The 59,974-nt window shown below is 45.6% G+C and overlaps 1 long non-coding RNA gene across 1 annotated transcript; it reads left to right on the plus strand.

The window, feature by feature from the left end:
• Nucleotides 1-20,584: 20,584 nt before the first annotated feature.
• LOC118238539 lies at nucleotides 20,585-47,640 on the plus strand. The gene is made up of 3 exons (XR_004769041.1): nucleotides 20,585-22,209; nucleotides 45,746-45,868; nucleotides 47,015-47,640. It is a non-coding gene; the product is annotated as an uncharacterized LOC118238539 (long non-coding RNA).
• Nucleotides 47,641-59,974: the final 12,334 nt, after the last annotated feature.

Raw genomic sequence — 59,974 nt, forward strand, 5'->3', positions numbered from 1 at the left:
TGGTAAGAAATGCCTCTGTTCCTGGTTTAGCTTATTTACCACGGCATATTTCTTAGCATTCTTTTAGTCTTTTATTTCTACCTGAGAAACAAAATGAAAAACCAAGTTCACTGTCAAACAATATGACAGGTTATTTGGGCAGCAGCCTCAACCACTTCATGTTTACTGTGTCTTGATAGCATGAAAGAGAAGGGCTGGAAATGAATGATTTAGCGAGTTGTTCTTTAAGTGTCTGGTAGTGATCTGTGCTGAGCCATCGGGGAAACAGTGACAAACAAGCCTTCAGCTGCCCTGGGGACCTCCTGGCCCCAGCTAACACACGATCTTTGCAGATGTTTTAAAAAAAACACCTTGCCTGCCACACCTGCCTGGTGCCAGGGTTGCTGGGGACCCAGGCATCTATCTCCCGGGTGTAACCTCTGAGGCCGCAAGCAGCAATTAGCCACCACAAATGGAGTCTGATAAAGCACCACCTAGAAGTGGTGAAGGCAAATTCCAGACACGCAGGGCATCTATAACCAGTAGTCAAACTGGGAGGGACAGGAGATATGGGACCAGGTTATTTGGGGAGCTTGTTGAGCTGCCCTGCCCTGCCCTGCCCTGTTGCCCTGTTTCTTCAAGCTGCCATCTCCACAGCTGACCTCACTCACCTCTCAGACAGTTGTTACTTAGCAGCTGCCTCTGAGTCTAGGCACAGATGTCTGACGGGTGGCAGGGCAGGCACATGAGGACTCATACCCTGGCCTCCTTTCTTCAGGTCTCATGAGTCCCTTAAGTCACCCACATCTGTCCCTGTTGTATCCCACAAGTCCAGTGTGGCCCTACCTCTGCTGCTTTTCTTTAAGTCTATCTTAAAACTGTACCTTGTTTTAAATTTTAAAAAAAAGTGTGTGTGTGTGTGTGTGTGTGTGTGTGTGTGTGTGTGTGTGTGTGTGTACACAGTGGCAGACTTGGTGATGGCAGCGGCAGCAGCACTGAACTCAAAGCTCACAGTTTTATCTAGACTGGCCAGCCAATGAGCTGCTGGAGTCTTCCTGTCTCTGCCCTTCAAACGCTGGTGTTCCAGGATCACAAAGCCATGCTCAGCTTTTACACCAGTGTCAGGTCCTCATGCTTGCACAGCAAGTGCTACTGTCCACCAAGTCATCTCTCCGTGTCCCCCCAAACTGTTCCTTTCTATCCTTCATAGGCCTTTCCTTTCTCCAAACTCTGCTTTAAGTGAGCAGCTGCAGGCCCTGGAACAGAATCTTCCTTTCGGGTTTCCTGCTAGCATTCAGTCTTTGCCGAGAGACAGGGATGCCTGAGTCTTTGCATTGTCATCCCTCCACTGCACAGAGACACAGAAGGCTCAGAGGAGAAGGCAGAATAAGGGCTTGACTTCCCTCCCCCTTTATCTTCTAAATTAGTTGGTTTTCTAGTATCTGTGTAACAGTCAGCTGTCATTACTATAATGAAGAAACTGAGGCAATTAACTTACAAAGAGAAAAAGGCTTTATTGCTGATGGGACTGGAAATTACGTTCCAAGATTGCATGACACCTGTTTTGGACTCTGGTGATGATGGCACATTATGGTGGGAGCACAAGAAAGTGACCTCATGCCACGAACAGGAAGCCAGTAAGGTATTAAAGTAGTCTGTGAGGGCATGCTCCTAATACCCAAGAACTTACCAGGCCCACTTCAATGGCCCTGCTGCTTCCCGTAGAGCACCATCCTAGAGACCATGACTCTAGCACACGGTGGACACTCATCTAAACCATAGCAACCACCAAAGTCAGTTAATAAGGTGTCTTGTTTTTGAGGCAGGGTCTCAGACTCTCTGTGTAGCTGAGAATGACCCTGTGTTTCTGGTTGTCTTGCCTCTACCTCCTGGGTGCTGAGATTGCAGGCATGCACCACGTTCAGTTTTCAGTCTAAAAAATTATTATGAAGGGCATAGAGAGATAGCAGAACCATTGAGAACACTTGCTGTTCTTCCCAAAAAAACTGGTGTTTGGTTCTCAGCACCCATGTAGGCAGCTCATAACTAGCCTATAATGCCAGTCCCAGGGAATCTAATATCATATTCTGCCCTCTGTCATACAGTCACACACATGGGGTGGGGATGGGGCGGCAGACAGACAGATTTAACAGACAAATGTTAAAATCATTACACAGCCTGGCTTTTAGTATATTTCATGTGTTTCTGGAGCTCCAGGTATTAAATGTGCTGGTTCTCAGAGGGTCTCAACTTGTGTCTGGTGGCAGCAGTTCACTTTGTGCCTGAGTTCTTTTGACATGAACTCTCCACTAGAGGTCTAGAACAAGTTCATTCTATTCTATTCTATTCTCATTTAGAGGTACCATGTGCACATGTTATTTGTGTTGCTCAAAAACACTCCGTCTTTTCAGAGTGTGCAAGTAAAGCTTTTAATATGTAAGATGGTAGCCATACAAGTGTAAGGACTGAGTTCAAATTCTGAGCATCCTTGTGAATGCAGAGTGGGTGGGGCAGCCTGTTTATAATCCCAGTATCAGGAAGGCAAAGAGGCAGGAAATTCCTGAAGCAATCTGTCTAACTAGCAGAATTGACAAGTTCCTGGTTCAGAGAGAGACCCTGCTGATGGGGAATGTACTCCTGTGTATGTTCATCTTATTGATTATTGAATAAAGTACTGTTTGGCCAATGAGGCAGCAAGTTAGGCGGGACTAGGAGTCAAGGAGGAAATGTAGTAAAGAAGTGGTGATCTACACAGGAAGTGACATAGGAGGGAGACTCATAAACAAGGCAAGAAGGAAGTGGGCCCCTTCTCTCTTCACCATGTAATCCCGGGATGAGGACGCCAATGGAAGGCATCCTCTATAAGATAAGTCTTATAAAATATGTAGATTTATGATAATTACGACTGACGTAACAGATGAGAAATCCTAGTCAATGGCCAAGCAGCATTTGTACCTAATACAAGTCTCTGTGTTTTATTTGGGGCCCTAACTCGGCGGCCAGAACTCAGGCAGCTGGCGGAAAGCGCCCACATGGTGGTAGGGCTCGGGTGGCTTTTGGCGAAAAGATTTATCATAACATCCTGCCTCAATCTGCAAGATGGAGAGTAGTAATTACATAACATAAAGATACATAATGTTAGCGTGGCCTCCACATGTACCCATACATGTGTGCCCACACACATGTGAACATGCACATGTAACTCCTGGGCATCACATACACACAAAGAATTATTTTATCTTACCATTATTTGTTATTTTGAGTCAGCATCTTGCTGTGTAGCTCTGGTTTGATCACTACTCACTGTGTAGCCCAGGCTGGCATCAGGCTTGGGGCAGTCTGCCTGCTTATACACAAGACACCATGCTCAGTATTCTCTTTTAATTTCAAGAAGAAATAAGTTCAGACTCACTTCCTAAATGTATAGGTCTGGGGTTTTACTTAAAGAGGGGGGCATGGATGGATGGAAGTCTTTGTGCTTTCAGGCATGTGCTAGGGGAACCTGGAATGGTAAGCACACAAGGTTGTTCCTTCATGGGAAGGAATGAAAAACATGTTATCTTCCCAGAGGCTGGAGCAGCCATGACCATTGTGCTATCTGCTAAAGACTTTTCTGGCACTAGATCCTCTGCAGACCTTATCATAAATTTGTTTTTTTCAGTTAATCTATAGAACCTATCTTTATGGACTTTACAAAGAGTTTTGACATAGTCACATCTGAATGCATTTAGATTAATTTATTTCCCAAGGAGATTTACTTATGTATGCTTGGTTGTGCACACGGGATTGAGTTAATTATTACCAGAGTAGTTTTCACCAAATTGTACTATGCTTAAATATGCCTAAAACAAACAACTCAGGGTCAGATTCCTGAAGTTTGAACCAACACCAGCTACTGAGTAGTGTTGAGCCAAGCTGGCTTTTTGCCTCCCGTTGCCTGGCTTATCACTCTGTTGGCCATGAAGGTCGAAGATAACCCTGCCCACACACAGGCACTTAGATATATAGATTTTTGGGTCTAAATGGCTTCTCCTCTGCCCTAACTCTCCATTCGGAGGGCGGCATCATAAGTCCTTATCTGCATTTTTCTGTAACTCATGTTACTGAAGACAGCTTAAATTACTGCACTGTTCTCAGAGCAGACCTCACTAGGAGTATGAAACGGCTGTGGTAAAGTCTCTTGGGAGAGTTCCTCTGCATGCATGCTGCCAGCTCAGCACACAGGGACATTTTGCTTTCAAATTTTAGGAATTGATTTTGTGAAGTTCTCAGAGAAAAAGCCAGACCTGAGTTAAAGAATCTGTAAGGATGAGTGGCTGACAACATTTAGACTGTGGAGAGTTAGAATGTTGTTCATCCTGGACTTGATTCCCTCAGGGCCCATGGTAGCTGTTCCTGTGTCTGACCTAAGATCCTTGTGACTGTCATGTGAAACATTTGTGGACATGTTAACAGACTCTTGGCTTCTGCCAACCGAAACCTAAGAATGTCATTGATAATGTCTATAAAATTCGTAGCAGAGTTTTCCTTGCTTGGCTATAACTTACCTGATGTGTCCAGTACTGTGTTTAGAAAATACCTTGATTAGGTGGACATGGTGGCTCACACCTTTAATCCCAGCACTTGTGAGGCAGAGGCAGGCAGATCTCTGTGAATTCAAGACCAGCCTGGTCTACATGAATTCTAGGACAGCAAGAATTACCTAGTGAGACCCTGTCTTGGGAAAAACCAAAACCAAAACAAAACAGATGCCTTGATTTGTACCATTCTCTTTTGCCATGACTTTGCCATTCTCTTTTTGCTGTTTTGTTATTATAAAATTTCACGTGACCAGCCATATTAGATACTCTGTGAAAGTTACTCTGTGAAAGCTGAATCCAGGTATCAGGTCATGGACACTCTGTGGCTCAGAATAGATTATCTCTTCTTCCTTTTGAGGTGGCAGTTGTGTTTTGTATCCTCAGTTTGTCTTTGGAGATGAACTCAGGGCTTTGACCATGCTAAGCACACTCTACCACTGCGCTGCACCTCCAACCTGAGATTGCTTTCAAATTTTAATATAGGGCCAGCAAGATGCCCCAGTGGGTGAAGGTGCTTGCTGCTAAGCCTGATGATCTGAATTTGATCCCCAGGACCCGCATGGTAGCAGAGAATTACTCTTGAGAGTTGTCCTCTGACAGTCACATGCATGCTGTAGGACGGTGCCCGCACACATATACACGTGCAAGATAAATAAGCGCAAATTTTAATTTAATGTTTTTTTGTTTTTGTTTTTGTTTTTGTTTTTGCAAGACAGGGTTTCTCTGTGGCTTTGGAGGCTGACCTGGAACTAGCTCTTGTAGACCAGGCTGGTCTCAAACTCACAGAGATCCACCTGCCTCTGCTTCCCAAGTGCTGAGATTAAAGGCGTGCGCCACCAACGCCCGGCAATGTTATTAATTTTAAAAAGTTTTATTCATTTTATTTTATGTGTATGAATGCTTTGCCTGCATGGTATTTACATGGTATGTATGTGTACCATGTAAATACCTGGTGTCCAAGGAGGACAGAAGAGGGCATTGGATGCGGGCGGTGGGAATTGAACCCAGGTCCTCTGCAAAGGCAACAAATGCTTTTGCCCCACTGAGCTATTTCCCCAGCCCCTAATATAATTTTATAATTATGTAAAACAAATAGAGTCATGCCACATACAAAAATAAGGTCCACTTAAAGGATTCTGGAGTCTCTTCTCTCTACACGACTCTACTTAAACCACCTATGTTTATGAGGATGTGCATAGCGACACTTCCAAATTTGCCTTTTGTCTTCTTCCTTTCTAGACAAACACTTGTTTCTGAGTGCATCTCCCCCACTTTCTCAGTCATGTTTTTCCCTTTAACAAGGTGCCCCGAGGTTCACTTTGTATTTATTCGTAGAGGTCTTCCTTGTTCCTTCCATGGTTCAGAGCAGTTTCTTGTGTGATGTGCTGGTTATATCCACTCTCTTATTCTGGATATTTGGCTTCCTCCCAGGCCTTGACTGTCACAGAGAGCTTCAGTAAATAACCTTGTCCCAGGACTTTCTGTATTGTTTGCCATGGATCTTTAGGATAGGTTCCTGGAAGTGGGGTGTGGGTCAAAGGGCAAACTAAGCATTGCCAAGTTCTTTTCCATAGGATGGCACCACCTCCCACGAGTGGTGTGTGACCATGTTGGCTTTCTCATAGTCTAAACAAGAGAGCATTTTGTTAAATCTTTGAATTTTGGCCCATCTGATCAGTGAGAAATAGTTCCCCAGGGCAATTTACATTTCTTTTACTATAAGCAATGTTGAGTGTCTTCTCACACAGTTCAGAGGCATTTGCCTTTTTCTTTAACTATTGGTATTTTTAGTGCATTTTCCAACCAGTCACTGACCTTTTAGACTATAGTAGAAGCCCCTTGTATACTAATATTAATATATATGTATGCTGAATGCATAAATTTTTGTCTACAATGTAATTTGAACTTTTAGTCAGTTGTGTACTTTTGCTCATTTATTTATACAAATTTTAAAGATTTATTTTTATTTTCATGTGTGTATATTGTGTGTCTGAGTGTATGCCACATGTGTGTAGGTGTCCTTGGCAGCCAGGGAGGGTGTCAGATTCCCTGGAGTTGGAATTATGAATGGTTGTGAGCCACCAGATGTGGGTCCTGGGAAGCAAACTTCAACCCTCTGGAGGCTCAACAAGCACCCTTAACCACTGAACCATCTGTCTATCCCCTATTTATTTATTTATTTGTATTTATTTTTCCTTGGGTTTTTCGAGACAGGGTTTCTCTGTGGCTTTGGAGGCTATCCTGGAACTAGCTCTTACAGACCAGACTGGTCTCGAACTCACAGAAATCTGCCTGCTTCTGCCTCCCGAATGCTGGGATCAAAGGTGTGTGCCACTACCGCCCAGCCTATCCCCTATTTATATAAATTTTATTTAATTACTTGGTTTGGGCCACACAGAATCCAGTGTGTATCTTTCTCCTCATGGCTTCTGGATGTTGTATGAGAATTGGGAAAGTCTGCCCTACTCCTAAATTATAGGAGACTTCATATTACTCTTTATAGTATTCATAGTTTTACTTTTGGGGGAAGGTTCTTATGGACCCCAGGTTGCCCTCCTGCAACTCACTATGTATCTGAGGATGACCTTGAAGTCCCAATCTTCCTCCTATCTCCACGCTGTGAGTGCTGGGATCACAAGTGGGTGCCACATGCTTGGTTTATGTGGTGCTGGGGATCCAGCCCAGGGCTTCCTGCATGCTGGGGAAGCAGTCTAGCAACTGAGCCATCTCTTGCCCTAGTTTCAGTTTACATCTGAATCTCAGTTCCTTCAGGAGGATCTTGGTCAGCAGCATGAAGAAGATGTCTAGGTATTTCTGAGTCCGCATGGCCTCCTCTTAGCCCATTGTCACCTACTGATCCCCATTCTTCCCTTGGGATGCTGTTTTCTTCATGCCTCCCTTCTCCACTGACAGTAGGGCTGCTGTCTTGAGTTTAAACTCTTGTTTCCCAGAGGAATAAATTCCTGTCCTTCACCTCTGCCTAGGTCCTGGTAAGGTAAGCACAGTCAATCTAGGACAGCATAGCACCAGGCAGAGCATCTGTAGAGCAGGTAGAGGGTGGGTCTAGCTTTGGGGCAAGGGAAGGCTCTACCTGTCAACAGTTCTTTGTGCCAGGCATAGAGATCAAGCTTTGGAGACAAATAGTCTTGAGAAGGAGACCTTGTTTAGTGAGACTGGGTCTCCCTGTGTACTCTGGGCTGGCCTGGTACTTGCTGAGTAGCCAAGGCTGGCCTTGAACTCACGTCAGTCCTCCTGACTTAACCCCTCAAATGCTGGGATTCAAAGTGTCCTCTCCCAGGAAATCTTGCTTGTCCAAATCCATACTAATACCATACTTAGCACAGAGAATTTCTGGAAACTCACCTTCAGAGTCAGGGAAGAGGACTGTCTGGGTAGAGTTGGGCAAGAACAAACATTAAAAGTTTTACAATGACTAATGGTTGCCCTTGAAGGATCATTTCTCCCTAAGAACATAGAACCAACATCTATCCCGTCCATCCACTCATAAGTACATCCTTAATAAATAATCCAGTCCACTGAAAGCAGAAAGCTTGTGCTTTGTGGAGAGGATAATCAAGACACTGCCCAGCCCTTAGCCTGGGTGTGTGTGGTGGAGAATGTGCACCACAGCTCTGTGCTCTGAGAACTGGAGCACTGCAGATGCCTTATGAACAGAGGGCCCAGCCTTGCCTTCTAAGTCAGGCTCAGTGCACCTGTGTGACTCAGGGGTCTCGGTCCTCAGCTCTGCTGGTAAGGAATGAATGCAAGTTCTAGGACAAGGAGAGGCCTGAGAAGCTGACTACCAGGACAATCTTCAATTATGTATTGAATTATTGTTTCTTTTTTGTTTGTTTGTTTTGAGACAGGGTTTCTCTGTTTTCTTTGGATGCTGTCCTGGAACTTGCTCAGTAGACCAGGCTGGCCTTGAACTCACAGAGAATTATCCTTTCTTTTTTCTTCCTTCCTTCCTTCCTTCCTTCCTTCCTTTCTTTCTTTCTTTCTTTCTTTTGGTTTTTCGAGACAGGGTTTCTCTGTGTAGCTTTGGAGCCTATCCTGGCACTCGCTCTGGAGAGCAGGCTGGCCTCGTACTCACAGAGATCCGCCTGCCTCTGCCTCCCGAGTGCTGGGATTAAAGGCGTGCGCCACCAACACCTGGCTATAATTTCTTAAATTAACAATAATACCGAGTGTGGTGGTGCACGCCTATAATCCTAAGACCCGTGAGGATGTCAAATTTGAAAGAGGCTACATTGAAGGACTGTGTCTAAAAAAACAGGACTGGCAATGTGGCTCAGTGAGCAAACTTACTCGATGTATAAATCTTGATGATCTGAGTTGGATCATCAAGTTGGATGTATAAATCTTGACTTACTTGATGATCTGAGTTGGAGCCCCATGCGGTGGAATGATTCCTGGAAGTTGTCAAAAAAAAAAAAAAACTTTCTGGAAGTCTGACAACTTAGGACACCAGGGTGAATTTGTTGGAGTGGTTTTTGATGGATTGGCATTGGACCCATTGATTTTTTTGTTTGTTTGTTTTGTTTTTGTTTTTTGAGACAGAGTTTTCTCTGTGGCTTTTGGAGGCTGTCCTGGAACTAGCTCTTGTAGACTAGGCTGGTCTCAAATTCACAGAGATCCACCTGCCTCTGCTTCCCAAGTGCTGGGATTAAAGGCGTGCACCACCAACGCCCTGGGGACCCGTTGATTTTTAATAAGCCAGTCTGCCTGTAGCAAGGGCTGTGCACATGGGAGACAAGCTTTGGGAGGGTAGCAGGTTCTAATTATTCCCTGTAATGGTATACCTTAAAGATCTAGAGCAGGGCAGGACACAGGAATTAGCACTTCCTCACTCCTGTCTCCACCTGCATGACATAATTCCTATTCTTTCCATCTCCCCAAGCCACTGTGAGGATGATGTAGGTGAGGTATACCATGTGACCTAAGTGTCCTCAATGTATTATTATTGTTCATGGGACTACACTTTAGATATCTACTTTTATTTTATGTGCATAAGTATTTTGCCTGCATGTATATAATATGCATCACATGTGTGCAGTGCTGGCAGAGGTCAGAAGAGGACATCAGATCTCCGAGAACTCGAGTTATGGATAGTTGTGAGCCACCAGAGAGATCGCTCAGTGACCTAGGTTTTGTAGCCACTGCTTTACCACCAAAGGACTATTCATAGCTCAGCAGCTCCAACACAGGCACCGTACTTGGCTCTTCATTTCATAGACTCAAATACAGTTTAACAGTCAGAAGTGCAGAATGGACTGGTGGCCTAGGTTTGTACTCCTGCTACTCAGGAGGCTGAGAAAAGAAGATCCCAAGTTCAAGGTCTGCCTGGAAGACAGAGTGAGTTTGAAGCCAGCCTAGGCAAATCAGTGAGACCCTGGCTCAAAATAAAAAGTAAAAAGCAGGGCTAGGGCTGTAGCTCAGTGGTAGAGCACTTGCCTCACACGCACGAAGCCTTAGGTTCAGTTCCTGGTACTGGGAGAAAAAAGAGGTAAAGTGGTGGGTGCTGAGGAGGTGGCTATCTGTAAAGTGCTTGCCTTGCAAGCATGAAGACCCGAGTTTGGTTCTCAGAACCCAGGTGAAAAAGCTGGCCATGGTTGTTGTGGAATATTTTAACTAGGCACCTCTGGGAGCATGTCTTTCTCTTAGATTGTGCATAAACCCAGCTTGTCTGGCATTCTCCTTGCCTTGTCCCCACATTGGTCTCAGCTGGGTCCAGGAGGAGGCTGGGTGTGTCGGCACTCCCCTGGATCATTCTCTCACTGCCCTGGAGTGAGGAAGATGTGGCTTGGCAGGGGAAGTAGATCTGTGAGGAGGAGATGGCCTTGCCTTCTGTCAGCCTGGTCTTCCTTTAACTTCTGACAGGCTGAATCTGAGGCTTTCCACCATCTCTGTCTCTTAACTCCTTTGCTAACAGAGAGCTGACACTTCCTGTAGACTGGGTCAGGCAATTGGAACACTCCACCCCCAGCAGAGGCACTTCCCGGGCATCAGGATCCACACCTGCCATTCTCCTAGGTCTAACACCAAAAACTTCAGGTTCCAGCCAATGGCAAATCTAATGCAAATAGGGTGGAATGGGGATGCTGTTAATATTCAGGCATCTGTACTGGCCTGTCCTTGGAATTCTGACAGGATATGGCCTATCCTTGGAGTTCTGACAGGATACGCCCTCAGCTGCAGCCACTAAGTACCACCTGTGCACATTCACTATTTTCTCTTTTAAAAGGGCCTTGCCCACCTCCTCTCTCCTTCTCCCCCTCCCCCTCCCCCTTCCCTTCTCCTTCTCTCCCTGTCTCTCTGCCTCTCTTTCCTCTCTCCTAGTGCTCCAGTCTCCGAAGGCCAGTCTCCCCCCTCCCATTTCCTCCTTTTTACAATTCTTTTCCCTTAATAAACTCTTGAACTCTGCTGCACAGTGTCTTTCTCTTGAGCCACTTTTTTTTTTTTTTTAATTACAACAGACGAAATGGTTAGTAATAGGGACATGAGTGGGACGATGCTAGCAATTCTAACTTTGTCTTCTGCCTTGGTGACTGTTCCCCTCCCAGAGATGTTGCCTCTGCTTTCCCTGTACTTCAACTCTATAGTCCCTATCAATCCTGGCCACACCTCTTTTTCCAGTTTCCCATCCTGTCTGGTGAGTGGACTACATCTCTGTATGTATTGGGGAGCCAAAGGTCACCCCTAGCTCTCCCTGTGAGTCCCTAACAGGGAACTGGGTACCTATAAGGTGACTCAGAGTGGACACAATGAACTCAGATGACACTAAGCTTAGGAAACCACTTCTCAGAGCCTGTAGAAGACATCAGGATTGAGACTAGAACTCACAATGCCACCGAAAACCTCTGTATCGTCAAGTAACAATTGTTCCAAGTTACAACTGTGCTGGGTATGATGGTGCACACCTTTAATCCAGAGGCCGGCTAAACTCTGAGTTCCAGGCCAGCCTGGGCTACATAATGAGTTCCAGAGCAGCCAGGGCTACATAGAAACATCCTGTCTCAAAAACAACAAAAACAAAACAAAAACCCAAACCAAAACCAAAACAACCCCCTCCCAAAAAAATCCCACCCAAAACAAAAACAAAACAAAAACAGCCCTTTGAATTACAATTAGACACATATGTTCTTTTCTTTTCTTTCTTTCTTTTTTTTTTTTTTGGTTTTTTGAGACAGGGTTTCTCTGTGACTTTGGAGGCTGTCCTGGAACTAGCTCTTGTAGACCAGGCTGGTCTCGAACTCACAGAGATCCACCTGCCTCTGCCTCCTGAGTGCTGGGATTAAAGGCGTGCGCCACCAACGCCTGGCTTTGACACATATGTTCTTTTATTTATTTATTTTGTTATTTTGAGACAGGTTTTTGTTTATTTGTTTGTTTTGTTTTTTTCTGTGTTGTCCTAGCTGACCTGGAACTCTCTGTAGACCAGGCTGGCCTTGAACTAAGAGATTCATCTCCCTCTGCTTCCCAAGTGCTGGAATTAAAGGTGTGGGGCACCACGTCCAGCTAAGCACATAAATTCTAGCTCAAGTGATTTTGAAGTGAGATGGAAAGTCAGGAAAAATTCTAGGGCTGTAGGAAAGGAAAGGGCCACCACCTCAGAGTCTGATTGACACTTCTCAGGAGCTGAGAAACAGGCATTGCAACATAGCATCAGTTGTGAAAGTTATGGGCACAATGCTACGTCTAGGTCGTATACATATTTCCTATGTTAAGGCCTCAGCTGGGGCCTCACTTTCCCCCACACTCCCAGACATATTTTGAGGGTCTCCAACATGATGATCCACTTTGTTTACAGTGAAGAGATCCTGGCTTCCTATATCCCAGGGACCTAGAGTGTTACCTTATCAATTGAAATGCTGTCTGTGCCCCTCAGGGCCACCTTGTGGTCTCATTCAGTTCTAAAAACCCTTTCAAGAGAAGAGATTTAGAACCCACCCAAATGCTATACTTGGCTGCTATAAACATAGTGAAGCTGTGTCTCTTAGAAGCCACACCCACAACTAAGCCTCACCCACAACCTGTGCTGTGTCTTTTCTAGATCTTCTCTCTTAACACTTGTGTTTTAAAACATATATTTAAGAAGTCTTTTTATGCCGAGTGTTGGTGGCACAAGCCTTTAATCCAGCACTCGGGAGGCAGAGGCAGGAGGATCTCTGTTCCAGACCAGCCTGGTCTACAGAGTGAGTTCCAGGACAGCCACAGAGAAACCCTGTCTGGGGTGGAGTGGAATCTCTTTTAATAAACACTCACTCTGCTTTATACTGGCTTGTCCTGAAATTCTTTTCTACTATGAGCCAAGAATCTTGAGTCTCCAGTGTGGAGTTTTCTGAGAAGAGCCCTTGGAGTTGCTGCAGGTGACAGACCCCCCAGAGGAATGAGGTCAAGGGAGTGGGGTTTCCAGAGGAAGTGAAACTTTGACTTCCTCACCAGCAGGGACACAGACCAGCTGGCTGGAGCCCACGCTATAGTCATCTCAGCCCTGAAGGTCAAGTTCTCCAGCGTGGGGTGGGGGAGTCACAGAATCGACACTCAGGTGCCGAAGAGGGTCCTGCTCCTTCCTTCTGTCTCATGAAGTCTAGAAGTCATCCCCAACGACACCCAGGAATGGGTAGAAGGACAGAAGGCAGGGGGAAAGGTGCATGGGGGTGGGGATAAAGGAAAGGGAAGAAGAAAAATACTTTCCTCATACAACGTGCCGCCTTTGCTGTGTTGCTGTTTTCTATTAGTATTGAGCAATAACCCTGAATCAGGGCCAAGGCTCAGCTGTGCCTCCAAACCAATCTGCAGCAAGAAAACAGTGCAAAGAAAGATGTTATTCAGGCCCCCAAAATGGCCTTCTCTCTGCCCATTCTCCCCCTCCCTCAAATTCTTCCCACCCACAGGAACCATCTCTTTCTGTCCTGTCCCGTGATGGGTGTAGGGGGAAGTAGGAGAACTGCCTTCCAACTTTCCTCCAAGCCAGCTGGCTGCCCACTGTGGGTCATAGTGCACCAAGAGATGCCCTCCCCGGGGAATGATCTGGACACCAAACAGCAGTCCCAGATGGTTGTTATTTGCTACCACACAGGGGAACAGAGGGTTTTTCCTCTTGCTTACACTGTACAGTGGTACTCAGAGGCTTTTGTTTGGGGATGGCTTTTTGGGAGTTGATGAGGGGCTCTGACAAGATATGGGGCTGCTTGTTCCTTCAGGGACAGTAACTTAGTTTTCAAACTATAGTTTTCAAGAGTCGAGTTTTTAGGTGCGGAGGAGCTGGCTTAGTAAGTGCTTTCTGTGAAGCTTGAGGACCTGAGTTAGATCAACAGCCACATAAAAAGTTGGGTGTGGTGGGGTGGTGCACGTCTGTAACCCCAGAGTTTGAGAGGTGGAGATGGAGGATCCCATGGACTTTCTGGGCAGCCAGCCTTAGCCAGTTGGTATGCTCCAGGTCCAGGGAGACCCAGTCTCAAAAAACAAAATAAAATAAAAGGCAGAGGGCTGGGCATAGTGGCGCATGCCTTTAATTCCAGCATTTGAGTAACAGAGGAAGGCTGATCTCTGTGAGTTCCAGGCCAGCCTGGTCTATCTAGAATCCCAGGCCAATCAAGGTCACTAGTGAGAACCTGACTTTAAAAGTGTGTGTGTGTGTGTGTGTGTGTGTGTGTGTGTGTGTGTGTGTGTGTTCACACATACAAAAATGCAAACATACCCACCTACCCCACAGGCAGGCAGGCAGGCACACATACACACACAAGCCAGTCAATGTGTTTATGTTTGACTTGGCCAGTTGCTTGAATGAGCAGTCATTTGCACTATGGATAGGACTACTTTCTCCAAAGAGAGTAAAATAGAAAACTGAGGTGGTGGTACATGCCTATAACCCTAGCATTTGGGAGGCCTAGTCAGGAGGATCATGAGTTTGGGACCAGACTAAGTGGTTCAAGGCCAGCCTGAACTACCTAGTGAGACCTTACCTCAAAACAAACAGCAAACAAAACCTCAACAGTGAAAATAAGTGCAAATAAAAAAAGAGTTGAAGGTTTGAATACATGTCTCTCTAGACTCTAGAAAATATACATAAACAATCACCCTGTTCTTTACTTTTCTCATTGCTATGACAAAATCCTTAGCAAAAGCAACCCGAGGAAAGGAGGGTCATTTGGCTTTTAGTTTAAGAGGACACAGACAGCATGGCAGAGTTCATGTGTAGCTGGGATCCCTCACCTCTGGACAGACCAGTGGGTCCCTAGCACCACAGCACCTTCCACACTATACTAGCCCAGGAGCCTTTTAAGTAAAGAAATCTTCAGATGACTGCTGTCCCCACTGCCATCTGATGCCAACTTCTAGGTACTGTCAGTAGAAGTATCCTGTTGAAATTGGTGTTGCACGCCACCAGATTTTTTGAGTGGTTTATTACACGTAAGAATACTGGACCACCACTGAAAGTGATTTTAGGAAGTTACTGAGTGAACATTGCCTGGGGAAAACAAATAGAGCTCCAACAATAGGCCAAAGAAACTGCTCTATCTGTCCTGGTTATTTTTTGTCACCTTGATACAGCTAGAGTCATTTGGATAGAGGGAACCTCAATTGAGAAAATGTCTGCATCCCACTGGCCTGAAGACAAGCTTTTTCTTGGTTTATGATTGATATGAGAGGATCCAGCCCACTGTGAGCAGTATAATCCCTGAGCAGGTGGTCCTTGAGGGTATAAAAAAGCAGGCTGACCAAGACATTGGGAGCTAGCCAGTAAGCAGTATTCCTCCTTTGTCTTTGTTTCCGTTCCTGCCTCCAGATTCCTGCCTCGCGTTCCTGCTCTGACTTCCCTCATGACAGACTGTACAGTGTGAGTCAAATTGCTTTTGGTCTTGGAGTTTTATTCTAGCAATAGCAGCATAACTAAGATGCTACTCAAGTCTAGCTTTGTGGATCAGTCAGTTTAATTAAGGTTACTTGCAGGAGTTTGGGTGAGAGGCTACTTTACAGGGGCACGGGCAACTTGCAAGTGGATATACCATTGAAGAAAAATGTCTTGCTACCCCAGTAACTGCTAATACATTCTCAGGGAGGGACAGAATATTGTTAAGTCATACCATTAACTGTCTATAAATCCTTGAGGGCTTGGCCTTATGAACCCCTCTCTCATTCATGATGGAAAGTTAATGGGTCCCATCTTGTTTAGGCTCCTGTGTGTGATCCAGCTGCTGAGAGCTCAAGAGAGCAATTGGCCATACCTTTTCCAGAAGGAGAGCAGTATTCTTTTTTTGGGGGGGGGGTTAAGACAGGGTTTCTCTGTATTGTTTTGGAGGCTGTCCTGGAACTCTCACTGTAGACCAGGCTGGCCTCAAACTCACAGAGATCCGCCTGCCTCTGCCTCCTGAGTGCTGGGATTAAAGGCATGAGCCATTAACGCCTGGCAGGAGGGCAGCATTCTAAAGCAGTTTTCACTCACACCAGTCTGCATAAGGTAAGAGGTCCTTGTGCACAGATACACACTGGAGAAGCCAGGAAAGTTAAGCACACAGGCTTGTCTCGTCAAAGGAAGGAAATGTTTACCTGACTTCCTCCAGGAATGCTGGGAAAGGAGGTAGGTTACAACCTGGTGATCTTTTGTTATCTGTAGGATCAGGCTTTACCTGAATCCCCCAGAATATTATATTTGTTTATCCCAGATTTCCCCCTCATAAATCTTGAGAGTTGCTTCTTAGTACATAAACCCATCCTTATGGGAGATGTCACATGACCTTTACAGCCTAAGTAACTTCAGTGTTATGTTAGGGCCAGACCAATCCCGACTCCTACAGGCATTGTTTACCTCAGTCATACTCCCTAGACCCTTGAGCACTATTTCTAAGTCAACAGAACTCATCTTTATGGAATAAGCCATATATACTTTGTAAAGAGTTTCAATGTAAATATATCTTAAGCATTGTTGTACATAGGGGACTGAATTAATTACCACCAGGAAACTGTTATGATAAATCTTTCCGCCAAAAGCCGCCGAGCCCCACTGCCACATGTGCGCTTTATGCCAGCTGCCTGCCCAAGTTAGGCCCAAATGAATACACAGAAACTTGTATTAGGTTCAAAGCTGCTTGGCCAATGACTAGGATTCCTCATCTGTTAGCTCAGTCTTAACTATCATAAACCTATATATTTTATAAGACTTATCTTATCGGACGCCTTATTGGCGTCCCTCCTTGCCGGTGGATCACATTGTGCTGCTGGAGGAGCAAGGGGAAAAGGGACCCTTCCTGTTTCTCCTTCACTTAAATATGAGTCTCCTTGCTATGTCACTTCCTGCCTGGATCACCACTTCTCTACTACATTTCCCAGAATCCTCTTTGACTCCTAGTCCTGTCTAACTTGCTGTCTCATTGGCCAAACAGTATTTTATTTAACAATCAATAAGATAAACATACACAGTACATTCCCCATCAGGAAACTTTTTTCCAAAGTTGTTATGTGCTTAAATATGGCTAAAATAAACTGCCTGGTGTCAGACTCCAGAAGTTTGGCCCAGCATCAGTTAACTAATTCGTGTTGAACTGAGTTTCATTCTTACCTCACCCTGGTCCTTTTCCTAGTGATGTTGCAGGGACCCACACACAGGCACAGGGACTAAATTCCTTTTGTTGCCAAATACAGATTGAAAATCAGTTCTTCATACCAATCTCTGCCCCTCTCAGCTCTGGGCAGCTGTGGCAGGTGCTTTGCATTGGCTCACCCAAAGTCTGTTTTCTACAAATCCTGGGTGGCCAGATAGTTTCTAATTTTCTCCAGGAAGATCTCACAGTTTATAATCTTCTTTGGTCCATGTGAGGCTAGGACAGCTGTTGAATTTTTAGAAGGAAAAAAGTCTTTCTTTATTGATAAGGTGTGTCACTTTCCCTAGGAGACATGAACAAACATTTATTCACCCCAGATGGGGCACAGATGACAGTATTGATTTCACCAGTGTCCAACATGGCAAACCCATGAGTTTATTGGACTTACTTATAAAGCCTGAGCAAGGGTTTATAGGAACATGGATGACTCCAAGGCAGATACATTACTGAAAAGCCCACCTCAGCACAAAATGAGAATTCATGAAAACTGCATCCCTAGAGCTCCCTGAACCTCTTGCAGACAGTTCAGCAAGCCTGGGATCTCCACTTCCCAGTAAGCTCCTGTGTATATGACTCCCAGGAAAGGCCTTGCCTGTCTTGTAAGTTTCAGGAGCATACTGAGACTTGTAAAATGTCTATTCCTCCAGCCTGGTAAGTTTCATTTCATTAAGCTCTGAGTTTTAAGGATCCTTTCTCTATGATGGAGTGTCCCGACCTGCAGGGCATCAACCTGAGGCAAGAGAGTCAGGGATAGGGAATGGGGACAAGAGACGCAGAAAGAATGACCACAAGACAGAATTCTGATCAAGTGGCAAACTTTACTTTTCTCAGGCTAGCTTATATAGTCAGGATATGGGGAGGGGCAGAATGGGTTGTTTGTGTACCAGGTGTTAGTATAGGCAGGATATTAGGAAGCTACAAATAGGTAGGAGGATGTTTGGCAGGGTAAAGAGTTTATGGGTAAGAGGTCCAGGAAGGGGTTGCCTAGGTGACTGAGCCTGTGGGTGGAGGACTGGGTCAAGTTGTTTCTTTTCTTGAGCTGAGGTTCTAAGGAGCTGCTATGTAAAGGTTAATTAACTATGTGGCCTGCCAAGCATGGCCTAGGATCTCATGCCAAGCCCTGAGATTTGGCTCCCAACAATGGAGTGTTTCAATGTAGAGGAAATTGCTACACAACCAAAGGGCAAATCTGGGAGATGAAAATTTTTTGATGGATTAATGGGGGAAGTCCTTCTGTGTATATGTTTGTTTAATTGGTTGATAAATAAAGCACTGTTGGCCAATAGGGAAGCAAGACAGGTGGGGTTAGGAGTCAAGGAGGGTTCTGGGAAATGTAGTAAAAGGAGAGTGACCATGTGATCCCACAAAGAGAGGACGCATGCCACTGGCGTCCTTGATAAGTCTTTATAAAATATATAGATTAATGGTTATGGTTAACACTTAAGACAGAGCTAGAAAATAAGAAATCCTAGTCATTGGCCAGCAGTATTGTAACTAATATTAATCTCTGTGTGTTATTTGGGACCTACTGAGGCGGCAGAACTCAGGCGACTGTTGGAAAGAATTATCGTTACAATGGATGTGGGGTAAAGATGTGATATGTGTGTCGACCATTTTAATACCCGGAGAAAAGAAGCTATAAGAACTATAAAGATCACAGCCCAGAGCCCCCCAGTCTTCCTAAATGATAGTTTATCAGTCATGCCTTTCTATCTGTAATTGAAAGCACCTGTGTCACCAGTGTCCTCATTTTCTTATGTTTCTTGAAAAGCAGGAGAAATCATTTTTGTGTCCTCCATGTTGAGTCAGGTGGGTTTTTTTGTTTTGTTTTTAAGACAGAATTTTGGAGTGTTGAGAACAGGCCATATGCTGGCTCCAAGTTACTCCATATTGTATAAAACAGTGCTGGTTTTTTTCCCCAGGTTAGGCTTGCCCATAATGACTCCATTTTACAAGCAGTTTTTGGCAGGTGAACAGCCTTACCACTCTTCACCACACAAAGCACAGACTGATAAATACCTTATTCCTAAAAATAAAAAGGGTGTCACCCTATAAATTTATTAAAATTGGGATCATTGAGAATTGGGGGGAATTGAAATAATCAGGAAAATCAGGCCCAAGAACCTATCAGACTCACCAAAGAGAGGAAAGGGCACAGCACCCTCACCTGAACTCCATGAAGAGGAAGACACTTAACACTAATGGCAATTACCTACACCTGTCACCTGTTATCTCATTCAGAGTATGGAAAGGTGCTGACAGGCAAGGAACTCTCTACTGTCCCAGGGACTTCAGCTCATCTTGGTTCCAACTGTATTCAAATTACCATCGGTCTCTCCACCCATTCATCCATCAGGACCTGCTGTCCATTTGTTCACCAATTCATGTACCCGGACCTAGTCAGGTCTTTTGTCTCTGTGATAGGCACCCTTGGCCCCGCACTTTGACTCTGCCATCTTGCCTCCTCATTGAGGTCTGGTTGAGCTCTGACACTTTGGCTTGACTCTGCAGAGATATCTCCAGCAGACCTCCAATGGGTTAGTTGGTTGAACGCCACATTCCACTCTTCACCTTCCCATAACCACTTGAATAGAGATTCTTCATCCTCATCACTTTACCACCTATGCCTGTCAGAGAGGTCTCTTTGGAACTCACTGAACTCTGCTGTGGCCACTTTAACCATTGTAGTCATTCAGCAAGCGTGTGTGTGTGTGTGTGTGTGTGTGTGAGAGAGAGAGAGAGAGAGAGAGAGAGAGAGAGATGTGATCTGAGAGTTTATATTAGTAATGAAAATTGGAACAAAAAACCTGTATTTACCTTGGCCAGCTGTCAAGGAATTCAAGACTACTTGGCAAATGGGTGCCAATGAAACTGGAGTACCCAGGGAATTTCTTGTCACTTAATAAATCCTGACAGTGTGGAAAGTCATGGCCATGTTCGTTAATATTTCTGACATAGCTCTCTCACTACATGGGGGAAAGTGGTTTTCTCTGGGCTTGGTATGACCATTGTTTGTCAGAGAGCTTCCTACAGTCACGTCACCAGACCCTAGAGGTCCTTCTACCTACTACATTCCACTGAAACAAATCAGGAGAGGATGGCCAGGAGACATATAATTTTCAAGTCTAAGCTTGGGAGAATGAAGTAAAGACTATCTGTCTCACAGAAAGTAGTCCCCCAATCTGAAAGTGGTGGAAACAATCTCCTGTGGGGTCATGTTTGTGGCACAATAGGCGGAAGAGTCCCTGTGTTAGGGGAGTCCATGTCCTCTGACATGCTCTTTGAAGTTTTATATGATGGACACCTTCTCTTTTGTTTTTCTTTTTTTCTTTCTTTGTTTTTGTTTTTCAAGACAGGGTTTCTCTGTAGCTTTGGAGCCTATCCTGGCACTCACTCTGTAAACCAGGCTGGTCTCGAACTCACAGAGATCCCCCTGCCTCTGCCTCCAGAGTGCTGGGATTAAAGGTGTGTGCCACCGACACCTAGCAACACCTCTATTTTTCTCTTTCAAAATCAACTTCAGGCTTGAGCTCCTAGGTTTCTGAGAAAACAGGAATTTTCACGTGGAAAAGAAGATAACCACTGGGCGATGGTGGCAGGGACAGGCGGATCTCTGTAAGTTCGAGGCCAGCCTGTTCTACAAAGTGAGTTCCAGGACAGCCAGAGCTGTTACACAGAGAAACCCTGTCTTGGAAAAAAAACAAAAAAAATGATGACCGAGGGAATGGGGAAGTATAACACATATATCTCCCTGAATTTTAAAGGTCATGTGACAAGGATAGGTTGTTGAAGATTAGGCAAAGTGGGGTGGGATAAACAGGGCTTTGTTTACATTGAATATCCAAAGACCATTTCTTCCAGGCAATGCAAGGTGCTCTCTCTCTCTCTAATAAATTCATCTTTATCTATCTTTCTGTAACTTTTAGTCAACTCTGGTACATTCCTGACAATACAATGAATAAAATAATACTATTATAGCTAGGTCAATGTAATGACAATGGTGCTGCTAGCACTTTGAGGTAGCAGGAGACTCCTCAAAGCTACCTTTGCTACCTTTGAGGTAGCAAAGCTCTGGTGACCCAGAGTCACATGGCTCACAGAGGACTGAGCAAGAAGTGTCTGGTAGAAGACAAGAATGAGCTGTAGAAGATTTTGCTATGTATCCCAGGCTGGTCTTGAATTCACTATATAGCCAACGATTACTTTGAACTCCTGATCTTTCTTCCTTCAGCTGTCTAATAGTGGGATTACAGGCATATGCCACCATGCTTGGTTTTATGCAGTGTGGGTGATTAAACAGAGTTTTGTGTATGCTTGGCAAATACTGAGCTACGTTCTCAGCCCAAGCCAAAGAATATCCTGCTCTGGGATGAATCCAATGCTTTGTTGTTACTGTTTTTGAAGCAGTTTCCTGTAGCTCAGCTTGACTTTGAACCGCTGATCCTCCTGCTTTTCTGCCTCCTGAGTACTAGTACTGCAGGCATGCACCATGGTGCCTGACTTGGTTTGGAGATCTTATGACCACAGCTATGCTGCCAGCACCCACCCCACCCCCTTGACTGGCCTCATGTGTGCTGTAAACACGGCTGGAACTACAGGGGAGGTCTGAGAAAGCTGGGAACCCTGGCCTCAACAGAAACATGATTCAGGTTTTCTCTCCAGCTCCCTGGGCGGCTGAACTGCTGGGAAGTTCCCTGGGAGGTCAGTACTCATGATGCCTGCCAGCTTTCCTGGAACCTTCTGTACAGTCAGCCAAGAAAGGAAGCCTGCAGGGCTCTGGAACCACTAATCCTCTTCTCTCACCCACAGGGTAGCAGGGAAGGTTGCTCCTGCCTTGCCCTGGCCGAAGGCCTTCAACAACAATAATACTGAGTAGGAGTTCTGTTGCCATTTAGTGAATGCTTTGGACATGCTGCACCGTCTTTACACTTATTATTTCATTAAATCTTTTCGACTAGGAAAAAAAAGAAAAAAGAAAGAAAGAAAAAAGCATGCTAGGGGGATCACACCAGCCAAGACCTGCCATGGCAAGAAATCCCACTCAGGTGAGTTGACATTATTCCCTCTTTCAGGCTGTCTGTCTCCATAACCGAGAGGGGAAAATTCACAGCACAGCACACAAGGACTGAAAGCTCTGGTCCTCACCACCTCTCACTTCCTTCCAATGCTTCAGCCAGCGCATTCGTATCACAACACCCTCTGCATATGCTCTTCCCTCTGCCAGGAAAGCCTTTGCCACCCCCCACTCAATCTTCCCATGGTCCTCACCAAATCCTATCCATGGCCCAACACTCCATTCCCTCCCATGGACCAGTTAGGTTCCAGGGTCAGGGTCTGAGTGAAAACTCTCACATGGGAAGCCATCATTTCTGCTCTGCAGGGCTGATTCAGCTTTGTGTCCTCTACCCTGGCAACTGATCACCCTGTTCTGCTGAGCATCAGGTAAAGGGGTTGCCTTGCGTTGACAGACTGTGATGCCTGTTATTTAGAATTTCCATGGAAACATGTCAGGGATTTATTCTGAGGGTATTTCCAGAAAGGATTAATTGAAAAGTCCCATCTTGAATGTGGGTGGTACCACCCCAGGAGCTGAGGTTTTAATTTTTTTTAAGATTTATTTTATCTTGCTTACATGTATGCCTGCTCACTCTGTGTGTGTGTGTGTGTGTGTGTGTGTGTGTGTGTGTGTGTGTGTGTGATGTGCCTGGTGCCTATGGAGGTCAGAAGACAGTGTCTGATTCCCCTGGAACTGGAGTTACAGATGGTTGTGAGTTATCATATGCATACTAGGGACCAAACCTGGGTCCTCTGCAAGAGCAACACATGCTGTTAACCTCTGAGCCAGCTCTCTAGCTGGGGTTTTAGAGGACTGAGTACAAGCAGGCATGCCAACATTAGTCCTGTCTGCTTCCTGACTGTGGATCCAATGTGACCAGAAGCCTCGTACTCTTGCAGCCTCCACTTCTCTACCAGTTCCTGCCTGCAAGCTATGAGCTAGAAGAATCCCTTCCCTCCTTTAGTCTCATCTTGCCAAGTATTTGGTCACATCAATGAGAAAAATAACTAACACAGGAACCATGTCATATATTAGAGCTATTCTGTTGCAGGATATTCCTTTATGCTATGTGAAGATGTAGTTGTCTCGACCCACAGGACAGCAACCTAGAGCAAGAAGTCCAGGGAGGAGAATGGGGACAAGAGACACGAGAGAATGACCACAAGACAGGATTCTGATCAAGTGGCAAATTTTATTTTTTCCAGGGTAGCTTATATAGTCGTATGGAGTAAAGAGGAGGGGGAGAAAAGGCCAGGAGCCAGGTGTTAGTTTAAGCAGGATGTTAGAAAACTATAGAAAGAGGATGTTGGCAGGGTAAAAAGTTCATGGGTGGTGGGGAGAGGGAGAGTTACCTAGGTGAGTGGTGGGAAGAAGGAAGGTAGTTTAGGTAAGTGGTCCTGTGGTTGGAACAAAGGATTGATGTCTGGGTCATTTTGTTCCTTCTGGGTGCTCATGCTTCTAGAAGCCATTTATAATCAAAAGACAGTTCTATAACCGTGTGGCTTGCCAAGTTTGGCCTAAAGGTTCATGCCAAGCTGTATGGCTCCCAACATGAAGATGAGTCATTGTGATTGGTTTAATAAAGAGATAGCTAGGCAGGAGAGAACAGATGGGACTTCTCGGCAGAGAGAACTCTGGGAAGAAGAGAGGTGGAGATGCCAGGGGATGCAGACCAAGTCAGAGGTACAGAAATGAAGAAGCGTGGGGACGGCTACGTGGTAGAACATAGATTAATAGAAGCAGATTAATTTAAGTTATAAAAGGTAGTTGGGGACAAGCTAAAGGCCAGGCTTTCATAATTAGTAAGAAGTCTCTGTGTTGTGGTTTGTAGGTGGTGGCCGAAAGGAAAGTCGTACTGCATTATTCTCAGCATTATAATGTGCTCCCAGAGGAAATGGCCGTTCTATGCCCTCCATCTCACCTGTATTCCGAGGCTGACACCTTTCGAATGAGATGATGGCCAGAGTAGGAGGGCTGGCTTAGGAAACTTTCTGGAGGTGACCACCATAGGTTCACATCATATGTAAATATTACCTGTTAGGCCTTAATGTCTTGTAGGTAGCAAAAAGGCACTGAATATATAAAGCCAAGCATGGGGATGATAATTCTATATTTCTAAAGACACTTGAAAGGGCTGGAGAGATGGCTCAGTGAGTAAGACTATGCTGTGTAGGCACGAGGATCTGGGTTTGAATCCCCACCACCCAAGTAAAGAACTGGATGTGGTCATACAAACACTTGTATGCTCAACATTGTGGGGCAGTGGGCAGGGACAGACAGGAGGCTTGCTGAGGCTTGCTGGTTACTCTCCTAGCTCCCAGTTCAGCAAAAGGTGTCATTTCAAGGGCATAAGGAAGACAGGAGTAGAACAAGACATCCAATGTCCACTTGTGGTCTTCAGTACCTGCACACACACACACACACACACACACACACACACACACACACACGAATATAATGTGCACGTAATATATCAGGGCAGTGGTGGAGGGACGGGGGAGACAGATAATTACTTGAATTTTCATGAAGAGGGGAAACTGGGGTACCTACAAAGTAGGGAGCTTCACATAAAATCTTCCATACTTAATTTTAATACTTTTTGCTGTCTGGGGACCAAACCCAGAGCCTTGCATATGCTAGGCAAGTACTCTATCTACATTCTAATCCTTAAAGTTCATTACTGGATAAAGTAGGGAAATGCTGAGATCGAATCCAGCTGGTGTTGAGTACATAGAATTTTATAAAAATGGCATCATGCACCAGGTGGTGATGATGCACACCTTTAGTCCTAGCACTCGGAAGGTAGAGATAGATGGATCTTTGAGTTTGAGGCCAGCCTGGTCCACAAAGCTACACAGAGAAACCCTGTGTGGAAAAATAAAGTAAAAAAGAAAGAAAAATGGCATCATTGTCTACTTTTCTGTAAGAATGATATTTCATAAAAAATTACACATGGATACATGTGTTCTCCTGTTTGGTACTGTGGTGGGCCAAATAATGGCTCCCCAATTTGCCAAGGTTCTTATCCCAGAATGTGTGCAAATATTTATTACCTTACATGGCAGGTGAGATCTTACTGGTATGACTAAGGATTCTGAAAGGGAGAGGTTCCTATGGCTTGTCCAGGGTAATAACATAGGTCTGCATAAGAAAGTGACAAGAGAGCCAGGCGTTGGTGGCGCACGCCTTTAATCGCAGCACTCGGAAGGCAGAGGCTGGAGGATCTCTGTGAGTTCGAGGCCAGCCTGATTTACAGAGCGAGTTCCAGGACAGGCTCCAAAACAATACAGAGAAACCCTGTGTCGAAAAACAAAAAAACAAAACAAAACAAAGAAGAAACAAAAGAAAAGAAAGTGGCAAGAGCATCTGGAACAAAAGAAGACATGAAGATGGAGGTGGGAGATGGAATGGTGTCCCTCTCAGTGAACACGGGCTGCCTCTAGGAGGCATGAAGGCAAGGAATAGAGTCTGTTTGCAGCTGCTGCTGGTACTTGTTTCTAGTCCTCGGAGGATTCATTTTAGACCGCTAGAACCATGAGATTACATGTTAGTTTTTTTTTATTATTTTATGTATATGGTTGCTTTGCATAATGCCTATCTGTGTATCACATGCAAGCCTCGAACCCACAGAGGCCAGAAGAGGACTTTGGCTCTCCTGGAGTTACAGACAGCTGTGACCACCATGTGGATGCTGGGAATTGAACCTGGGTCCTCTGGAAGAGCAGCCAGTGCTCTTAACCACAGAGCCATGTTTCCATTCCTTACTGGTGTTGTTTTAAAACATCGTCTGTGAGATTGGAGAAATGGTTCCATATTTAAAAGCACTTGCTCTTTCAGGGGATCAGGGTTCAGTTCCCAGAACCAGTATGGTGGCTCAAAACCATCATATGAGCTGCATATACACACATACACATGAAATAAAATAATACGATAAAAATAAACCAACAACTCTTTTAAAGACATTTGTGGTAAGTTGCTATATCAGCAATTGGGAATGAATATGAGTATGATCAGCGATTTGGAAGCTCATGGCAACATACTTTACTAACAAGAGGCCAAGGAGAATATCTTGCTAAGACAGTGGCTCTCAAACTTCCTAATGCTGCGACTTTATACAGTTCTGTATAAAGTATAAAGTTTTGTATAAACTGCCCTCATGTTGTGGTGACCCTCCCAACTATAAAATTATTTTCATTCCTATTTCATAACTGTAATTTTGCTGCTGTTAGGAATCATAATACAGAAATCTGTGTTTTCCAATGATCTTATGTGACCCCCAAAAGGGGTCCTGACCCACAGATTGACAACCACTGTGCTAAACTGTGCTAAGCTGTGATAGCAGAGCTGGCTTTCCAGAGCTGGTTCCCTCCATCTCCACCCCACTCTCACCTTGTGACTGTGCTTGGCTCTCTGTCGCTCTGTAGAGATGGTAGAGCGGCTGTAGAGGGAAAACGGAAATGCAAAAGGCTTACAAGACTATGAACTCAGCTGCACAGAATGGACACCATAAGATGGCCTCAGGTACCCATGCCTCCAGGAATTCTGGGGCCAAGATCCAAGGTAGTCCTGTCGAGTAGTTCATCTGCTCAGGCTTGCTGTGGGTATCAAACTCAGGCTGCCAGGCTTGGGAGCAAGTGCCTTCGCACACTGGGCCTTGTTGCCAACTCCACATTTGTTCTCTACTCTAAAGTGACTTCTGAGAACGAAAGGTCCCCAGACCTGAGTAGAAACCAGGATGTAGCTGCAGGCAGCAGCTGTGTTTGTGTTGGCAACAACCTATTTCTTAAATCTACGTCAGACCCCAATGTGCCTTTGCTGTCTGTGTCCTTGTAGTATGTTTTCAGACATGGCTGCGGAGTCTGAATCAGCAACAGAAGGTGGGACCTCAAGTGTGTCTAGGTTATTCCAGAATATCCAGTGGCAGGATCCCTGAACAAAGAAAGGTGAAAACATGTCTCAGTGCTGGGCGGCCTTGTAACTAAGTGTTCTCAAAGGCATGGGTGAAAGGTTCAGGCATTATGCTGGCCTACCCCTGTTACCTGGTGGAATCTACTCAGGCAGTACCCTGGTCAGCCCAGTATTCCCCGGGAACTAAGTCTGCACACGCAAGTGTAGAGGACCCCTTTAAAGACAGAGCCTTGCCCATTTACGCTCTCTCTGCCCCTCTTCTCCTCTCTGCCTCTTCTCTTACGCTCTCTCTGCCCCTCTATGGCAACGGCATGGCGGTCAGTCATTAACCCTGTTCCTCTTCTCTCTTAGTGTCTCTACTCGGCCAGGCCTATGATAAACTGGTTAATATGTCTCTTAGTCTCATGTCTCATCCTGCGCTTCTTCTTTTTCTTTCTTTTTAATTTAAGGAAAAACCTAACAATGGGGGCAAGGGCAAGGGGGGTGAAGACTGATTAGAGGTCACAGGATGAGCTGATCAGGCATCCTCGGGAAGAGCTGAGTCATGGCTATTGTTCTCAGGAAATGAAAGGGATACCCCTGCATTCACACCAGCCACTTTCCCCAGGGGAAGAGAAATCGATCAGAGTGGGCGCAAACAGCAGCCATTTTGTTGCTTACATGCAAGTCCTATTAAAGGATAAGTGTGAGTGACTGTCACCTCCAGAGGAGAGACTGCACTCCTTCCGGAACAGTCAGTAAGAGGAGGTAAACCGAGGGACGGTTGTCCCCAACACAGCTGGACTGCATAGGATAAGAGGCTCGGGGAGCAATGAGCAGGCGCTCCCTGGAGGAAGGGGAACAGGCAGGAAGAGTTGACATTGCTCAGACGCAGCTCCCTCATGGGTTTAGGATTCAAGTTGAGGCAGAAGAAAGGGCAGGTAGATGTGAGGCTATTTAAACACAAGAAAGGAAAAGGTAGCCAGGAGAGAGAAGAGCTGGAGCCCAAGACAAGACTGGGGAAACATGAAATAGGTCGTCCTAGTGAACTTTAACTGCCAACTTGATACAGCCCAGAGTCTGCCGAGAAAGGAGTCTGACTGAGGGATTGCCCAGAACAGATTGTCCTGTGGGCATGTTATGCAGGACTGTCTTTTGTTAACTGTTACAGGAGGGTCCAGGCCACTGCAGGTGGCACCATTCCTTGGGCAGGTGGTCCTGAGCTGTATGAGAAAGTTAAATAAGCATGAAACTGTGAACCAGTAAGAAGGGTTCCTTCATGGTGTCTGCTTCAAGTTCCTGCCTGAATTTTCTTCAGTGATGAACTGTGACCTGGAAGTGTAAGTTGAAATAAACCCTTTCCTCTCCTAAATTATCACAGCAACAGTGATTAAACTACAACAACGGGCCGGGCGTTGGTGGCGCATGCCTTTAATCCCAGCACTCAGGCGGCAGAGGCAGGTGGATCTCTGTGAGTTCGAGACCAGCCTGGTCTACAGAGCGAGTGCCAGGATAGGCTCCAAAGCCACAGAGAAACCCTGTCTCGAAAAACCAAAAACCAAAACAAAACAAAAAACCCTACAACAATGGTCAGTAACCGCGATGGGTCCAAACAACACAAAATAGAAAGAAAAGGACCAGGGAACAATGGGCTCCAGAGGGAAGAACACAAGCCTCAGAACCATCCAGCTCGGGAAGCAGCACTTCTGCAGTCCCTGGGACTGGGTGACACAAAGGGGGCTAAGAGCATGCGCCAAGCACAATGACAAGTGCCCTGCTGTGTGGCTGGGCTGAGAGGCTTTGCACAGAAAACAAAATGTGATGTTGGAATCTCAAATGGCACAGTTCACAGTCAGGCATGGTGAAAGGTTCAGGCATTATGCTGGCCTGCCCCTGTTACCTGGTGGAACAGGCAGTACCCTGGTCAGCCCAAGGTTCCATGGGAACTAAGTCTGCACGCAGGTGCAGAGGACCCCTTTAAAAGACAGGTCCCTGCCCATTTATGCTCTCTGTTTCCTCTCTGCTTCCTCTCTACTCTCTCACCTATGTGCTCGCTCTGTCTCTCTATGGCGACCGGCCATGGCGGTCAGCCATTTTACCCCTGTTCCTCTTCTTAGTCTCCCTACTCTGCCAGGTCTCATAATAAACTTATAGTCAACATGTCTCATGTCTCAGCATTTCTCTTTTCTTCTTTTTAAACAAAACAATAACACATGGAGGCTCACAATGGTAGTCTCAGCACCTAGGAACTGCGGCAGGAGGATTGCTTTAAGTTGGAGGCTATCTTGAGGTACACAGTGAGTTTCAGGCTAACATAAGACTACTGAGTGAGTCCCTGTCTCAGGAAACAGACATTAACAAGACACAAGGTTCACTGCAATGGGGACAACCAGGGTTTGGCTCAGTTGTGGTTGTTTTAGAGTCAGAAAGTTGTACCTTACTTAATATGTTATGGTATGACACCAGAGTGTCAAGCTCTGTGCTTATGTGGCTTTTTACCTTATTGCTTACTAATGATGAGAATCTCGAGCCTCAGTTTTGTAGCCTGCAAATTGGGTGTGGTAAGAATACCTACTAATAATTTGGTGAATATTAAACTAGTAGATAGATGCCATGTGCTTAGACCAGTGTCCAGCACATAGAAACGTCCACTCCATGTTAGCACAGGTAGTAATGACTTGCTCAAATTCATGAACACACAACTTTAGGACAGGAAATAAAAGAGCCTAAGTTGAGGACAGAGAAGGTGCTTTGGAGTCAGCTACAAATGAGAGCTATGTGGTGAGTGTTTGGAAAGGCTTGTTTTGTCTCCATGGTTTCCGGAGGACATCAGTCCGTCGTGGCATGGAGGATATGGTGGTGGGAGGGGCTCCATCCTTAGCAACAGGAGTGCATGGTTGGGGCTCCTCACATCATGGACAGAGACAGAAAGTAGAAAGTGGTAAAACCCCCACTAAGTTGCCCTTGGTGACTCACTTCTGCCTGTTAGGCCCCACCTTCTAAGGGCTCCAGAGCCTTCAAATAGTGCCACAAGCTGGGGGGGGGGGGTCAAGTGCTCAAAACACAGTTTTCATATGGTAACATGGAAAAGCTATGGAATCTAACTCCAGGTGTTAGTGTCAGAACTGAACTCCAGGACACCCAGCTGGTGTTGGGGAATTGGTTGCTGTGGGAAAAACCTGTATACGTATGCGTGTGTTTTTTTGTTTGTTTGTTTTGTTTTTTAGTGTGTGTGTGTGTGTGTGTGTGTGTGTGTGTGTGCATGTGTGTGTGTGTGTGTGTGTGTGTAAAGGCAAAAATCCGTGTCTTTGTCAATCATTTTCCACTTTAGTTTTTGAGACAAGATCTCTCACTGAACCTGGAGGCCATCGATTTGTCTGGACTGTCTGCCTAGCCACGCCCCAGGGATTCTGCTGTCTCAATCTCCTCAGTGCTGGGATTATAGGCCTGTGCTGCCACACCTGGCCTGTCTGTCGGTTCTGGGGATCAAACTCAGGTCCTCACGCTGTGCCCAAGCACTTATGAAAGCAGTCATCTCCCCAGCCTCCCAATCCTGCACATCTGGTGACGAGTCAGTCACTTGATGATTGATGTGTTTGTGTGTCTATGTGTCTGTGTGATGGGACAGTGAAAGGCCCGCTGCCTCTCTGTCTCCCCCCGCCTATGCTGATGCTGGGTGTTCTCTCTGGAGCAGGGCAGAGCCAGGATACCGCCAGGGGCTGGAGAGTGCAGCGCGGGCGAGCTGCCGCAGAGCCGCCCTGCTTCCCCTTTATCCTGCCGTCCCTGCCCCCGCCGGCCTCCACTTCCCCCGGCTGCCGTTTTCCCTCCCAAGCCGGTTCACCCAGGCGGGGCTGCCCTGGCACCGCGCCGGGGCTGGGGCCGAGCAGGGAAAGGGCACCCCTCGCCCCCACGCCCCCCCCCCGTTGAGAAACACTCCGTCCCAAGGTCTCCGCCCCCAAGGTCAGCCACCTGGGCGCGGAGGGAGGAATCAAGTCTGTTGTACCAGACACCAGACCTTGAGAATATGCTGATCTGGAATGGCTCTGTGCCTCATTTGAACCATCAAATAGAATCCCTGCTCCTAGCTTGCGCCTTTTTCCCTATATAAGGACCCCTTTCCCTTGGCTCGGCGCGCTTAGCCACACAAAGGCTAAGTCGCCCCGGGTACCCAAGTCTCCAATAAAGCCTCTTGTTTTTTTGCATCCAGTTCGTGGCCTCGCTGATTCCTGGGTGTGTGAGTCTCCCTCTACGAAAGTGCCTCTTCGGGGTCTTTCAACAGTAGGGGTCTTTTTATGGGAGAGGGGATGGGAAAGGTGGCACCTGTAATTGCAGAGCACACAGCTGTGAAGGGAAGAGCTCAGCACACCCAAAGCAACAAAAGCAGGCATCAATGTGGGGGGTGAGGAGAGAAAAAACTCATTTGAAACCCTTGTTTATATACAAGTGAATTAGAAAGCCTGATGGCTGAGTTGCTGCCAAGACAAAAAATCTGAGTTCTGTGCCTGGGACCAGTGCAGTGAAAGGAGAGAATTGACTCTGATGAGCTGTCCTCTGGCCTCCACCACATGTCCTGACATGTGTCCCTCATCGAATAAATAGATGTTCTAAAAATTAAAGTAAATTAGAGCACATGCATGGGAAATAATAACCAGAAGTCCCAAGAATATAGTGAAAGATGCAGTAAACACAATAGTTTGGCTGTTTATGGGGGAAGGGGACAGGATGAAAGGAAATAAACATTTAAAAAGGACTGAAACCAAAGGTTTATTACAGAAATTGGCAAACAGTGAGTCTTGTACTCCCATTAGTGATGATGCATTAATTTAAAAATAACTGAAGACAGCAAACACAGCCACGCCTGGTCATAAGCACTGCCTAGTCCTAGTACTAGGGAGGCTGAGGCTAGAGGGTCATGGGCTGAGGCCACGCTGGACTAGAGAGCCATCCATGATGTAAACATGATGAGTGATTCCTTCAGCATACATGGAGGGTGGACAGCTTTTCAGGGTTGGAGAGATGGCTCAGTGGACAGGGACACACACATACACACATACATACACACACACACACACACACACACACACACACACACGTCAGTTAATAGATGTGGAATGACAAAACATACCTGGTGAGAGTCATTCAGAAAAATATACAACTCATCCAACTGTTGTCACGATTGGGAAAAAAATTGTTTCCTAATTTCTTCCTATTCCTCCCCTTTAATTTAAGGCACAAGTTAGGTATGGTGGCTGTTAGGTTTTTGCTTAAATTAGAAATAAAGAAGTGGGCGCAAGATGAGACATGAGACTAAGAGGCATACTAACCAGTTTATTAGAGGCCTGGCAGAGTAGAGAGACTAAGAGAGAGGAGGAACAGGCCGCCATGGCCGGTTGAAGGAGAAAGAGGCAGAGAGCGTAAGAGAAGATGCAGAGGAGAAGGGCAGAGAGAGCGTAAATGGGCTGGGGTCTGTCTTTTAAAGGGGTCCTCTACACCTGTGTGCAGACTTAGTTCCCATGGAACCCTGGGCTGACCAGGGTACTGCCTGAGGGGATTCTGCCAGGGGCAGGCCAGCATAATGCCTGAACCTTTCAGTGGCCCATACCAATAACCCCAGCACTCAGGAGCCTCAGGTAAGAGGATTGCTGCATGTTTGAGTCTAGTCTGAACTATCTAGTGACTTCTGGGACTGAGCAATGGATGAGCTCCTGTCTCAAAAAAAACAAACAACAGATTAATAGGTATTGGTTGTCTTCTGAAAGGTCTGAGCTAGAGTTAGGGTTGTCTCTCGTCAAGACCACAAAGGCAGGAAGGTTATCTGTCTCTTCAACCTCTTCTTCCCTGGTGGTGAAGAGTCATCGTGAGCTCATGGCCCAGGCTGTTAGGATTGCTGGCGGGATGCAGCGCCCTGCAGAGTCAGCGCTGTAGGCCCTGTGACCAGGAAGGAGAGGCAGAAAGAACTCAGCAGGCTACCGGAAATGAGTCAGCATCTCTAGCACCTGGATTTCGGAACAGGGCTGCAGACGTCTCCACTTGAAGAAACCCATGTGAGGCCTCCGTTATTACATCAGGGGAGCTGAGCTCAGCTTGCACATGGCTATCAGCAGACACAGGACATGACAGCGTTTGTTTGGACCACACCCCAACAGTTACAAGGAAATGGAGTAGAAAGCCCAGCCATCATGACTGGCAGGAAACAGCCATCATGGGCACCGGTTTATGTAACAAAAACCACTTTTTCATCATACAAGGGAGGCATTGCATGTGCAAGAACCAAACCCGCTTCAGGCTCATGGTTTCTGAGCACAGGGAGCAGTGCAAAGGTCTATGACCTCCCCATGCGAAGTCATCCAGTCTGTGGTGACTGTGGCCCCACAAGTTGTAATTCCCTCTAGGGCGCTGGCCATCCCGTCATGAGTCATGAGTTCACCTTTGTGTCGGGTGGGAACTCGGGCTCTTCTGTTTCTAGGTCATGAGATTTACCATCTGAGTCCAGAACCCTTGCTTAGCTGCTGCTTTTCTGTTTTTCCACAGTGGAGTTTCTTTCTTTCTTTCTTTCTTTCTTTCTTTCTTTCTTTCTTTCTTTCTTCCTTCCTTCCTTCCTTCCTTCCTTCCTTCCTTCCTTCCTTCCTTTCTTTTTCTTTGCTTCTGTTCTGTTTTCTCCTCTTCTCCTTCCCTCTTCTGCCTCCCTCCCTCCTGCCTTCCTTCCATCTTTTTTTCCTTCCTTTCTCTTTGAAATAGAGTTGGGCCTTAATAAAGCTGTCTTGGGGCTGGAGAGAAGGCACCTGCGTTCAGTTCCCAGCACCCATGCCAGCGGATCAGGTATCTCAGGACCTCATGCCCGCCTGTACTCCTGTACACACTTCCCTACCCCAACATAGACATACTTTTTAAGATTATTTTTAAATGATGTTTCAATATAGGCTTAAGCGCAAGGGTTTAGAGAGAAAAAGGCATGGGTGTGGACTTCTCAGGAGAGACTTCCCCTTCCCTCGGCTTCTCTCCCCTCCCCACCCTTTCTTTTTCTCCCTTTCTTTCTTTCTTTCTTTCTTTCTTTCTTTCTTTTCTTTCCATTCTCCCTCTTCCCTCCTTCCTTCCTTTCTTCCTCTCTCTCTTTCTTTTTGGTGTGTATGTGTATACTGAAGGGACCAGCTCCCCATTTTGGCAACTATAACAGCCGAACACATGCTTTTCTGACCTTGCCTTGGTCACTAGAGGTTAGGTGCCTGCCTCGTGGCAAGGAACCAATCAGAAGTTAGCTGGTGGTGCTATGCTTTATGGCTTTGGGTGTGCTTTACAGAAAAGCGCACAGCAATGATGCAGAGAGCATAGAAACCACCCTGGGAGGGCCTATGGGCCATAACAACCAGTTGCCCTGTGTTGACAGTTTGAAGGGGCTGCATAGAGATCTTATAGGGCAGCGTAAGGGGAGTGTCTAGGGGGTATGCACAGGCTCAGGATTGGTGTGCCTCCAGGCTTGGAGGGCTTGCCCTGTGTTGATTGGTCAACTGGTTGTTATGGCCCATAGGCCCTCCCAGGGTGGTTGCTATGCTTTTCGGTTTTTTGAGACAGGTTCACTCACTGACCTGGAACTCGCTGATTTAGACCAAGTCCCAGGTATCCACCTAGCTCTGCCTCCCCAGCGCTGGGGATTTTAAGCAATGTCAGCACACCTAACTGTTTTTGTGTGTGTGTGTGGGGGGGGGGTCTAGGAATCAAACTGATCCTCAAGCCTGCCCGCACAAGCCTGTAGGCACTTCACTGACTAAACTAATCTCTCCAGCCCAGCACCCCACTTCCACTGTCCTTCCTTAGCCTGCTCCTCCTGTGCTGACCGGACCCAGTCCACACCTCCTGTACTGCGCTAACTTCCTGAGCTGGTGATCCATGGTGACTCTCATTTCACTGGGCCACACTTTTGCCAGACAGCCCAGTCTTTGATGGGGATCTCTTTGCTACCTAAATGCAAAATAGCCAGGGCTTGGTCTATATTCTAGGTCTTTCTAAGCTCTTGATCAGAATTTCAAGTTCTCCTTAGACTTACGATGTAAACACCATACCCTTTCCTTTCACTAATGCCCTGTTCCGTCTGGAAGTCAAGGTTGGTGCCACCTAAGTGAGTTCCTGCTGCAAGGGATTTGAGGACATCCTCCTCCTTCGCCTGCAGGGCGTCAAGGGCTTCAGACCTTGTGAAAGTTTCCTTTTACGTTTTGATGGGAATCAAGAACAATGCTTCATGAACCCCTCCCTGGACAGCACAGAGCGATATTTATGTTCTTTGTCTGCTTGAAACAGGGTTCTTCCGAGTAGACCTGACGACCTAGATGCTCTGGAACTTGCTCTGTAGACCAGGCTGGCCTCAAACCCACAGAGATCTGCCTCTGCCTCCTGAGTGCTGGAACTCTTCTATAAGACTGAGGGTTGAATGTGGGGCCTCACATATCTCACATATGCTAAACAAATGTCCTGCCATTGCCCTGTCTTCCCAGCCTTCATTTTTATTTTTATTTTGAGACCAAGTTTCACCAAATTCCCCAGTTAGACCTTGAATTTAGCTGGGTGTTGGTGGCGCATGCCTTTAATCCCAGCACTCGGGAGGCAGAGGCAGGCGGATCTTTGTGAGTTCGAGGCCAGCCTGGTCTCCAGAGCGAGTGCCAGGATAGGCTCCAAAGCTACACAGAGAAACCCTGTCTCAAAAAAAAAAAAAAAAATAGACCTTGAACTTACTCTGTAGACCAGGCTGTCCTTGACCTTCCAATTCTCTTGCCTGGGCATTCTGAATAACAGCAGATATTCCACTATCAACCGAGACATAGTTTAGTGAAGTGTTTTTGCTTATTTTATTTCTTCTGTACAGTGCTTAAACCCAGGGCCTTGGGCTTGCTAGGCAAATGTTCTATCACTGATCCACAGGCCAGCCCTTAAAAATACTACATATTGTGTGTTCTCATGTATGTATGAAGGCAAAATTTGGTCTCAAATATAGGGGCTGGCAAGATGGTTAAGGGGGATAAAGATGCTTGATGTGCATGCCTTGATGCCTGAGTTCAATTCCTGGAACCCCTATAGAGGTAGAGGAGAGAACTGACTCCACGGAGTTGTTCACTCACTCTGCACATGTCCCATGGCATGTTCATACACATGCACACACACCAAAAAATAAAAAAGCAAAGCTATTTTATTGTTTTTTGAGACAGAGTTCCTTTGTATAGCCTTGACTGTCCTGGAACTGGCCCCATAGTCCAAGCTGGCCTTGAACTTACAGAGATCCACCTGTGTCTGCCTCCTGAGTTTTGGGATTAGAGGCATCAGCCACTACCACCTGGTCCCAGGAGCAGAGTCTCGAAAACACTGAGAATGCACCTATAGCAACTTGTACTTTGTGTCCTAAATGACAACTGAGAATGCTGTGTAAATAGACACTGCTTTGGAAACTGGGAGATGTCTGTAGACGGATGGCAGAAGGTTGTTAGACTGGGAGTGACCTGTGTGTTTGTGTGTGTGTGTGTGTGTGTGTGTGTGTGTTGTGTGTGTGTGTGTGTGTTTTGACTAGAGGACAAAGGAAAGTATGCAATGATACAGGACTGGCCAGAGTGTCAAAGGCTTCTTGGGTGGTGAAAGTGTGGTGATTGACTCAGGTCTGTATCTGTTATTTATATTCCAAGGGTTCATAAAACAGACTGAAGTTTGTCCTTGGTGTTGCTCATTATTTCTGGGGCTGCTGCAATAATAGTAATTGCTTTGGAATGACCAAGGTCAGCAAGCAAATGTTATTCTTTTGCTTAAATTAGAAATGAAGAAAGGCGCAAGATGAGACATGAGACTAAGAGACTTATTAACCAGTTTATTATATCATAGAGAGCAAGTGAGAGAGAAATAGAAGGGAGGAGGAGAAGAGGCAGAGAGAGAAGAGAAGCAAAGAGAAGAGAGAAAAGAGAAGCAAAGAGAAGAGAGGGAAGAGAGAGGAGAGAGTGTAAGTGGGCAGGGGTCTGTCTTTTAAAGGGGTCCTCTACACCTGCGTGCAGACTTAGTTCCCATGGAACCCTGGGCTGACCAGGACACTGCCTGAGTGAATTCTGCCAGGTAACAGGGGCAGGCCAGCATAATGCCTGAACCTTTGAATCCCACCTTTACTTTTTTGTTGGGACCATAAGTTAAGGGGCCATTCAGAGCAGTGGAAAACTACAGGTCCTTGAAGGACTTGCCACCTGGCAACTGCTGCCCCTAGCTGTTCTATTCCAGGAAGAGATAAGCAGCTCCGAGGACAAGAAACATAGGAGGTTTTCAGGCAACAGGCATTTTTAGATAGCCTTATGCAAAACACCAGGTGCACTAACTCCCTGCTCCCTCCTCAGTTCCTCCTCCATGCGGCCCCAAGGTCCATCCTGGGAGCCCCACCGCCAGCGGCCTTGCTCCCTTCTCCCCCCTCCCTCCCTCCCTCTACACTCCCTCCTTGCCTCATCCCTATATAAGTCTTATTATTCCCTCAATAAAGTGAGACCTTGACAACAGAATTTTGCTTGGTCTCTTTTCTTTCTCTTGCCCATGATATCTTTTAGGCAGTACCTCTTCAGACCCTGGAATAACTGGACCTTCGGGACGGGTCACTTTTTATTAAAAGGTGTGGTGTTAGACATGGTAGATTAAGGAATAAGGTGTCAAATTCTCAAGACTGCTTCCTGCTGACCTGGGGGGCGTTGAGCATCTTTGGGGGACCCGAGAAGGTTGGGATGCTGCCATGTCCTGGGGCAGCTGGTTGTTTCATTGCAGTCCAAGCTGTATGGAACTCCCTTGCACCTCTTAGATCTGGCAAGATGTTGGCAGAGCAGAGGACAAGGTTAAGTTTAGAATTTTTTTTTTCTTTTAGGTCCTGGCACTTGAAGGGAAGATTGTAAGATGAGGGAAGGGTTCTGGAGGGGTCCCAACATGAGGGAAGGGAGTCCTGGGGCCAGGGAAAGACTGAATAATATTTATTTGGAGTGAATCTGGTGAATCTTACCTGTTTGTTTGGATCCAATTCGGCTCCTGGAACTTAAAAGAATCCTTTGAGTTTGTGAAAAGGTAAATTTTAGACACATTAGCAGCATATTTATATTAAAAACAACTTGGCTGAAAACATTATGACTATGAACAATAGCATGAGAAATAGAGAAATCTGGAACATATTTCATTCTTTTTACTGTCTCAACTCACTTTATCATCACTTAACCCTTTTTATCCTCAGACCTTCAAAACTTTAATTCATACACCTTAAAGTAAAGGTGATGGCATTCTTCACTACAGAGAAGCCAGAACATCCCTTATTGAAGGAGACCAGTTAATGTCACCATATTCAGCCATACAGTCAGTTCCCTATGCAAATTATGAAGGAGGCCTAGATCCCATCCTCAATGCTTCCTTAGGGCCATGTGGCCTGCCTCCAAAGTCCTTGGCTTATTGGGTGCCTTAGTTACTTTTCTATTGTCATGGCAAAACACCATGGCCAAGGCAACTTATAGAAGAAATCATTTAATAGGGGGCTTACCATTTCAGAGAGTGAGTCCACAACCATCATGGTGGGGAACATGGCAGCAGGCAAACAGGCAAGTATCAAGGCCTTTTGAAATCTCAAAGCCTGCTCCCAGTGATACACCTCCTTCAACATGGCCACACCTCCTAATCCTTCCCAAACACTTTCGGCAATTATGGGCCAAGCATTCAAATATATGATCCTGTGAGGTCCATTCTTATTCAAACCACCACACATTGGGGGTACCTCTTGTTCCCTATGGACATGTACCCAGAATATATTTCCGGAAATACACAGTAGGAAGAGAATATGTGTGACTGCAAGATTACACTCTCTTCTTGTCCTGACACAAAGGATCCCATAGTTGGGGCCAGGCAGCAGCATCTACATGGGAACTATTAGCCTCAGCAGTTATATCACTCAGACTTCTTTCCAGAATATTCTTTTATTTCTTTCTCTTCAAATGCTAAACCCTGAGCAAAAGAAAAAGAAAAAAGAAAAAGACACCTGGGGTTGAGGTCTGGCCTCTACATGCACACACGAGTACAGGCATACACAAGAACAGTGCACACATACATACATACACACAAATGTAATCAGGGTAGGATAGCTCACATCTGTGATCCCAGTACTTGGAAGGCCGAGATAGGACTGGGCATGAATTCAAAGCCTTCCTGGGCTACATAGGGAATTCCAAGTTAGTCTGAGCTAAATTATGAGACCTCAATCTCAAAAACAAACAAACACCTTTCCATACCCTCCCCACAAAACAATTTAAAATTTCCTTTTTTTTCTGGGAAAAATGAGTGCATCTTTATATAAGAATATGGTAAGCCGGGTGGTGGCAGCACACACTTTTAATCCTAGCACTCGGGAGGCAAAGGCAGGTGGGTCTCTGTGAGTTTGAGACCAGCCTGGTCTACAAGAGCTAGTTCCAGGACAGCCTCCAAAGCCACAGAGAAACCCTCTCTCGAAAAAAAAAAAAAAAAAAAAAAAAAAAAGGAATATGTTAGAGATATAATTCTTTTCTTAAAGGATTTGTTTATTTTTGTCTGTCCAGTCCTTCAGAGTGGCTGGGTATTCCCCTCCCTCCCTTCCCTCCCCTCCCCTCCCCTCCCCTTCTCAGATGCTCTCACCCCAGTCCATTCACCACCTGCCTCTCTACCCTCTACCAGTCAACCACTTACTCTCCTCAGGCTCGCCTTCTCCAGCCTGTCAGTGCAGAATGCTGACAACTGAGGAATGTGAGTGCAGTTACTTGGAGATTCCAGTCACATAACATTTTCTCACGTGTCAAACAAAATGGAGAGTTCCATGTAACAAAAGATAATAATTTCTCCAATGAGTCCCTTCCCCTCCACCCCTTCTACAATGCAAACATTTACCATCCCTTTGCCTCCTGCTCCTGCTTAACTGCTCCTTCGACCTGCCTTTTGCAGCCATCTGTAGATTGTAACAAGTCTTCCAGCCAAGCCGCCCAAGCCGGCGCCACTGAGGCCACTTGCTCTTCTGTTTTTTTTTTTGAGATAGGTTCTCATACATACCAGACTAGCCTCTTAAAACACTAAGTCCCAGCAGTGGCCTTGAACTTCTGATTTTCCTGCCTCATCTTCTGAGTGCTGGGCTTATAAAAATATACTACCACGCTAGGTTTATGAAGCGCTGGGGATTGAACCCAGGAGCCCACACTTGCTGGAGGAATGCTCTCCAAGCTGATGTATATTCCCAGCCTCAGCTATGTATCCCCCACCCTCTGCCACACACACACAAGGTTCCTCTATATAGTGCTGGTTGTCCTAAAACTTGCTTTGTAGAACAGGCTGGCCTCAAACTCACAAAGATCTGCCTGACTTTGCCTCTGGAATGCTGGGATTAAAGACATGTGCTACCATGCTTGTCTTGTATTTTTTGATTGAAACAAAAGTGATTCTTTGTGTTGCAAACCTGAAGTTTACAGAAGCAACCTGATCTATAAAAAGTGGTAGTTATAAGAATGAGTAATAATAAATAGAAGTGGTATAAACAATGATAATGAAAGCCGTGTATTGTGATAGATAGCTCTAATCCCAGCATTTGGGAGATTAAGGCCAGGAGATTGTGCATTCAAGCCTAGCCTAGGGTAAGACTCTCTCTCTCTCTCTCTCTCTCTCTCTCTCTCTCACATACACACACACACACACACACACACACACACACACACACACACACATTCAACTGCAGCATAGAATATTTATATGTTAGGAACAGTATGAAAAGCTTATTTTTGTCATTGAGTCCTTATAGTGGCCTGTGATATTAATGACATCTCTTTAAAGTTCTGGAACAGAAACTGATCCCTACACTTGTGGATTCAACAACCACATGTCTCTTGACCACACAAGAGAGTCTCCCATTTAATGTCAGAGACAGTACCCATATCCCTGCCGAGGGATTCACATTATACCCAATGTTTTTCTCAGTGTAGTCCAATCAGTTCACTTTGCATTGTTATAACAAAATATCGGGCTAGGAACCTTATTAACTTTAAAAGGGGAGGTTAATTAACTTATATTTCTAGAGGTTAGAGCAAGATCATGGCACTGACATGAGGGCCTCACCAAGGATGGAATCACAATAGTTTGAACATATACAGAAGAATACTCATAGCAAGAAAAGAAGTAAGAGGTTGGGGAAAGGCCAGGCTTCATCCTTTGCAATAACCTATTCTCACAAGAATTAATCTAGCTCTTTGAGACCTGAATCAACCCCTTCCAAGGTGGGGTCACTTCGCCCCTAACAGCTTGGTTCTAAAAACCTGTTTGGGGGTAACTTGGGAATGAAGAAATGACAAACATAAACACAGAAAAGCTGCGGTTGGGTAGGGCTGTGCTGGCTCTGATGGAGAGCATCTACCGTGCTGCCTGGAGAGTAGGCTTTTATCAGATACAGCACAAGAAGGAGGGGGTAGTAGGAAGTCTCTGTAGGGGACTAGTCTTCGACTGTTGTCATCTAGGAGGAAGAAGCTGTGACTGCGAGTTTTTGCACACACTGGTCTGTTGTTCATATACTCACACTCAGGCCAGGGGAAGGCTTTGTCATGTCTTTGAGCCTCATCTGAGGAAGGCTTTGTAATTTTGATGGGTCTGAGGCATGGTGGTTCTTGACATAGTCATGCCCATGTCAACAACACACGTTCATTCACTTGGGACTTCATCTGATCAGCATTCCCCACCCACCATCACATTGAACCTTTTGTTTTTGAGATAGGATTTTTTTTTTTTTTTTTTTTTTTTTTTTTTTTTTTGGTTTTTGGAGACAGGGTTTCTCTGTGGCTTTGGAGGCTGTCCTGGAACTAGCTCTTGTAGACCAGGCTGGTCTCGAACTCACAGAGATCCGCCTGTCTCTGCCTCCTGAGTGCTGGGATTAAAGGCGTGCGCCACCAACGCCCGGCTTTGAGATGGGATTTTATGTAGCCCAAAGCGGTTCTCAAACTTACTCTGTAGCCAAGTGGACCTAACTTTTCTGATCCTTCTACCTCTCTGTCCTAATGTTGGAATTATAGGTCAGCACCACCACATCTGATTTTATGCAGAGCTGGGAACTGAATCCCTGGTTGTGTGCATGCATTGTAGCAACTAAACTATATCCCCAGCTCCAATACCATTATACTGGAAGCCAAGCTTGTAAAAACATATGCCTTTGGAGGATTCATTCGAGCTGTCTACAAACTGTTACTGTAGCTAAGGATTTTCCCAGTTTAAGGAAGGAAAGAAAGGAGATGAGGGCGGGGAAGAAAGGGGATCTGCAATCCTCCCATCCCTACCCCCATGTGGTTACCAAGAGAAGATGACATTTCAGATTTCAGAGGTCTCCAGGCAACCAGAATCTGGGGAATCTTCTTGCACACCATGGCTGCATTGATATGCCCCACTAGAACACTTCCCCACAGTGAGGACCTGGGTTCCAGGCAGGACCCTGTCTCCTGTCAGTTGTGCAACCTTAGGCCAGGCAGTCAGTCACTTCACCTCTCTGACCTCAGCTTCCTCATCTGAGGAGAGGACTCTGTCTACAGCACTGGGGCCTGCCAGCCTTCTCAGCAGGGGTGTTGTCAGTTTCAGTCATAAGGTATCAACGGCTTTATGTAAGCTCTCTGGCACTGTGGCCAGCACCACACTCATGGAGTGACAAGGACCTCAAGAATGTTCTAGTTCATCACCAGGAAGCATATGGTATTTTCTAGTAGTGAACTTGCTACAGCAATCCTTTACTTCCTCCTCTGGCCTCTGTGGCACCCCAGATTCCCTCTAGTTGAGGAAGCATTCTGCATCCACGAGTGGCAAAGGGACTTACTTGGCCCTCAGAGCAATGGAACCCGTGACCATGTGTCATCCCACTATCCTCATAGCCCTGTTGGTCCTGGATGCCCTGCCTTATGTCCTGGGTTCTGTGCCAGGGCATAAATCCTCAACCCCAGAAAGACTGGCCTATTCTCTGTATCTCCCATGTGGGAGCAGAAAGAGCTGGTCTTAATTAGGTGAAGATGGGAAAACCCAACCTCTGAGGCAAGCAAAAGGAAGGAATTAAGAATATGGTCAGACTTTCAAAGTAACAATTCTGGAAGCTTCCGGTGCACTGGTATTCTGTACCTAAGTCTCATGTCTCTCCCCTCTACCATCCTGTTCTGAGCCCCACAGGTCAAGATGGCTGTGGGTGTGAGCCACCATGCTCAGCTTCTGTTTAGGCTTAAAAAACAGACAAAACCCCCAGAAAAAAACAACTGATCATTAATAAAACTGCACATTTAGAAATATATTTATTTTAGGTTATGTGTATACATATGTCTGTGTTTGTATCTGTGTCCAGGCAGGTATCCATGGGGTCCAGAAGATGGGATCTGGGAACTGAACTCATGTCTTATGTAAGAGTAGTAGATCTACCGGGCGGTGGTGGCGCACGCCTTTATTCCCAGCACTCGGGAGGCAGAGGCAGGAGGATCTCTGTGAGTTGGAGGCCAGCCTGGTCTCCAGAGTGAGTGCCAGGATAGGCTCCAAAGCTACACAGAGAAACGCTGTCTCAAAAAACCAAACCAAAAAAATGTGTAAGAGTAGTAGTTCATTCTTCCTTTCTTTCTATTTAAGGATTTATTTATTTTTAAATTATGTGTCTGTGTGGTCATGGGGAGCAGGATATGTGTACATGAGTGCAGGTGCCTGAAGAGGCCAGAAGAGGAAGATGGATCCCTTGGAGCTGAAGTTATAGGTGATTGTGAACTGTTTGATGTAGGAACCAAACCTGGGTCCTCTGTAAGAGTAGTATGTGCTCCTAACCACTGAGCCTTTTCCTTAGCCCTATAGAACAAGGTTATAACCTTAACCACTGAACATTCTCTCCAACCCCTAAGATTTCACATTTTTATCGCACAAATGTTACTTCCTGTTTCTACCTGAAATTTTCTATTCTTCATCTTCAGTGGTGGTGCATGCCTTTATTCCCAGCACTTTGAAGACAGAGGCAGGAAGATCTTGTGAGTTGGAAGCCAGCCTGGTCTACATAATGAGGTCTAGGACAGTCAGGACTACACAGAGACGTCCTGGACAGAAAAACAAACAGGGCTGGAGAGAAGGTTCAGAGGTTGACAGCATTGACTGACTGCTCTCCCAGAGGACCTGGGTTCAATTCCAGTGCCCACAACTGTTTGTAACTCCAAGATCTGACAGCCTCACACAGACATACATGCAGGCAAATCACCAATGCACATAAAATAAATAATTAAAAAAGAAAGACAAACAAATAAACAAATTATATGAGTTAAAGTCTAACCAGGTCTACAAAACAAGTTCTAGGACAGCCTGGGCTACACAGAGAAACCCTGTCTCAGAAAACAAAACAAACAAAATCCCAGAGCTCAGACTTAGGAAAACACATGTCCAGTGTTCCTAACATGGGTGCCATTTCCTAACTGGACACAGAGGGGTTCCTTCTTCACCTAAGAACAAGCTTTATTGTCCAGCTACTTTCTAATGAGCAAAGAACTCAGAAGTTCTTGGCCTTTCTATTTTTTTTTCTGCTGGTTTCTTGTGGAACATTTTTTTCCTCCACGTATGTATGTTGTATAATGTATATCAGTGAACATGGGTATACGTGGGTGTGTGTACATGTGATGTGTTCGTGTATGGGTGTGTTATGTAATGTGTATAACTGAACATAGGTACATGTGGGTGTATGTACATGTGGTATGTGTATGTGTGTGTGTATATGTGCGTGTGTGCATGTGCATGCGTGCGTGCGTGCGTGCGTGCGTGTGTGTGTGTGTGTGTGTGTGTGTGTGTGTGTGATGACATACATGTGGAGGTCAGAGCACAAACCCTGCTATGGGTTTTGATTTCCATCTTCTCAGAGACAGGATCTGTATTTTGGTTGCTGCTGTGCTGTGTACATCAGGCTTTCTGGCTCATGAGCCTCCAGGGATTTCCCTGTGTCTACCTCCCATCTAAAGATAAAGCACCAGGATTACATGCTACTCTGCCTGTCTTAACATGGCTTCTGCAGACAGAAACTCAGGTCCTCAAGATTGCTCAGAAAGCACTTCCACCAGCCTGTGATCTTGAATTTCTTCCTTCCTTCCTTCCTTCTTTCTTTCCTTCCTTCCTTCCTTCCTTCCTTTCTTTGGTTTTTTAAGACAGGGTTTCTCTATGTAGCTTTGGATCCTATCCTGGCACTCGCTCTGTAGACCAGGCTGGCCTCAAACTCGCAGAGATCTGCCTGCCTCTGCCTCCCAAGTGCTGGGATTAAAAGTGTGTGCCACCAATGCCCATCGATCTTGAATTTCCTTTCTTAACTTGTTTTTCTTTTATGTGTATAAGTGTTTCACTCGAATGCTTGTAAGTGCACTTTACGCATGAGTCACATTCCCTGAATCTGGAGTTATCGATGCCACCATGTGGGTGCTGGGAATCAAACCCAGGTCCCCTACAAGAGCAAGCACTCTTAACCACTGAGCCATCTCCCCAGCCACATTCTGAGCTTCTGATCCCCATGCCTCCCCCCTGGAATGCCAGAATTACAGGCCTGCATACCCACGACATGTTCATCTGCAGCTTGATTTTTGCTTTTTACATTTCTTTCACTACCCTTTCCTCTTTCACCTGGGAAGGTTCCAGTGAGCACCCCAGACTTGGATGTTCACCAACGGATGGAGCTGGGGAAGAACCTGGAACAAAACCCATGAATCTGCCATGTTGTGGTCATCTGTCAGCTGTGGTCATTTTGTAATTATGTAAGTACCAGTCAGACTACAAGGCTTAAAAACCCACCCCACAGTGGCTGGGCTCAGTGGATTTGCAGGTGATAGGACCTAAAGGTTGAAGTTGAAAACTGCTAATTAAGTGTGGACCAGCCCTAAATAAAATCAGTTCTGAATCAACCATGGTAAGCCAAGCTCCCAGGTCTGTCATTAACACCCGCGTCATTGTGTCATTCACTTTCTGCACAGCTGAGGGCTTGCTCTCCACTCTTTTGTATCTGTTCATGTGGACACCAGCACCCTGCAAACTGTTGCTGGCCAGAGCAAGACCTAAGGGAATGTGAAAAACATATACGCTTGGCAGCAGGTGGGCCACCCATTCAGAGGAACGTTCATAGCAATTCGTGAGAGAGGATTCTTGTCCTATAGCTGTCAGAACAAATTACCACAAACCGGGGAAAGGGACTTAAAACAATTCTTGCACTTTGGGAGGAGGGTCTAAAGTCAAGATGTGATGGAGTCCTGCAGCCTTTGAAGGCTTTAGGGGAGATCAGGCCTAGCTCATAGGATCAGGTGGCTGCTGTTATTCTTGGCATCCTGTGGCTTGCCCTCCTCCCCTCTCCCTCCCCCTGTCCTTCCTTCCACTCTCTTCATCACTTCTCCATTCTTGTCTCCTTGTCCCTTCCCCTCTTTTCTCTTTTTATTTGTCTTAAAAATTATATTTATTTACTTGTCTGTTATGTGTGTGCACACCATGGAGGTCGGAGGACATGGGAGTCTGTTATTCCCCCTCCCCCACCATGAACTAGCCTGACAGACTTAGCCACAAGCACTTTTACCTGCCGAATACATCACTGGCCTTTTTTATTTTGTTGAGGCAGGGTCTTGCTATGTATCTTTGGCCATCCTAGTACCTGATGTGCAGCCTAGGCTGCCCTCAAATTCATGGCGATCCTCTTGACTCAGCTTTCAAACCCTGGGGTTCATTTTTTTTTTAGAGAGAGTCTCACTGTGTAGCCCAGGCTGCCCTTGAACAGACAGAGATCCACCTGCTTCTGCCTCCCAAGTGCTGGGATTTCAGACATGAGCCACCATAACTGGCTAAGATGAGGACTTTGATTCTTTCCCACCCACTCAGTAATACTTGCTGTGTCCCTTCTTGTGTCATGTCTGCTCTAGGAGCAGAGAGCACAACAGTGCAGGCTGATTTTCATGGCGTGTCTGTGATAAGGAGAACAGATGGACAGAACAGACAAGACCATATCAAGGAACGACAAGAGCTGGAAAGAAAACACAGCAAAGATGTGACGGCAAGGCTGAGTGGCAAGTTCGCACTTTCAAAGGAGAGGTCTTTCTGGGGAGGTGACATTTAGACCGAGGTATGACTGCAAGGAAAGAGGCAGCTATACAACCAGGAGACAGCAAGAGCCAGGCCCCCTCAATGTGGGGGTGAATTTATCAGGTTCCAAGGCCACAAAGGTGGCAGCAATGGCTGGACCATGATGAGCAAGCAAGGAGCACCTGGCGAGCCTCCTGCAGAACCAGGAGCTGTGGGAGGAGGCACAATGTTTATTCCAAGAGCCAGGGTCTCAGCTATGTGCTTAAAAGCCCACTATGGGGTTACAGACATAGCTCAGCTGCTAGAGCACTCACCAGGCATGCAGAGCCTGGTTTGATCCCTAGTATTGCATAAACTGGACATAGCGCATTTGTGTGATTCCAGCACTCTGGAGGCTGAGGGAGGAGGACTAGAAGTTCACAACCATTCTCAGCTACATAAGAATTCAAGACTAGCCCAGGCTACATGAGACCGTGTTTTAAATAAATAAATAAATAAATAAATAAATAAATAAAGACCCTCCTTTATTACTGGGGAGCAGTGGGCCAGGGAAGGGAAGATTGGAGGTGGAATGCATTCGGAGGATATTGCTGCTGTTGTTAGACCCCCGAAAACTCGGGGTCCTAGGCCAGGTTTGCAGTCACCCCAATCACCAGGCGGATTCGAGAGCTTGCTGCAAACTGCACGAGGCTTTATTGTAATTTAACGAGTTAACCCCATGTTAGCTCGGGTCTTTCACCCACCCGCCATGGCGGACGGCTAGAAAAGAAGGCTCCTACGGGCTCCCAAAAGATCTTATAGGGCAGCGTAAGGGGAGTGTCTAGGGGTACGCACAGGCTTACGCACAGGCTCACGATTGGTGTGCCTCCAGGCTTGGAGGGCTTGCCCTGTGTTGATTGGTCAACTGGTTGTTATGGCTCATAGGCCCTCCCAGGGTGGTTGCTATGCTCTCTACGTCATTGCTGTGCGCTTGTCCGTAAAGCACACCTAAGGTCGTAAAGCATAGCGCCACCAGCTAACCTCTGATTGGTTCCTTGTCACAAGACAGGCATCTGACCTCTAAGTGACTAAGGTTCCTTGTCATGAGACAGGCATCGACCTCTAAGTGACCAAGGCAGGTTTATGGCAAGCACGTGTTCGGCTGTTATGGCTGCCAAAAGGGAAGCCGGTTCCTTCACTGTAAGCAAGACTGGGGGTGGTAGCTGGGACCAGGGCACGATGTGGAGATGGAGAGAATGGATTTGAACATTTTCCAGAGGTATCAGAGACAACTCCCCCACCCTGTAGACTGTCTATGGAGCGAACAAAGGAGGCAGTGGTAATGGATCTAGACTTTCTAAGTAACTGAGTTTCCATCCTACTTCCTCATCTGATTTATATTTAAACCTCATTCTGTAAAGCCCGAACTGTCCTGGACTCACTATGTAATCCATACTAGCCTAAAGCTCATGGCAATCCTCCTGCCTCTGCTTCTCAAGTACTGGATTACAGGCATGTCACCAGTCCCACATTCTACCTTTGTTTTACCTGTGGCAAAATGGATTGTTGACGAAAAATACTTCTCTTATTTCGAGGAGAATAAAAGCTTATTCTTGAGGCAAATATAAGTGGGAACACAGATGTATGTTGCCCCAAACAGCATGTTCCAATGTTTTTATAGATACAGATAAAAAGAAAGTCATATAAATCAAGGCATGTTTTCAAATACTTTGATGGCGACATCAGGCCACTGGGTTAAAAAGAAGTTGGGAAAATGTCTACTGCAGGTCTCTTGCTGTCTGATGGAATTTTTAGTTTGGGGGTTATCGAGAGCTAGTGATTTGATAAGTTAATGCATCTCAAAGTGTTTCCCATGATAGTTACAAGGATATTGGGTCAAACACAGAAGTGGACAATGCTTATAGGGTTAAAGATAGCCTAGTGTAATTTGGCTGTGGACCTGCAACAATGCAACTCTCCACAGTCAGGAAGTTCCAAGCTGTCAATCAGCTTTGCAGAGTCTCTAACACAGGAGAGCCTTCCCCTCCCCACTAACATTAGTTAGCATCAATCATTTTAACCATTTCCCAGTGCACCCATCTCCGCTCCAGTCCCAGGACTAACAGTTTTGTTATCTGGGTTTGTCAGCGGAACAATCTGTACGTTCCTTAGAGTCTGTTGAAAGCAGAGTGTGGAAAGTGCCTGGAGGGAGGTCAGAGCCACAGGCCTGGCCCCTTCTTCCAGCTGTTCCTGATGGCGAGGGGAGGGGGGCGGATTTCGGGAATCCGGGATGTGTAGTGGATTTTTCTTCTGCTTCTGCCTCTGCAGAGGGTGGGGAAACCCTTCCTGTTGCTCGTGAATAATCTCTTGACCTTGCTGAGGACGGATGCTCTAATGCTCTGTCCTTCTCAGGAGGCTCTTAAGTGGAGTTCAGGTAATACTCCTCCGGACACTACCTGAAACGTTGAACCCTGTGGTTCAGGGCAGATCATCAATTATGGAAAGGTCCGCTGAAAGCTAACAGAGCTCCTGACTTGCCCATCTGAAACCCGAGAAGGGTGAAGACCCACACTGGGAAGCTGCGCACAGTGGGAAGCAGGGCATGGCTCACCAAGAGACCCTGGCTTCTAACAACTGCTTTAAATTTAAAAGCTGAGCTCAAGCCAGGCGTTGGGTGGCACATGCCTTTAATCTCAGCACCCAGGAAGCAGAGGCAGGCGGATCTCTGTGAGTTTGAGGCCAGCCTGGTCTACAGAGTGAATGCCAGGATAGGCTCCAAAGCTACACAGAAAAAAACAAAACAAACAAAAAACAAACAAAAAGCTGAGCTCAATTAATCGACCATAATATTCTTTTATTTTAAAATTACCTTTATTTATTTACTTATTTATTTGAGACAAGATCACACTATGTAGCTCTGGCTGTCCTGGAACTTGCAATGTAGACGAGGCTGGTTTTGGATTTACAGAGATCCACGTGCTTCTGCCTCCTGAGTGCTGGGATTAAAGGCGTGTGCTACCACACCCAGCTTTTTAAACCAATTTTCAACATCATTCTGAAATTATATTCTATGTTAAACTCATAATAATACTGCTAATAGTACTTTACATTTTTAGGATTTTTAAAATCTTTTCTTTTGTAGTTCCAAGTGTGGTGATGTATTTTCTGAAAATCCCTCTTGCCTTCAAAGGGACTGAACTTTCCGCCTGACTCTGCAGGCAACCTGCGGCTTTCCTGTTTACTCGGCAGGGTAAGCTTAACTTGCCTTTAAGAGAACAATGTAACCAAACTTAGTATGCCTTAGATTTCCCCTGCAGTCATTGTTTACAGCATAAGTCAAAGTATAACTCTAATTTTAAGATATGTACTTTTGAGTACATATGTGCATGTTGTGGTAATCATTTGCTCACAGCAGCCAACAGGTTGAAAGAAACCTTAAACAAAACAATACCCCGGATTGATAACATCTGTTTGTAGTTAGTGCAAACGGTTCTGGGTCAGTTAAGTAACTCTGTCCTTTGTAATTTCTGTTAAAGATCTCTTTAAAGAAGATCCCTCTCTTCTCTTACCCCATGCTCTCTGTGGAGTTCAAAACTATAAAGCTAAGCTCTTTTTTACCGTCAGGCAGAAGACACAGGGAGGAAGTGGAGATTCTAATTTGGCTGATCTTTAAGTTTCAAACCCTGGTCAAACAAATGGCTAACTGAGGTGCCTATTTAACATCAAAGTGGACCTGGCCACCAAGTTCTCCCAGCATCCCTTCGTCCCTATCTGTTACAGACAATGGCTGGCATTCCCAGCCTCCTACCCTGAACTCTTCTGCTCAGAAGCAGGGTCCACTTGTATATGTTAAATAGGCACCTCAGCCTTTGTCCCCAAGTTTGAGACCTAACATCATTCTTATCAAGCTGCTACAGGAAGTCTTTTTCATTCTTTAATATATTACTGACATATCCTGTGTATTCTTTAATATATTACTGACATACCCTAAGCAAACCTGTAAGCCTCACCTGCCCAAGGACCAGGTAACTTCTGGGATTCTGGGAGTTGTAGTTCTTGAAAAATAGCAACAAAGCCTCATGGGAAAGTAGGTGGCCTATGGGTTTTGTCCTTAAAAGCCCTGACAACACATGTCTCAGGGGCCACTCAACTGGGATATTTCCAGGAAGTGGTTCTGACTAAAGTCCATCTTGGTCAGTATTTAATATTTTAACAAAGCTTGCTTCAAGTTTGGCCCCAAATGGTGGAACTGTTTTTTCTCCAGTGAATCTCAGGATTAACAATCCAAGTAGATGTAATTTTATGTGATGAAAAGGAAAAATGTTTCAAATATAAAATTTTGACGATATAAACAATATAATGATTAATCTCAAAGGTGAGAAAGTTTTCCTAAGTAAGAGTTAGGGCAGTGGTTCTCAACCTGAGGCTCATGACCACTTTGGGATCATATATCATATTAACATTATGATTCCCATAACAGCAAAATTACAGTTATGATGAGGCCATGAAATAATTTTATGGTTGGGGGGGTCACCACAATATGAGGAACTGTTTATTATTATATTAAAGGGGTGCAGCATTAGGAAGGTTGAGAACCACTGAGTTAGGGAATAGCAATGAACACTGAGGAGGAAGTGACTTCAGGGTCCTGTCTCCGTGGTGACTTAAATGACAAATGCTCCCCAATAGTCTCAGCCATTTAAACACTTGGTCCCCAGGGTGGCACTGTTTGGGAAGATTTAGGAGGTGTGGCCTTGCTGGAGAAAGTATGTTATTGAGGGCAGGCTGCTTCATGTTTTCTGCTCTGGACATTTTGCAGAAGTTCAAAATCATGCTTTGCCACATAGGGAGTTTGAGGTCAACCTGGGCTGGAGACCCAGTGCCAAAAAAATACAAATAAACAAACCGACAAACAAAGCCAAACCAATGTGTATCACAAAGTCCCTGAGCTGGCAATTCATGAAGCTTTGAAAATCTGAGTTTCCATGGTAACCCCCTGGGTGCTAGAAATTCCAGACCTGTGGGATATCTGCCAAGAAAACCCACAGGCATTGAGCAAAATTGGCCCAGTAAAGAGGCCCCACTAGCTCCCTCTTGCATCAGTGACAATACTGTTGAGAGTGGTCTTGTAGGCAGAGATGGAGAGCTCGCAAATTCAAGGCCAGCTTGGACTACACAGCAAGACTCTGTCTCAAAAGAAAGTGACAGTATCTTTAGCATAAAACCCCCAGTTTTTACATAGGAGAAATGAGGACTTCTACTCTAAATGAGGCAAATGTGGCCTTGAATTCAGGATGTGCTGCCTGGGTCTTCTTGATGTGCACACCTCTGTGTGGCTGCTCTTGGCCACTAAGTTCGAGTATTGGGCGAAAGCCTGGAGATTTGGATGAACCACAAGACTCCTGGTCCTTTTCTGAGAGAATGTCTCTCCCCTTTATTGTGGAGCAGCCTTATATACAAACTTACAAAAACCCCAGGTCAAAGGGTTCACAACAGGATATTGATCCCAGTGGGGTGAGATCAGGCAAACAGGAGGTACCTGTGGTTATGCTGGAAAACAACTCTTAGAGACCCCATGGGGGCTGGGTGCCAACACCTCTGGTTTCATGAGTCTTTTGTAACTAGCTGGACTCGTGAAAGGCAGATTTTAGTAGCCATCTTATTTCACACTCTATTCCCTCCTTTTTCCTGTTTGAATAATGTTCAGTACTTAGGAGCTTTGGGCAGAGAGCTGGCTTCCTTTTCCCGCCTCTCCATTTTGGTTCTGTCATATTGGAAGCTACAGGGATTATCCCTCTCTGCCAGAAGTCAGACAGGACTATTCCTGGTAGAGTCCTTTTCTCTTTCTCTTGTTTGATCTTTCTCCTTTTATGCAGCTGGATTCATTTGTGCTTTCTTATACCACGAGCTGTTTAGGGTGCAGCTTGACCTGCACACGGAAGTCTTTTCTGGGCCTTTTCCCAATGGCTCCCAAGCCACTTCCTCATTTCTCTTTTTCTTGTGGCAATGCAACTGACATCTGCAGTGTTCACAGGGTAACTTAGTATATTTTGTAGACAAGTGACAACCTCAAACTGCCTTCCCTCTGCTCTCAACTTTCCTGTCTCAATGGCCCTGGAGCTGACTCAACACAGGAAAGGGCCACTTTCTCCAGGACAGGGTTTATATGGCCCCAAGCTGGGACCATCTGAGTGTTTTTACCATAAGCCCTACCCCGAGTATGTCTACAGAATTATTCACTGCTATGTGGGTGTCATCTGCTCATTTACAAGCAGAAGGAAAAGCAGTAAAATAAAAAGAACTCCAACCACAAACTATTCTAGAATAAACAGCTCAACCAAAAACAAAACAAAACAAAAACACTTGAGTGCTTTAGTTTTTCAAATATTTTTCTGTGTGTGTGTGTGTGTGTGTGTGTGTGTGTGTGTGTATACTTATGAATGTTAGAGAATAACTTGTGAGATCTCTCTCCCTCTCTCTTGTTTCGGTTTTTGGTTTTCGAGACAGGGTTTCTCTGTGTAGCCCTGACTGTCTTGGAACTCTCTTTGTAGACCAGGCTGGCCTCAAACTCACAGAGATCTACCTGCCTCTGCCTGAGGAGTTCTGGGACTAAAGGTGTGTGCCACCACTACCTGTTGAGAGCTGGTTCTCTTAACTGGCTTTATTACCATGGTAGTCTGTAACATTCTCTCATGGAATATGTCACCTCCAACATACAATGGTACAGAGTAAGAACCCTCTAAAAGGAGGATGGGGAGGCTGGCAAGGGAAACCTGGGCCAAAGCAAAGTTGAACTCAGCAGGGGAAACAGTGACCCCTGCAGCTATTGCCTGGTTTTTAAAGCAGATGTTTGCAGGCCATAAGTTTCAGTGGAGTTAGATAGCCATACCTCCATGGGCCTACCCTCTGCAGTTTATATGGCTCCTCTCTAGGGTCAATTCCATCGAATGCCTATTGGTCTTTTGGGCAGCTAGCTCACACTCCTAGCACTTCTAGCATCCAGAGGTTACCACCGCAACTTTGGTTTTGTCTTCAAGGTGGTAGGGGTGGCGGTCCTACGTGGGTACACAAGTTAACTCAAGGATACATTTTATTTTACTTTTTAAAAATTACTTACTTATGTGTATGGGTATTTTGTATGCATGGATGCCTGGGCACTGCTTACTTGCCAGGCTCCTGCAGAGGCTGGAAGAAGGCGTCAGATCTGCTGCAACTGGAGTACAGACCAGTGAGTGGCCATGTGAGTGCTGGGAACTGAACAGGAGTCCTCTGGAAGGTCATCTAGTGCCCTCAACCACTGAGCTACTTCTCTAATGCTCCCCCCCCAAACAAAACAAAACAAAACAAAAAAACACAAAAAAAACCCAAAAAACAAAAAAACAAAAAAAAAACTACACAGATTTGCTTGTTTTCTTGTCTGAGGCCAGGCCATAAACTTGTGGCAGGCAAGGTCAGGTTTTGGAAATTTGGGAGTAGGATATAGGAACATGTTAGACTATACCAGGTTTTCCTAAGGGAATGTGAAATTTCCAGTTTCCGAATCCACTACAGGAGACTGCTAGTAAGAAAAGCTTTTTAAAAAATTCTAATTGTCCCTGGATGGGCTTTAACCACCAGCCTTCCTGTTAACAGCCGAATGCACTAACCAATTGCACCACAGAGACAGTAAGAAAATGTCTTCTTGTCTACATTCAAGTACATCTGAGACCAAGCAAGTGCAGCCTAGCTATGGAGGGCTTTTGAAGTAAAATTTTGTGTCTGATAGGAAGTTAGGCCTCCACTCCAACAATGGTTTGATTATCAACTAGGGGTACGCTAGCCTAGGACACTGAATTCAATCCCTATCACTACAAACAAGACAAAAACCCAGAGTGAAGCAAGGAAACCAGCCACTCCATTCCCAAGAGAACCTCAGCAGCTGGCATTATCCTCTGCTGCCCCCAAGTGGAAGTTCAAGCAACTGTATTAACTGTATTTACCATCTATGAAGGATCAAAGATATTCTGTCTGTCTGTCTGTCTGTCTCTCTCTTTTCCCCTCTCCCTCCATCTCAATCTCTCACTCCCTCCGTCCCTCTCTCTGTCTCCTCCCGCCTTCCCTCCCTTCCTTTTTTTTTTCTTCGAGATAGGCTTTCTATGTGTACCCCTGGCTGTCCTGGAACTCTCTTTGTAGATCAGGATAACATCCAACTCAGAGCTTGCCTGCCTCTGCCTCCTAAGTGCTGGGATTAAAGGTGTGAGCCACCACTTCCTGGTTTCTGTACTGGTTTCTATTGCCTTCTGAAAGTACTCCTACTATTACTACTACTACTAACACACACACACACACACACACACACACACACACACACACACACACACGACTAGCATATCAAAGAGAAAGGGACAAGGTATCAGGGGTTCCAATACATGAACAATATTTGAGATGTTCAGCCTATTTGTGAACATATATAAAGGCCAGCAATTTTGTAATTGATATGATGTTTTTCTTTTGGGGGCCAGGGATTTGGTTGCCCAGGTTGGTCTCCACTCACCCTGCAGCAGAGGGCGATCCTGAACTTCTAGTCTCTTGCCTTCCTCTTCTGAGTGCTGATATTGTAAGCATTTGCCATCATGCCCAGTTTTATTAGTATTTTTGAAATGTCTTAAATATTATTTTTAGATCTTAAAAATATATAAACTAGCTCTTCAATATCATCCCTCCAAAACACTAAAACTATTTCTCCTTTGCCTTGGAAGTAAAAATAAAATTCAGGATAGTAGTGTTTTAGACCTGTGTGATAATACTAGTGCAACCTATGTGTGTATTCATTAATGTGTATAGTAGTGTGTGTTTTGATTTAAGAATGACATTCCATGGGATCATTGTAGAGCTCTTGTGCATGGGTGTGCTTGGGATTGAACCTAGACGTCACTATATCAAAGAGCTATGCACCTCCAGTAGCTATGGTGTCTTTTTTAAAATTTTCAGCATAAATGCCATAATTTAGTCCTTTGTATTTAAAAAATCACTCTTAGTAACAAAAAGAAGAAATCTATCATTTGGGTAAAAAAAGAAAATAAGCTTGATAACATGGGGGCAGGTGGTACATGGATGTAACCCCAGCACTTGGGAGGTAGAGATAGGATCAGGAGTTCAAAGTCACCCTTGACTGTAAAACAAGTTTGAGGCCAACCTGGGAAACATGGGACTCTATCTTCATTATTTATTTATTTACTTATTTATTTATTGGTTTTTCGAGACAGGGTTTCTCTGTGTAGCTTTGGAGCCTATCCTGGCACTCCCTCTGGAGACCAGGGTGGCCTTGAACTCACAGAGATCCTCCTGCCTCCCCCCCCCCCCAGTGCTGGGATTAAAGGCGTGTGCCACCAACGCCTGGCTGGGACTCTATATGTGGATATAAGGGCTGGTAAGGTGGCACAGTGAGCAAAGGGCTTGCTGTCTAGGCAGGAGGACTAGAGTTTGGTTGCCCAGCAACCATATAAATGCCAGGTAGTGTGATGCCCCCTGTTATCCCAGCTCTTGAGAGGCAGAGATAGGGAGTCCCTGGAGCAAGCAGGTTACAGTGGCTGAATCTGTGAGCTCTGTGTCTAAGTGAGAGATGCTGTCTCAATACATATGGTGGAGAACGGTTAAGGAAGACAACTGTCAACTTCTGGCTTCCAATGCACACACACAAGTACATGTGCTTCTGAACACAGATGTATGTATGCCCTGATGTGTTCAAACATGCATGTATGTATGCACTCACAACACAAACAAATATATATGCAAAAGAGGGTGAATAAAGTGCTCCCTGAAGGCACAGGTTAGGTTATCGCATGAAAATTATGGTGCTGGGGTAGGCTACCTCCCTTCACACTGCTGGTCACAGAGACTCCTGGGACCCTTCCCCCAACAGCAAACAGCAACAGCTGTCGGTTGTTCATGATATTGCCGAAGACATCATATATAATGGAGGATGTAGAGAAACCAAGCTGGAATTGGACTAGAATACTGACCAGCCAGGTAAGACGAGCCCACTGATGCAACAGTCGCAAGCCTGTTGTGGACTGTCGAGGACTGGTGTTTATGGGGCTGCAGTTGGGACCAGTGGAACAGCCCCTTAGTGGCGGAGTGTGATTGAGGGAAGGCTAGCTATAGACATTAAAGGAAAGATGGAGACATAGGATAGTGTCAGGAGGGCAGTTTCAGTCCACACTGAATGCGCCCAGTTTATTCATGCTTCATCTTAAGTAACCAACCAAAGGTGAGGACAATGGTAAAAGACTTCTATTATCATGTATAAAGGACAAATAGCAATTACTTCCCTTAATCCTAAAGACACTCTTCAGGTACAATATATCTGAACTATCACCTAGCCTTCAGGGAGAGTGTAAATTCTCTCTGGGCCTAGGGCTATTGTTATTTAGATGGGAGCCATTCACCATGGAGGCCAGGGCATCCTGCAGCCAGTAAACTAACATCTCAAAGACAATAGGAATTGAGGCAGGATGGAATAGATTTCCAATATATGGGCCCACCTGGTTAAAAAGTACATGGCCGAGGTGGCCAAAGGCCCTAGTGGGGATGCTGCTTTGGTTACTTTGCTGAACAGACATGATGTGCCCAGCAAAATACCTTTTGAACAACTGTTAATGCCCATAGGATCTTCTGTTGCCGGGTTTAGTCAGAGAACTTTTTTTTTTTTTTTTTTTTCAGTGGTCAGTGGTGACTGCAGAGACTCGTGATCATCAAAGTACTGAAAGTGAGTCCAGAAAATGTTTTGGAAGAAGAGGAAGATTGCAGGTCTGAGAATGGGATGGGAGAGATGTGTGAGTTGCTGGCTTCCAAAATCCCTCAAGAGTTTTCTTTCTCTCTTTCTTCTCTCTCTCTCTCTCTCTCTCTCTCTCTCTCTCTCTCTCTCTCTCTCTCTCATAAATGCTCAGCTGTCAAGTACCAGTACCCACATGGTGTCTCACAACCATCTATAATGAGATCTGGTGCCCTCTTCTGGTGTGCAGGAACAGTGTGTACAAAAAAAAAAAAAAAAAAAAAAAAAAAAAGCCAGGCATTGGTGGGGCACCTCTTTAATCCCGTCACTCAGGAGGCAGAGGCAGGCAGATCTCTGTGAGTTTGAGGCCAGCCTGGTCTACAAGAGCTAGTTCCAAGACAGCCACCAAAGCCACAGAGAAACCCTATCTAGAAAAAAAAATGCTCAGCTGATAGCTTAGGCTTGTTACTAATTAGCTCTTACAACTTAAGTTAACCCATATTTCTTATCTAAGTTCTACCACATGGCTCATGGCTTTTACCTCATTTTCTACACATCCTGCTTCCTCTGTATCTATCTTGTGACTCTGAGACTCTGCTCTTTTTCTTCCCAGCATTCTCTCTGCCCCCCAAATCCTGCCTAGTTATTGGCCAGTCTGCTTTTTATTAACAATGACAGCAACACATATTTACAGTGTACAGAGATCGTGCCACAGCAATGGATGTCCTTTAAGTAAAAACAGAATTATCATATGGCCCAGGTATGACACTCCTTTTTTAAAAGTCTTTTTAAAATTAATTTACTTTTTACATTCCAATCCCAGTTCTCCCTCCCTCCCTCTTTTCCTGCTTCCCCCACTCTCCCCCATCTCCCATCTGCTCCTCTGAGAGGGTAAGGCCTCCCCTAGGAAGTCTACTAAATCTATCCTATCATCTCGCTGAGGCAGGACCAAGGCTCCTTCCCACCCCCACACCCCTGTGTCTAGGCTGAGCAAGGTATCTCTCCATATAGAATGGGCTCCACTAAGTCAGCCTGTGCATTAGAGTGAGATCTAGGACCCACTGCCAGTGGCCTCATATAGTGCTCCAGCCGCACCATTGTCACCTATATTAAGGGAGTCTAGTTTGGTCTTATGCAGGCTCCCCATTTGTCAGACCTGAGTCAGTGATCTCTCACTAGCTCGGGTCAGCTGCTTCTGTGGGTTTCCGCATCATGGTCTTAACTCCTTTGTTCACATTGTCGCTCCTCCGTCACTTGATTGTAGTCCAGGAGCTTGGCCCAATGGTTAGTTGTGGATTTCTGCGTCTGCTTCCATCTGTTTCTGGAAGAGGGTTCTAGCTTCTCTGGGGTTGTGGATTGTAGGTTGGATATCTTTTGCTGTATGTCTGGTATCCACTTATGAGTGAGTACAACTATATTTGTCTTTCTGGGTCTGGGTTACCTTACTCAGGATGTTTTTTTCTAGTTCTGTCCATTTGCCTGTGAATTTTAGGATGTCACTGTTTCTTACCGCTGAGTATACTCCATTATGTAAATGTACCACATTTTCTCCGCAAGGATTTCTAACCCAGAGCCAAGGTTCTTTGGGTCATCCTGCAGGCCAGACCAAGGAGACAACTGCTGGCCACCGATGTGCATTACCAGCTACTCTACCAAGCAGTGACATTGTTCTCCACAGTGACAACTCTTTTGGAAGAATTCCAGTCACTTCATGTCTTTGGAATCAGCTGCAGGTCCTAATCTTGTTGAGTGACAAGGAAATTGAGGCTCAGAGAATTTGGATGCATAAAGTCACACTGCTGGTACTTTCTGTTCCCCACTGACACGCAGCCTGTCTACCTACAGACCCGACTCTGTCTACTCCATCCCATCAGAGAGCACCGCTAGACCAGGCTCCTGCAACACTGGTGCTTCTGTGCCCTGCCAGGGTCCACATTGACTTCTGTTTTTATTGTACTTCATTTTCCTTTATTTTTGAGACGAGTTTTCCTATGTACTAGACTGGCCTTGGGTTTGCTATGGAGTTGAGAATGACATTGAACTTGTGATCCTCCTGCCTCCCTTTTCA

This window comes from Cricetulus griseus, chromosome 3, assembly GCF_003668045.3.
Source record: "Cricetulus griseus strain 17A/GY chromosome 3, alternate assembly CriGri-PICRH-1.0, whole genome shotgun sequence".
NCBI classification, from domain to species: Eukaryota; Metazoa; Chordata; class Mammalia; order Rodentia; family Cricetidae; genus Cricetulus; species Cricetulus griseus.